Raw genomic sequence first — 72,089 nt, 5'->3', positions numbered from 1 at the left:
CATCAGCTACAGAGCGTGTCTTAAGTGCATGAGCTGTGAACGTGAGAGAGTTATGGTATTACAGAGCACCATAACTGTCAAAAATCAATGTAAAGGATTTCGATCATAATGCGAACATTTCAACCTTTATTGGCCTGTAATGATGCCAAAAAATGAAAATCTTCATAACTCATGTCTCTTGCTAATAAAATTGAACCAGTTGGAAAGCTAGAGACTTGTATGGTAGGCTACAGCATACAACAGTTTTCCGGACTTAGCCGTGGTGTGCTCCCAATAAAGTCATATTGAGTGAGCTTCAGAAAAATATGGGGTGGGCTGTGGGAGGTGGTGATATTCCGAGTGTTTGAAGGCTGAAGTTGGAGGTCTCTCACATATGTAAAGGTTCCTGTAGAACACATCCTTGTGCTTTTGTGGAAACATCACCCATTCGAGCTTCTGTAACAATCAATTATTGATCCAGCCCAGTTTGCTTTCAGTTCCACACCGGCTTGCTTTAATAAGGAAAGTTATTCAAGGTTTCCTGTATTATTCAGTTTGACATGATACTACTTTGTCTTTTCAGGAACCAAACAGCAATATTACAGCTGCTTTGTTCTCATCTCAGATGTGTAAATGTAGTTCAGTTGCACCCTCATGATTTTGTAGAAATCCAGCTGAAGCTGCATCTTTACCACCTCAAGTGCTCAAGAAGCACACCTGCACCCTGCTCACAAGGGGCACCATTACGTTGGTGGGTGGGCGGACTCTGTCCTCCCGCCACCGTAACGGAAAATGGGCCGACTGCCAGAGGTGCGGCGGTCCCATGAGGCAAATTAGGATGTGCCCGCCACATTGGTGGGCGCATTCTTGTCTTTAACATTGCGGCGGGCGGTGCTGTAAACAGCACCCGCCACAATGTAAAAGGTGCATGTCATGAAATGGAATGCACAACGTGACAGGCACCGCGCGGTGCCTGCCACCTTCTGTTTGGCAATGAAGGGGGTACCACAGGTACCCCCATGCAGCCACCCGCCCCCCACCCCTCCCAGGGGCCCCCAACAGGCCCCCAAAGTCAATCTCTGCATGCCTTTCCATGGCGGAGTCTTCGCCATGGAAAGGCATGCCCACCGCACACATCATAATATGGATGGCAGTGCCACCATATTATTGGCCTTTTATGCCTTGCAGGCAATCGTGACGATTGCCTGCCGACGGAAAAGTGGCAGACGGTCTTTCCAGCCGCTGCAGTAAACCCCGCCATGGTAATATGGTGGGGGTAATTGGTGGCCGGGCGGGGAGTTGTGGCATGCAGATCACCACCACCGGTCAGGCGGTGGCAATCAGCACTCCATCATAATAGGTCCCTACATGTGTATGAATGTGCCAGAGCCTGGCCATTCTCACTTTTGTTTCTCTAGCATGATATCCATTGCTTTGCATCTGTGCATACATTTTGGTAAACTAAAATCCGTCATGTTCAGAATGCACTTTGAAAAAAACACTTAAAAATCTTACCATGACACCCTTTTGCTATGGCATTCTGGACAAAAGATCATTCTCAGCCATTGTTACTTTGCCAGGTCTTTTGGCCATGGATAGAGACAAGTTGTCAAGGCCTATCCACATGCTAGCATAACATGCTCAAGTAAGTCTTCACTCAGGGTAAACATTGGGATCCTTTGCACCCACTTCAGCACAAATATGAGTGCATTAGTGTGGATTTTATATTGGAACTGCCACATTTGCAGCCCTGCATCTTTGAAGCCACTAGTCACGGTTGGATTTTCTTACTGGTGGAGGATGCCTTCAGTACTGGGGGCACGGACTCTGATGCGGGCAGTCCTCATTGAAAGCTGGAGACAGGTGGTGGAGTCAGCATTGTGTAAAGGAGACACAGCCTATTCAGGTGCTAGCAATATTCCTCCCACCACTCTAAATGCATACCAGGTTTATTCAGCCCATCGATGAGTCACCCAGGCAAGGCAGGACACACCTCAACCCCCCCTTGTGACTGTCTGGAGTGAATGCACATCCACAGCTCCTGTCAATCCAAAACCAAACGCTCAATTCGCAAACATTCAGAGGCACACAGAATGGTAAAGCAAGAAAATGCCCACTTTCTAAATGTGGCATTTTCAAACGCACAATTTAAAAACCACCTTTACTATAAGGTGTGTGATTAAATTCTGAGCTCAGAGAGCCTAAACTCCATTACTCTACCTTGTCCCTATTGAAAGTTACACATGTAAAATGTTACAGTGCAGCTTCAATGAGAAGCCTATGGGACAGACAGCTTTTCAACAGTGAAAAACAAAATGCACAGTATTTCACTATCAGGACATGTCACACACACCACTGCATCCTACCTTTCACATACACTGCACTCCGCCCATGGGGGTACCTTGGGCCTACTTAAGTGGTGTCTTATATGTAAGAAAAGGGAAGGTTTGTGCCTGGCAAGGAGTTGCGCTTGCCAGGTCAACATAACAGGTAACAGCTGTGCATGCAGACACTACAGTGGCAGGTCTGAGATACATTTACAGTTGCACAACCAGTGCTGCAAGCCCAGTAGTAGCATTTGATTTACAGGCCCTGGCACACTCAGTGCACTTTACTAGGGACTTACTAGTATATCGAATATGCCAATCATGGATAGCCAATCGTGTTCACAATTTACACAGAGAGCATATGCACTTTAGCACTGATCAGCAGTGGTAAAGTGCCCAGAATCCTATAGCTAACTAAAACAGGGTCAGAAAAATATGAGGCAAAAGGCAAAAAGTTTGGGGATAAACCGGCAAAAAGGGCCAGGTCTAACACTATAAGACCCTAACAATCTCTACCAACCATTGTTCAAGTCACAAAAAATGGGTACAAGTTTGTTAATTGAGCAAGGCTAAAGACTTTGGGAACTATCCCTGGGAGCACTGCCAACGTGCCCTTTTCTTCAAAAAATTAACTAGGATCGAACGTTCAAACAAATGGATTGTTAAAAACAGTGCTTAATTTGTAAAAGAATAAGTGCCAGGGCCCTCATCAGAGGCCACTGCACCCTACACCACACATTGCCCCTGCCAGCATTGCCATTGACAGTACCAAACCAACTACTAACCACCACACTCTTACAAGTGTGTAAATTCAGACTATTGAAGGCCCCCAGAGCAATAAGATTAGCTAGGGCGGTCGGTAAAAGTCATTTTTAACGTATAATGAATTAGTAAACAGCTATTGTTGTACTCACTCTAAATCAGAAAAACAGCCCACCATGTGGCAGGCTGTCATAAGTACCGTGCTGCTAATTAAGTGCAGGTGCTAAGCACCGGAAACCACCGGCTCAAATTAAGCACTGGTTAAAAAGAGACTACAGTCGAGAATGGTCCCTAGAGTAACGACAGGGGGGCTGCCCCTCAAAGAAGAGATGAAAATGATGTTGATGTTGGGCCACAAGCACGTATTTGCGAAAGGTCCAAAGCTGGTATTTCAGGGCAGAAATTGTATGTATTTTATGAAAAAGAGAAGCTATTGTTTAGAATGAGAAATGTAAGTTTATTTTGCCAAAATAAAAATATTGTATACAATAGCAAAATATGTGAATTTTCTTAAACTGAAAAGCTGATATTTGGAGGCAAAATTGTTTTCATTAATGCTGTTTGAAGCCGTAAATGTAAGATTAATGTAACTGGCCTGCTGTATAAGCCTGCAAGCCCTCTGGGCCACCTACACTGCCTGAGATTGGCATATTGTAAATCTTTTTTATGCAACCTGCACCTTCCAAGAACATTTTCAGTTACTTCATATAATTGAGTATCTAATTGGATGTGGCAGGAAAGAAAGCAAACTGTATGCATGAATCTAGATGCCAAGGTACATAATAGACTACTTGACATTGCATTTTATGCACTCCCTCTGCACTTACGGCTTATTATATATTGTGCTGAAAATTGCACCATTTTAACTGCAAACTAGTAATCCAGTGATGGTCAGGCTTGCCTGGTACTCCTTCATACTACTGGGACATTTCACAAGTAATCTTTAAGAGCCTGGGGCTTTTTAACAAATTGGAATAGTGTGAAACTTTCCCATATTATCCCTGGAGTTTTGGGTGCCTTATCTTACAGCAGTCTGCTAAGTATTTAGAAACTTTACCTGCCGTTTCACGGTTTTCAACAAGCAGAATGTATAATGCTTATTCCTCAGTTAGCCTCGATAAGCTTGTCCGGACCCCCCAGTATAGTCTGTTCCTGTTGCTTGGCCTGGTCTCCCGGAGCCCCCCTCCCCAGGCTTAGTCTGTTCCTGTTGCTTGGCATGGCCTCCCGGAGCCCCCCTCTCCAGGCTTAGTCTGTTCCTGTTGCTTGGCCTGGTCTCCCGGAGCCCCCCTCCCCAGGCTTAGTCTGCTCCTGTTGCTTGGCTTGGTCTCCCGGAGCCCCCCTCCCCAGGCTTAGTCTGCTCCTGTTGCTTGGCCTGGCTTCCCGGAGCCCCCCTCCCCAGGCTTAGTCTGCTCCTGTTGCTTGGCCTGGCCTCCCGGAGCCCCCCTCCCCAGGCTTAGTCTGCTACTGTTGCTTGGCCTGGCCTCCCGGAGCCCCCCTCCCCAGGCTTAGTCTTTTCCTGTTGCTTGGCCTGGTCTCCCGGAGCCCCCCTCCCCAGGCTTAGTCTGTTCCTGTTGCTTGGCCTGGTCTCCCAGAGCCCCCCTCCCCAGGCTTAGTCTGCTCCTGTTGCTTGGCCTGGCCTCCCGGAGCCCCCCTCCCCAGGCTTAGTCTTTTCCTGTTGCTTGGCCTGGTCTCCCGGAGCCCCCCTCCCCAGGCTTAGTCTGTTCCTGTTGCTTGGCCTGGTCTCCCAGAGCCCCCCTCCCCAGGCTTAGTCTGCTCCTGTTGCTTGGCCTGGCCTCCCGGAGCCCCCCTCCCCAGGCTTAGTCTGTTCCTGTTGCTTGGCCTGGCCTCCCGGAGCCCCCCTCCCCAGGCTTAGTCTGCTGCTGGGCTAGGGGTGGTGATAAGCCTGCTGTCGCAGCCCCATCTTTCCCGACCCTTTATTCCCGCTCACTGTTGCTAGACCAGGGCTAACGCTAAGGCTTCTATTTGTGTATTCCAAGTTCTGCATTTCTCTGTGGAGGAATGAGACTGGAGTGGACAATAACATCCGCCATCTCCCACTATCAACCACTACTTCACTGTCTCCCTTGGCTGGCTGGCTGGCCATCATCAAACTGTGATCTTGAATGTTGCTTGCCCATAAACAGGGCAGGCAAGAGAGCAGCCCTCTGCCCTGTCTGCAAATGCAACTATGGTCAATCCCCGTTAGCACTGAACGCTGGATCTATTCCTCGCTTCTTTAAAGGAGGCGCTGGTGGTAGAGTGCAGGAGTCAGAGATAAGTGTTATCTGCACTTGTTGCACTTCTTTAAGCTTGATTCAGTAGTCTACTGGAGCCCATAATTTCCAGGTAATTTTTTTAACAAGGTCTACTTTCAAGAACGCAGTTGAAAAAATTGCACAGCTCAATGACTCAAGCCAAGCACGCCACATAGAGCATAGGTGGCAGAATGCCATGCCTTGTGTGCATACGTACTGTTATATGCCATTGCTGGGTCTGGTGGTTTAGTGGACTAATGCGTCCACTACATGGGCCTGAGTTTGACCTCATGGTCACAGGTTCAAATTCCGGGGCGTCCACTCAGCTTTTCATCCTTCTGAGGTCAATCAAATAAGTACCATTGAGTTGGCTAACAATAAACATCTGTTATTCAGTGCCAAGATGCCTACGGGTGAACGAGTGCTTCACAATTACACGTTATGTTATGTGAATGAGACATTCAATCGTGCCACATTGTAGTCCCAGCACAGTGGCAGATGCCGGGCCCCTTGGATTGTCAAGCATTTGTTTATTTTTCAACTGGCCTTTGTCGGTTGTGTCCCTAGTGGCCTAGTTTAGCATCATACAAATTATAAGTTTATACCTCATGATAGGGAGGGACTGGCCTCTGTTGGAGCCTCTCACAGCGCTATAAAGGTATTGCTGAAGTTCCATTGGTGCTTTGACTGAGGCATAAACTGACTCCATTTCTCTAACCACGCACATTTTGTGATACTGTTGGGACCAGGTCAACAGTTTCAAATTTATTTTGAATGTGAAAGCAGCCACCTCTTTACAACATGCACAATGTAAAAGTAAACAATTAGTAAACACGTGTTAAATGAGGTATAAAAGACACCGGTATTCGCCTCGCACCCAGAGCAGAATCCCCTGGCATTGCGTCCTGAGTTACTATGCATTGTAACCGCCTGGTACCACACTGGGAGATGCCCGCCTCCTTAATAAAGAGATGCAACAGTCTAGAGTTCTGAAGGAAGGCAGCCTCTGACCTTGGTTATTATAGATCAGACACTTGTACACCAAACAAATGCTGCTTTCTGATTGACTTGTAGCCACTCAGTATGTCCCCAGGAATTCATAGCTGGAAGCTGAGACAGCCCTCATTGTGGCCGTAACCAACATATCACCATGCCTTGTTCCTATAAGAAGTGCCAGTGCATATCACAGAGGTCTAATAAAGAACTCGAGTTTTAACCTAGCTCTGAGAGTATGCCAGCACTGGGAGACTTACTGACAGACAAGGCAGCTTCACAATTCTTCCATTTCCTGTACAGGAGGCTGAATAAGTTTAGGTTTCACCTACAGGCAGCTTTAGCTGGTGGTTGAGAAAAGTCCTATTTCTGCAATGCAATATATAGAGACGGCTTTGGAACTGTGCCATGCTCATAAGTGGACGGCTTTCTTGTCTATCTCAGTTCCCTGCTCCTTATTTATGGGTTTCTTCCCTATTCTTATGTTAGACCCGCCTCTGGACCATTCCTTTTTTGCATCATTTTTGATTACATGAGTTGTATTCCTTCACTGCTGACATTAAGGGACTATATATGTTTTCCGGCACTTCAAGGGGAGTGCAATACTTTCTTCACTTGCTTCTTCGTCTCCACTATTCTTTATTAATATAGTTACTATTGTTTTATTCTTTTGTACGAGAGCCCCTCAGCTGCAGACTGCTGCCTAGCCACTCATTGTTGCCCATTTACTCCTTCTACACTATCATTCTCTATCCCTTACTCTCTACTGTAAAAAAAAAAACATTTTCCTTTTGAATTATTTTTGCAAGAGCCCAGCAGTTGTCGCTCACTTCTCCTCCTTTCCACACCCTGTTGTCGCTCACTTGTCCTCCTATCCACACCCTGCATATACCTTGTTTTGTAATTCATCATCCCAAAATGGCCGACCATCTTTTTACAACAGTAAATTAGAAAAAAACATTTAAAAACATTGCAAGATTGCTGCTGAACATTCATCCACATGCACGATGGCCATCACAGAATTATACTTTATTTGTAAATGAAAATGATCTTATGATTGTATATACGGCAGCCATTTTACAAAGATTTTTTTATAAAGGATCAGAAGAATTATTCAAAGATGGCTGTCACTTGTGTGTGCACACACACTGGCCACTTTGGAATGTTTTTTCTTATGGTTAGGAAAAATCATTCTCACATCGTCGCCACACCTGCATGCACATGCATCGCACCCATCAGCAGCGTCGGATTGGTAACGCAGGCACTCGGGCAATGGCCGAGGGGCCGGTATCCGAATTCCAGCTGTGGGCTTCTTTTTTTAGCAATCTGGGGGGCCGATTGGGGTGGTTTCTGCGTTGTTCGATGCCGTCAGCGGCCCAGTGGGTGCCTGAGTGACCTTTCTGGAGGTAGATGGGCGTCCATTACCTCCCTTTTATCAACAGCAGAGGTGTCACTCCCTTTCTCTCGCTGGGCCGGCTCATTAATGTATGCATATTGAGCGGGGGCAGGGGGCCTGAGCAAAAGTGACATCATTTGTTCTTAGGTGTGTCTAACCAGTGTAAACTAATCCATTAAAAAATTTCAAACTCCCCTCCCCTTTTTTAATAACATGTCACAGAAGCAGTGTTTTGCGGAAGGGCAATATGCAAATGTGGGCCACTTTTTTTTTAGAGTGCCCGGGCCGATTTTTAATCCCAATCCAACCCATCAGTGGAAAAACACAAGTATGTTCCACGGTAGAAACCTACGGGCTTTACCAATGCTTGGTGAGAAGGGTTCTCATCTCTGCTGCTACAAGTCCAAGAAATAAAACCTCAAAGACATTCTTCATCCTGCCACGTCCCAGCCAGTAAAAACTTTTAACTGTGCCTCTTAAAATAGTTGGCTCATTCTTCACATAGCACGTATGCCGATTGTGTTCTTAAGAAATTGAGTATTTATTGATGGTTCAATAAAATATCTGTCTTTTTACTGGACTAAACAATCACAACTAGTAGTGTGTAAATGTTTAAACATGCACTTGAAATAATTTCAAACCATAAATCTCTTTAACATTTGACGTCCAGAGAAAGTACAACATTTATTATTTATGCGCAGGGAGACAGATATATAATCAACTCCATCCTCTAAATGACAGAGCAGTACCAAAGCTCGTGCTACATAAAACACAATTTATTGTGCTACATACAGCCCTTCCATTCCACAAGTAGTAAATATTTGAGAAATAGCAATTGAAAGAAATCGAGCTTGTTCCTTTTGCCTTCATTCTAGCAAAAATATTTTTGAAACACACTGGAGCAGGATTTCAACTCATTTCCTGCTTATTCACAACATATTTACCTATGTGATCTAGGCATGAAGCAAAGGGTTCTGCTGTATGATTGACTAACCCTACTTTACCAAGAAAGTTCCTTAAATAAGTTAATAAAATCATTTTAACCCCTTCGGTGCTCATGACGGAACGGTTCCGTCATGAGCCACGGTTGAGCTGTGCTCATGACGGAACCGTTCCGTCATGACCACGCCCGCGCAAGATTCCGTCAGCACAGCGGCGGAATCTGCGCAGCATAGTTAAATGTACTCATTTATAAAGGACACATAGAGAATTCATTTTAAAGTAAATAAACATATATTTCATATCATGGTTTATTATTTACTTACATTTTACTTAGCATAAATATATTTTAAACCCAGTGCACCTTTGTACAGGGAGATGTAAAAGAAAAAGATTCAAATGGAAAGCATCACCGGTTTCCGATATGTTAGCATGAGACTATTATTTTAAATGAGATCTGTCTGTAAAAAGCTTTCCACCTCTGTAAAAGATCCACTCCCATGCTTCTAAAAGTAAAATTCCTTTTTTAATCTATCAAAATTATACTGTTTTGAATTTAAGGACGTATTATGCCTAAACCTAAACCTAGAAATAAAGGTCAAGAAAGGCTATGTTAAACATAGGGTGGGGATCTCTCTCATTAAAATGTATTTTGTTCCTCCATTTTGTTAACCCTGACCTCTCTCCTCAACCCTAGTGCAAACAACTTGGCTGCCCTACTTAGTGTTCTTTTCTCTTACCTGAACCCGATCCCTACCTTGTTACCTTGGCTACTTTCTTGCTTTTCTTTTTTATCTCACCCTTCCCCTCTATTGTATTTTTTTTTAATACATTTTTATATTTGCTTTGGATCCACTTGATCCTGGACCACATGTGACCATTCCATTTGTATTCGTATGTCTTCCTCACCATTATGTCACCCTTTCCTAAACCAGCCTTGAGAAAGCCTTGGCCTGCCAGATACACGCGCGAAACATGTGTCGGCTGTTCTTTTTGGTTTATTTCTGGCAATAAATAAATACAGAATACTATATATAAAAAAGTACATCAGACTTCGGGATTTCTTACCCCTGGAACTTACAGACATATAATACGCACACACCTATCATATGTTCATATCAATTTCCTTCAATTTGATGGAAGCCACCTGATAGGCATGTGCCATATTAAGAATTGAGTCCTGTCCCATTGTGTGTGAACCCTGGCAGCACCCATCCCCCATGAACTAATTAAAAATGTTTAGTCTTTAAAAAAATATCTTATTTTATAAATGGCCAAAAAAACATACTTTCATTCACATTTTGTAAAAACAGCTTTTTTCAAGCCACTCACCTTGCTCATGCACTTCATAGGCAAAAGCCTAAGAAATACCTTAAATTAAACTACTCCGATACCAGCAACCGCTACCTAGTTGTTCATTAAAACTCTGCACCAAGCAGTGGCAGCCAGTCATTTTAGCAAGGATGGGTGCGGAGGGGGCGTGGAGGTGTCACACGCATACATAAACCTCACTCACACCCATTCATTTACACCCACACACCCATTCACAACCCTCACTAACAAATACACATACATTTATACAGGCACACACCAAACATTAAAAAAACGCACATAAAACTTACCTCAACAGCAGCTCTCTGACAGGGAAGCCTCAGAGGTCCCAGGAGGGTTGGGACTGCCGTCTTGCCTCATTGACTGGCCTAAGGTCCGTTAATGAAGGAAGTCAACTTGGCATAGTAATTACAGCTAACATTGACGTTATTGTTGAGGTAAATATGACCCCTGTCCTGGCTAAAGTAAAAGTGGACTTAGATAGAGTAAATAACCTGCATCTCTCTTTAGTTGGGGTCACTAATATGGTGAAAATGTCGATTTTGCCTAAATTTCTCTATTTATTTAGAGCAATACCACTATTTTTTGAGGGTAAATGGTTTAATATGCTGGAGGGTATTCTTAATAGGTTTATATGGACGCATGGGAAAACGCGCAGAGCATATAGATATATGTCTCTACCTAGAGAAAGAGGAGGATGGGGAGCACCGGATTTTAGATTGTATTATATGGCGACTGCCCTTCAATACATGCAGGGTTTAATTGGAGGAGGGGGGATTTTACAGAAAATCACTTCCTTATCGACGGATGTCTATGCAGTTTTACTTGGCCAAGAGACAGAAAATTGTCTATTACAACATACTGAGTTTGGGAGTCTAAAAAGAAAACAGTTCAAAACCTTAGTGGCGGCTATTAAAGTATGGAATGTTTTCCTGAAAAAAATGGGGCTGGGTAGATTTCATAGATATGTTAGACTATACAATAATAGATCCTTTCCCACTGAAATCAAAGTACCTTAATTCCTGTTGCGCTGTCTGCACAACATTGCTTTCCAAGGCTTCATGTCATCTGGTGTTGGTTCAGAGGAGCTGCAAGGTACTGTGTCAGGTTGTGCCATGATGTGTTGGTACCGGTGAAGTTGTGGCAAGGCTGTGCATTGTATCGGTTCTGATGGGCTTGCATTCCTCTGCGTCGATTTCCTTGAGGCCAGCAGCTGAGCGGCGAGGTTCTGCGGGACTTCACGTCACTAGGCGTTGGTTCCAATGAAGCTTGTAGCTGTGCTGTGAGACTTTGTATGGCTTTGCGTTGCTTCACGCTGGATTTGGCGAAGACCACAGCTGGGCTGTCAAGGCACTTCTATCCTCACTACCGAGGGTCCAGGATTGCGGGGCACTACTTGGGTGTGGGTTAAAACTCACAGCAGCCAGAGTTGAAGAGAATTTGAGCCTTTTCTGGCCCTGAGGCTCTGATCAGAAGGCCAGCCAAATTGCTCTTTGAGTCACTCTGGTGGTCCCAGGTTCAAGATGGAGGTCCAGTCCTTCTCACTCGGGCAGAAGGGCAGCAGAGAAGCAGGGAAGCATGGTAGCAGGACTTCTTGCAGCAGAGCAGCACAGCAGTCATTCTGAGTCTCCACAGGTCAAGATGTGTACTGCAGTGTTGGGCCTGAGGGGTCAATATTTAGATGTTTCTAGATGCTTCACCCCCCAGAGGTTCTTGGAATTTCCTGCCTTCCTACCCTGGCCCCAACTTGTCTGGGGCGCAAAAACTAGTCACAACCCTTGTGTTGTGAGTGTGCTGAGGCAGAGGCTTTGTGATATGCATGTGTACTGACAGCTTCGCCCCCCTATTGAGTCAGAAATGGTCCTTCCTGCTAACAACTATTCCCCTCTGTCTCATTGTTTGGAAGCAATACACAATAAAGACCAACTGCTAGCTACACCCAGTCAAGTGAACCAGGATACAGGGCGCAGACCCCAAATGGTTAAGACAAGAAATTCCAATTTTCTAAAAGTGGTATTTTCAGAATTGTGACTTAAGATCTGAGTTTACCATTAAATAGGGTAATAAATTACAATACTTTAGACACCATACTCGATATTCCTATCTGTTCCCGATAGAAAGTTACCACATATTAAATTTAATAAAATAACTCAATGTTATCCTATTGGAGAAGTCACCCTCACAATAGAGTAAATTCAATTCAGACGTTTTTCACTACCAGGACATGAAACTCTTAAAAGTACATGTGCAACGTTTTAAATACATGTACCCTGCCCTCTGGGCTGTGTAGGGCCCACCTTATGGTTGATATATATGCATTAAAAAGGAGTTTTGGGCCTTCCAAGAGCTTTATCTTGGCAAGTCAAAATGGCAGTTTAAACTGCACACACAGGTTGCAATGGCAGGGCTGGGGCATGTTTAAAGGGCTACTTAAGTGGGTGGTCCAATACGTGTTGTAGGCCCACTGGTAACAGTTAATCTACAGGCCCTAGGTACTTCTAGTACCACTTTATTAGAGAATTGCAAGTAAATTAAAAATGCTAATTGGATGCAAGCCAATTTTGCCATTTTTAAAGGTGAAAGAACAAGTACTTTAGGACTTGTTAGCAGTGGTAAAATGTGCAGAGTCCTAAGGCCCGCAAAAACGAAGTCAGCAAAAACAGGGAGATTGAAGGCAAAAAGTTGAGGGGAAAACCATGGCAAGGTTGGCAGATCCACCAGAAATCAATTGCAAAAGTACAACTGCTACTAGCCACTCATTTTTCATTCAAGCATGACAGGCTTTACTCACACATGGATGAGAAAGATATTTGTGAATTAACAAAAAATTATGTCTTCATTTTCCATTTTGGGGCACTGTCTATAATCTACCTTAGCTAATGATAAAAGAGAACAATTTTCCCTCAAATATAGCTCATTATATTCAAAAGGGGATGTATCAGGCACAAACTTGAGTCTCCATGTAAGGAATTATGTGCTCAACCCAGCCGATGGAAGTATGTACCCAAACCCTGACAGCAAATCAGAGACTGACATCTGAGGCTGGTCTACTCTGCCCTCCAGAATAGTTTTAGGCGAAAAGCAAAAATGACATGCCATTGATCAACCTACCCATTACCCAATGTGCGGACAGAAGCGGTAAGAAGAAGGGTTAAAAGAGTTATAAAAGACCATCAGAATCCCTTCCTTGAAATACCCAGGAGGTTCTTCCCAGTAATGTCAATCATCCTCAGACCCCATGAAGACACCTGTGATGATCCCTCTTGGTGCCCACGACAAAGTAAACTGAAGTTTGACTAAGTTTGACTGTTCCTTTAGTAAAGGGTGAGGTAATCCTCACCAATAAGATGCATAGCAGTTGTAATCACAAACAAGAGAAGAGTGCAAAATATGTAGATTAAATAAAAATAATGTCCTCTTAGAAAGGAAAAGACAAATAAACAATACAAGTTCGCCAAGAGTCCAATAGACAGGTGGAGTTGGACAAAACAGAATGGGAGAAAATCCAGGAAAGTCAACTTGTCTCCCAACAGGACAATGGTAAAGTAGGAAAACAAACTATCCAAAAACAAGCTTCCAAGAAGACCCCAATAGTAGTAAATGCTTATAAAGTGATTAAACAACAAGGAGTAAATGAGAATAAGAAGACATCAAGCTGGCGTCTGGCTTACCCTAATATTAAGGCACTCAACACCAGGCAGAGCAGAGCTGCCCCCTTGAATTGTCCCAGAGTCACGCATGTGCATGACCAACCAAAAGTTAGGCACAGGAATGGAAATCAGACAAGTGGCGCTTTGTCGTTCTGACCCTTGCCTGTTACTTTTGCGCTTCCATCCGGAACAGTGGTGTCCTTCCAGAAACCTCAACTATGGCATGCCTTCCAACAGCCCATGTGTGAGCACACCGTCTTCAAACCCCCAGTATGCCATCAGCACCTGGTTAATGGAGAGTGATGAAGTAGGGCCCTAACAGGACCAGCATTTTTCAGAAAATACCTTAGAACTCTTCACTATTTGTAAAATTAGTGTGCAAGACCGATAAATTATTTAAAGTGTGAATAGAATCGTTATCACCCTTTTCGTGTACTTCTTTTATGACTCACAAAAACAGGCTTGCACTTCAAGGCGGGTTAATACGCAAAATTGCAAATCCTTATAACTAAAAAGAATTCAACAGTTATGCCTTGTGTACTTCTACGCCAATATCGTACCACAAACATCGGTTGTATGACAGAGGAATGCATGGCTAAACCATGTGTGCCTCTACAATTCTGCCCGAACAATGAACGCATCTTAACAATGCATTCCTTTACCACGCATGCCTTTACCACGCAAGTTCATGGGAAAGGCATGACTGGTAAAGGGATATGTGTGGTAAAGATCACATCGCAATGAGCCCTCCCCTAAACCATAAAAACAACCCCGGCCCCACACTGAGCCCTCAAAACAACCCGACCCTCCCCCCCACTGAGCCCCAAAAACAACCCCAAACCTCCCCTGAGCACTAAAAACAACCCGAGCCCTGAAAGCAACTTCGGTACCCAAAGCCTAAAAACAACCCCGACCCCCCTATGCCCTAAAAACAACCCCAAACCTCCCCTGAGCCCTAAAAGCAACCCAAGCCCTAAAAGCAACTTTTGCCCCCAAAACCCTAAAAACAACCCCGACCCCCTGTACCCTAAAAACAACCCCATCGAGCCCTAAAAAAAAATCGACCCCCCCCCCCAGCCCTAAAATCAACCCAGAGCCCTGAAAACAATCCTGACCCCTCTGACCCCAAAAAATTACTACCACCCCTAAAAAACTACCCCATCCTTCAAAAATATTACATATAGAATAAACATATTTTTTTGTTCTCCGGTACTCTGTGTGGTGTATTAATATTCAGGTAAACGCAGGGCTGTGCTGCATTGTTACGCTGTTCTCTGTGTGTCGGGATTTTCCTCTCTTTCACCCCACACATCACTGATGACTATCAGCGAAGTATGAGACGTAAAATGGATCCTGCCTCCTCCACTCCTATGAAAAAGTCCAGAGGTATGCTACCCTCCTTCCCCCAGAACAGAAGGGAATCCTGCACACCTCCTTCAGCAAACAGTGTTGCCACTCGGAAGAGGTCCCCATGGCAGCTTTGCAATTTCACATACTGTGCAGTACTCAGAGGAGCGAAGCATGTGAACTCTGCATGTCCAGAGCCATTTTCTGTTCTGTGGGATCACAAGTCTGTAATTAAAAAGAAGGGCGTAGGTGTGCATGTCTGGGGATTCTGGGGTTAAAGAATTTTATGCAAAATAGGTTTGCACTGTTGCTGTTAAGGACAGAGACAACAAGGCGAGGTAGGTAATAAGATTTTTGCAGCATATACATATAGCAGCCTGGCAGTTATGGGGGCACACACTGAGACTGCCAAATCTCCCACACTTCTATACAAGGATCCTGGTGTACACTAAAATGTCAGAGAATGTCTGTGTGTGAGGACAATCCATACAACATTTCTCACTCTTTACAAAAGACACAACACACCGCCACACAGCTCTTCTTACCCTGCCCGTTGCCAGAAGACTCATTTTTCCAATCTTCATCTCAATGAAGCAGATCATCAGCCAGAAATTCATAACCTTTATTCTGGACTTTTCTTCCTTCTCCACTGCATGGGACTACAGGCTCCTTCTACACCCTATTGATTGCAGAGCTTCATGTCATCAGTGTAAATACAATTCTTGCATACTTTTACACCATCACAAGAAGTAAAGCGCATGGTTCCCCCTTCACTTGTTTGGCAGACATATGTATCATGACACTATCTTCCAGTTTTACTTTAATCAGTGAAACAGCATCATTTTTTTTTGGTACATTTTTTATTTGTATTGGGTTCCACATATTCTGTCAGCCACATTCCTCTGCCCACTACTCACACCTTCAGCTTCGTTCATGTGTTCATACCATGCTCATATCCACGCGGGTCACAGATCACCATTTTAACTAGTAAATAGTGTTTTCGTTGGATTCCAAGTCTGCATAGTCCTATGAGCCCAAGATATCGACTCAAGTACTTCTTACGCTTCACAGTTTGAAGCTACTGCTCATTGAATGCACTCTTTTAAAATTCTTTGAACTCTTTCAATTAATCCATTAGCCCTCAGGTTGTACAACCTAGTGTGATTATGTTGAATTCTCGCTGTTGTAAAAAACAACTTCATTTCCTAAAAAGCATACTGAACCCCTTTGTCACAGGATGAGAACTCATTGAAAGGAAACCTTCTCTAACTAAGATTACTTTCAAAAGCATGATGCCTTTTGGTGTATTAGCTTCTGCTACAAACTTCCAGTTGAAGCACTTTGAATAATAATCAGCTAACACTACTAAAATATCTCTATATCTACCTTTAGGTTAGACCATGGTTGGTTGAGGTTCCTTATACATTCTAAAGGGATTTAACACAAACTTGTGGATTTGACGCATTGCTTCAAACTACACACACTTGAGCCAGGTTTCATTGGGGGGACTAACCTTTGATTTCCACACAATAAACCATCTTATTCTGAAAGATCCTCTCTAAATTCCCAAAATACTCAAGACTTTTTGTCAATTAATTTTCCCAAAGCGGCCCTTTCCTCAAATAACACATGATGCTGATTAAATCTTAATCAGCCTGCAATCCCTTTAATCCATTCCTCATCATCCATGCTTTCATCAGTGCTCTAATCAACACTAGCAATTATGCGGTCATCCTCAACATCAACTCAATTCCTTCACTACCCGATAGGCAATTGCCACACAGATTCCTTTTGCCATGTATATGACTTATATCTAGGTAGTATTCATGTGGTATTCATTCTTTCAAGAAACTAGGTGCAGGAAATACTCAGAAAAAGGCATCATTTTATCACCAATCAAGATTTGTGCAAGTGGCTTATGATCAGTTTGAATTAAAAATCTATTACTACATAAACACTTTTGGAATTTTTGAACTGCCCAAGTACATGCCAAAGCATCTTTTTCAATCGCAGAATATTTGCATTCTGAGGACTGTAGAACTCTTGAGGCAAACACGGTGGTATTATCACCATTCCTATTGTGTTGGCTTAAAACAGCACCAATACCATACTCACATCTACAGCTATAGTGCAAGTGAAGCTGGGATTGAAACACGTCAACGCTTCTGCTGGTACAATATCCCTTTTAACGTCCTCAAACATTCCTGTGTACCTTCATCCCATGTCAAAGGTGTGTTGTTTTCTAAAAGTTGTTTTATTATTTGTTGTATCTGAAAACTTTTTGATAAAGTTATAATAATATCCAAGCAGGCCAACAAGCAAGATAACTTATTCTAAGGTAGACTTGGCTATAGGTTCAATTAAATTGGTCTATGGCTGAACACCACATTAGAAATCATGTGACCTAAATACGCTATCTCTTTTCATCCAAAACTTCCATTCTTCCATCTGAAATGTCAGACCTTGTTCCTTTAATATAGGCAATGCTTTATCTAAAGTGAGATCATGCTCTCCCTCATTACTCCTTAAAGCTAACATACCATCCTGAAACACTAGTATGCATTTAGTACCATAAATAAATTGTTCATGTGACTTTTAAATACAGTTGTTGCAGATGCTAGGCTGAAAGGCATTCTCTTAAACGTGAAAGAAAGCCACATCAGGAGTAATTAATGGAATGGTATCACATGATTCCTTATTAAGCTCTATTTGATGATAGGCACTTCTTCTTAGATCTTAAGTGCTGAATGTTTGTGCACCATGTGGTGTGGTCAGCAACTAATTATGTTTTGGCAATAGGCGTCATGCACCAGTATGCCTTTATTAAGGTGACCTAAGATCTATGCACAAAATTAATTTGCCACTTTTTCATGTGCAATAACTACAAGCGATAATCACAATGAGGTTTCTGTGGGTAGGTCTCTGCCACTCAGGCTGCACATCTTTTAGGTAAATCTGATCCCTTTAGCAATGCAGATAATGTTGTGTTCCACACGTTATGTTTTCAATTTATTCCATGGTGAGTACCTTCTATTTTCCACGGTTTACTAGATTTTTTACAATTGCAAAAAGAACAATTGATGGACAGAATGCTGCACAATGTCAAACATTCACACCAATACAGAGATCTGGGCCTAAATCTCGGTTTTTGCTCCCCATGCCTTTCTAATTCAGACCGCCATATGCAAATCTGTCTTGACCCTGTCCCCTATGGGAACAGTCCAGCCCAAACTGCCAGGCCAGGTCCTCCCTGGACTGGAAACAGGCATCCTGGGACCAGTTTCGGGGCGTCAACTCCTCATCAGCCAGGCTAGCTCGACTCCAGTGTTAAGCAGTTTGAGACCTATTAGACAGAAAGGAACTAAGCCACTCTAAGGCTGTTTCCTTGATGCCCGTTGTATGCAGTCTCTGTATCAAGATGGTATGAGAGAATGTGTAAAAGTCATGCTGAGATCAAACAGCACCAGTGCAGCACTACAGCCTTTATGTAAAATGACCCGTATGTCACCTAATATTATCAGAAGAGCTGTCTCGATACTATGGGCAGAAAGTTGCCTGTTGACTTTCTTTGCTAACATTTTTGTGGGGAATAGAAGCAGAGAAATTGGCCTTTGGTTGCCCAGCTGCTGGGAATGTGCGAACGGTTTTTTCAGCAGTACAGTGACTAAGGCATCTTTCCATATTTGAGGACCGGTTGCCATCTCAAGAGAAATATAAAGTATACAAAAAGTGATGGATGGAATGCTTGAATTAATCTCAGCCACTGGTAATTACTCATGGCTGCATCCCAATCCATCATTATTTTGCACACCATGTCATCCACCTCAGTTTGGACCCAACTAAATACAAATCAGCCTTCCCTCTGTTCTAATGGAACAGTCTAGCCCAAACTGCCAACCCAGGTCCTCCCTGAACTGGAACACAAGCAACTCAGGACCTGTTTTGCCTTTGCTATGGGCTCATCAGCTGGGTATAGCTTGATTTCAGTGACACAGTGTGTACCGAACGCATTTCTGGGCCTACCCGTCCGATTTAGGGCAACACACTAAAGTATGCAAAAGGTGATGGAGGGAATGCTTGAACTAATCTCAGCCACTGGTAATTACTCAAGGCCGTATCCTAATCCATCGTTATTTTACACACCATGCCACTTCAATTTGGACCCAGCTATATGCAAATCAGTCTTGACCCTGCTCCAATGGGAACAGTCAAGCCTGAACTGCCAAGCCAGGTCCTCCCTGAACTGGAACACAAGCAACCCAGGACCGGTTTCACCCTTGTTATGAGCTCATTGACTGGTATAGCTTGATGCTAGTGACACAATGTGCACGGGACCCATATCTAGGCTTACCCATACCCTTTGGACGATATAAAAAAAGTGATGGATTGAATGCTTGAACTAATCTCAGCCACTGGTAATTACTCGGGCACCATCTCAATCCACTGCTATTTTGCATACCATGCCACCTAAGCCGTGACCCTGCTCCAATGGGAAAGTCCAGCCCAAACTGCCAAGCAAGGTCCTCACTGAACCGAAACACAACCCAGAACCAGTTTCTCCCATGTTAAGGGCTAATCAGCTGGGCATAGCTTTGTTCCAGTGACACAGTGCGCAATTAAGGCTGGACTGTTCCCACTGGAACAGGGTCAAGGCTGATTTGCATATAGCTGGGTCTAAACTGAGATGTCATAGTGGGCGAAAAATGATGAATAGGGATGTGACCCCAAGTGATCACCAGTGGTTAAATTAAGAAGTCCTCCATCACTTTGTTTTTTTGATGCCATCTCAAGAGAGGCATTGCACAAATTGTTGAACACAGAGGAACAATTTCAGCTACCATGGGAAAACAAGAGGAGGGACAAGGGCTTAATAGCAGAACCTGAGTTAGTATCAAGAATGTATGTATTAACTACTTCTATATTCAGTCGCTCAAAACAGTAGAATATAGACATTGTAGCAGGAAAGCACAAGAACTTAATTGTTCACATTTTCTATTATTTCATTAGCCACATCCACCATTTATACGTTTTTACCTAGCCCGGATTCTGCAAACCATTGCAAAGTGCCATTTGTGCCCACATTCTGTTCAGTAAGCAGGACAAGAATGTGGGTTTATTGAACAATGGGTGTATTTATATTTACTGCATTCTTTTGACTGGTTGGACATACCCCTCTGCATGTGTACTCTTGCTCTTTCTCCCTTTAAACTCCTTGCTTTTGTCTTATCATTGACAACATTTACTGATGAATGTTCACCCACATTTTCAACTTGGTTTAACATCCTGGATGACTGCATAGACTGCTTAGTTTCTTTAGCAATGGACACAATGTGCTCCACTGATGGATTTCTACATGGCAGTAACAGTCTCCTTTTCTCTTAGCCGTGACACACAATCTGCTCTCTCATCATTTAGTACACATAGTTCTTATAATTGCAGCAAGATGCTAACATTGTAAATCAGTACCATACTGCTCTATAGATGTGTGTGCTTGCTGACAGCACATTAAAAACTTTCATTCCTCCACCACTGATGTAGGTTCAGCTATAAAGTGATTTAATAAACATAATTCTGCTTCCTCACAAATATCAAGCAAAGACAGGTTCATCTTCATGCTCATATTTGAGCAGGTGATCTATGTTATGTTAAGTTATGTGGTGTTGTGTTATGTTATGTGGATTTGTGGAGAGCGCTCATCACCAAAGGGGTATCCAGATGCTGGAGTAGATGAGTAAGCCGATCACGCTCTTAGTTAAAAAGCCAGGTCTTCAGTTTCAGAATTTGTGAACGGATAGGGAGGTCCTGATGTGGTATGGCAGGTCGTTCCAGTATTTGGAAGCGGTGTAGGAAAAGGAGAATCCTCCTGACTTGCTATTGTGAATGCAGACTATTTGAGCTGGGTGGCGTGAGGCTGAGCGCAGTTATCTAGTGTGCTGGTGGAAGTTGTGGTGATGGTTGATGTAGGCAGGTCCAATGTTGTAGAGGGCTTTGTATGCATGAGTGAGTAGTCTGAATTGGCATCGCTACTGGATTGGTAGCCAGTGTAGCTGTCTAGGGTGGGGCGTGATGTGGGCATTGCAGGGTATGTTCAGGATGAGTCAAGCGGTGGTGTTCTGGGTGGTCTGGTGTCTTTGTATGAGTTGACTTGGTATGCCAGAGAAGAATGCATTGCAATAGTCTAGTCTGCTGGTGATGAGCAAGTCACTTCCTAGAGAAAGGAAAAGTATGACCAACATTCTTTGTGCGGAATATGTTTTACCATCACTGGCTGTTAAATAATTACAGAAAACCCTATACCAACTTCTCCATTTATTTTTAGGTTCACCAGGTGTTTCTTAGACAACAGAAGAAGCACTGAAACCTTGTATGTTATTCATGACAGCACCTATTCCTGATACATTTTAAAATTGACACACAACTGCTTGCTTTTCCATCGTCCTGAACTATATATGCGTTTGTGGTACCACTGTATTATCTTGAGGTGCAATGCATATAATTTCAGCACCAAAATATATGTAAATAATGACAATGTTGTTTGTTAAACTTGACATCCTGCTTGTTTGTCCTTTTGGAAAGAATATAAGTAATTGGAAAAAAAGGAAAACGATGACCTATTGTGTAAGGTACCTTTTGACTACAATTACTTGAAGGTTCCTGACCCTCTAGCCCTACTCCACACACATGCCAATGTTCTCTTACATCATTCACTCTTAGCTTTCCAGACACTAGCTCAGACATACAGGGAATGAGGAGAACCAGAATACTACATAGTTAATGCGTGAATAATTTGTGGTTGTGGAGTGTGTCGCACGGGGCCTCCAGAAGTCAAGGTGTCTTCCTGTCTTCATAAGCAATCGATAAACTTTCTTCATGGCTTGCAACAACAGATTGCTCACCAAGTCTACTAGTGAATCAACAGGATCTGTTGTATGCACAATGCATCCATTGTTCCAGTTTGAATATGCTTCATATCATACCAGGCCTTGCATGATCATTGGGTCCTCTGACCTTTGCAGCAGACTTCTACCAGCTCTACATGCCAATCTCAGGTTTCCTCCAGTAGGTAGTCACTTCAATAGATACATGAATGAATGTAAGAGCAACAATTTACCTAATTCGCTGATCCATATGGATATGTTTTCTGGAACTACTGCTGAAACCCAGAGAGGGGTAGGAGACGTTATGATGAAAATGAGGCAAAGCTGGGCTGGTTGTGTCCTCCAACACTCACCATGTCTAGGCAGCTGCAGGCGAATAAGCAGTGCTTAATTTGTAAAAGATTAAGCACTGGGACCCATCATTGCTCTCAGAAACCCCGAGTCGGAGCTATTGAATGTCGGCAGGCTGAATACCAGGGTTACTTAGTCTTGATTCCACCTCACACCTCTTTAATTCAACAGCAAACAATCCCTTTATCTCGTTGTTGTTTGTTCTGTCTTTCTCTCTTTGTCACAATTTTAACACCTTTCTCCCCCCTTGTGTCTTTTTACCTCTCTTGCTCAAGAAAAAATAAATCTTGTTCTCCAAAAATGAGTGCCGTGGGCCCCACCTGTAACCACTAGTTCAAAATAAGCACAGTGGGTGAGGTGTGGACACCCACAGACAGATCATTCGGTAGTTTGTTGGGGCGACAAGTCACTTCCCAAGAAAGAACATTGGGACCTGCCATTTTTTAAAATTTGGTACTGACTAACTACTTAAATAAATTGAGAGTGCCTCATTAAAAATTAATTAGCATTAATCTGAGGAATTCGATTTTCGATCATGATCGTATCGACCCGCCATTTTGTGCTCCGCCGCCATTTTGTGTTGCCCTCACTCAGGCAGCACAACGATCGAAGTCTTTTTCTGCTTTTCCTGCAATAGTGTAACAAAATAACCTTGTGCCTCTATTTACAAAAGCTGGTGTCGGAGACTGGCCGAGTACACTAATCCCTGTCTGGTTTTCCTAATCCCTGTCTCAACTATCTGTTGGTTCACACTATTCTCTTCTGATTTTATCTTATCGTCTGGCCTTCGCTGTCCTCTGCTCGTAGTCTCTTGTTTCACAACTGTCCTCCAACACACACAAACGTATCTCGCCACCTGCAAGTTAGTTGCAGATCAGTTAATGAATTAGCTCGTGGGGAGGATGACAAACACAGTTGGAGGAAAGGCTTCTTCGAGTCATCTGATACTTTGAATTCAAACCTTTCCTATTGGTTCTATCCTGTTTTCCAACTTTCCTTATTGGCTCTTTCTTGTATGTTCTGGGTGTGTATTTGGTTAATGTATATTTTACATGTGTGATATAAAAGATTGTGCGCCACGGAGTGAAGTGGCAGTCTCCTGAGAACCTACCTCGTGTACTTCTGGGACAACTGTACTAGCTGCAGCTAATAAATCTGATCTTTTACGCCGACAGAGTGTCCCCGTGTCTCTGTGTAGCTAAGCAGGAGAACCCAGGAGATTAAGGCGTTCCCTGCGCCGCCAGATCCAAAAGGTTCTGGTTCTTCAACTGGCGCCCAACGTGGGGCGGCTTCAGTGGTACCGGTTCTGCCCGAAGGTCGTGAGGAACCCCACAAGAAAATTCTGGAGGAATCGCGAGCCACGTCAAGCGACCCCTGTATGTCGAAAGTGGTCCGAAGGTCTTTTGCAGCGCGGTTACTCCTTCCTGACGGCTACTAACCACTGCTGCCCTGACTGCTGCCCTGCCTTGGCCCTTCCTTTGATGATGTATGGTAAGGCAAAATGATAGACGGGCCTCAGTTGGTGTAAGAAGACGTCCTTAGTTAAGTATTTCGTGGGTCGCGCCCACAATTTTTGTCCTTTGTTCCTTAGTGCCTTGGGTTCTTAGATTCGACTATTGCAATAGCCGAAGCCGAGGGTAAGTGCATTTGTGCTGCGTAAACTGAGTTTTACCCCCTTGAAGTTTGTGAACAGTCAGGTGAAATTACGAGATGCCTGGTCTGACTAAGTTTGGAAAACTTTGTTGCTTTGGTTGTAATAGGGATTCCCGGCTTGAGGACTCTTGTCCGATTCCTTCGGTTGGAACTCCCACATATGAGCTCTATTCTAAACATGGTGTTGGCCCCATTGCCTTCAACGAGGCATGGACCCGATACACGAAGAAAGATGGTGTTTTAAAATGGCCAGAAAATGGTAGCTTCGATTCTGATGTGGTAGATAATTTGGAAGCAGTTCTATTCAAAAGAAAAGCCCGGCCGGCAATGTTTGACTCTTTCCGCCTTTGGCGTAAGGAAGCCAAACAGAGAGAAATTAAACAAGCAAAACGAGATAAGAAAGCACAGGGTATGACAATTATACAGGCTGCCCAACAATTCATAGATGATGAAATTAATAATGCGATGGAAATTTCTGAAAGACAGCATCGTATGGCGATAGATAAATGTTATCCGGTGCTGCCTGTTTCCCCTTCCGATAACAAGAACGATTTAGAAGAAGATCCCCTAATGTCCCATTTATTGAGGTTGCCTCCGCCCTATGCATAAGGTACTAATGCACCCCAGTTGTTACAGCCTGTTCAGCTGCCAGCAGTACCTCCGCCTGTTCCAGCTCTTCCGCCTTTGCCCCTTTTGGTATCTCCACCTCTACCAGTTTTTCCTTCAACTTCAACTTCTTTGCCCTCATCTCCTGATCTTCGATCTCCTGTGCCTTCTGCTCCTCCTGCAATTACCGGTTCTCCTTCCACTAGTTCGCCTAATACCTTGTCCCCTATTCTTATGTCCAATTCTCCGTCTGTGCGTAAGCGTCTCACGGACACCGTTACTGGTATTCTATCTACTTTCTTTGAAGCTTTAAATGTGTCTCCGGCTTTTGCTCGAAGACAATCTCGTAGTCAGTTCCCAGATTCTGAAGAACGAGAAAGGTTGGACTCTCTCGCACGTAAATGGATCAAGAGGGGTCCCCAGTATAGTGTGCCTGATATTATGTCTACTTTCTCACAATGGAATGCGCCTACGCAAAGATATGTTTTTGATGTAATGTGCGATACTCTCATTAAAGAATGGGAGGATGTGAATTCGAGTCCGATCCCACAGGATCTGTTAGATGTTCAGACTGATTTCGACAAAGGACTTGTGGTGGGTTCTAAGGTTGAGAAAGCTGTAAGGACACTTATTTCCTTTAGATCCTTATTGTCCTCTCAGACTCTCCTTGATTCCGATCCGTCGGTTAGACTGACACTGAAAAATTATCCCATGAGAGAGGTTCCTCCAGTTTGGAAGGAAGAAGTTGCGGCTCAAGGTAATAATCCAGCTATTCCTGCTCATTTCCAACGTATATGGGTACATGTCCCTCGGAAACGATCTGAAGTTTTAGCTCTTAAGCAGACTCTACCGGATCCTCGTAAGAATCCTGCAGGTTATTATAAAGAATTATCACAGACGGTTGATGCTTGCATCATGAATCTAGCTGATATCGATATGTTGATGGGAAATGTCGTTCCGCAAGCATTATGGGCTAAGATTCGTAGAGAAGATCATGCTCAAGCATTAGGTGGTAATTGGGCTGCTATAATTGCCGCGGATGCAGCTCAAGTGGGTGGTGCTAAACCTGATGCTTTAGTTTCAGAACTCCCTGGTAGGATTATTACATTAATGAAAATGATGATGCCTGCCTTGAGAGTTAACTGGGATAAATTAGCAGCATGCAAACAGAAGAAAGATGAGAGTGTCTCTGATTTCTCTACTCGTTTCGAGGAGACATTTATTGATCACAGTGGTCAAGATATGGCTACAGAGGGTGGTCAGCGATTATTTGTGGACAAATTTGTATTTAATTTGCTTCCTGAGTTGTCACACAAATTGAAAGATTCTGAAAGTTCATGGGCTGTTTCTTCTTCTGCCCAGATATTAGCTACTGCACAATATTATGAAAATAGAGATAAAGAAGAAAGAGAAAAGCAAGAGAAAAAGACGAAAGAATTGAAAACAAAGGTTCTCTTGCAACAAGCTTATCCTCCTCGCTATGTTCAGCCTCAATTTCAACAGCCTCCGCAGTTTCAGAGGTTGTATCAAAAACCTGAACCATATATTCCGCGACCTTTGTTAGGACCTAATCAATGTGCCTATTGTAGAGAAGAAGGTCATTTTAAAAGTAGTTGTCCGGTTTTATTGCAACGCAATGGAGCACTATCTGCTCCACGAGGTCGTGGTGGCCTCCAGTCAGCAAACAGAGGTCGAGGTATGTCGACTCAAGAACAACATTCCCTTCCTCCTCCCAATTCCGTGAATTATTTTGATCAGCAGAATTTTAGGTCTACACAGTATTATAATGAGGATTGTTATGTTGAAGGCGAGAATGAAAGTCTTCATACTAACTAGGACAGCCATGGACAAAGTAAGGGAGTTGTGTCGATTCCAGTAGACCAGAATGAATCCTATGTTAATGTCACTACAATGGGTGTTTCAGAGCCATTTCTCCTAGATACTGGTGCGATGAGAAGTTCTATCATTCATTCCAAACTCCCTGGGGCACCTTTGTCTGGCTTAACGAATGTTTCTGTGGGATTTTCTGGTGCCCCTGTTCGTAATCCGGTTTCCTGCCCTTTGCCTATTTCAATTGGCCCTTATGATTTGGAAGCTTCACTTCTTTTGACGAATGGTTGCGGTGAAAATCTGTTGGGTTTGGATTTATTGAAAAGAATGCATGCTACGATATATTGTTCTCCTTCTGGTGTACATCTTACTTTAGGACAGAAACTGATTTCTCCAATGTATTTGTCCAAAGATCAGTTTCCACCTGAATTGCTTTCTCTTCCGTCGACACTTTGGGCCACGGGTCCGAACGATGTGGGTTGTCTGGAGATTCCACCTTATGTTGTCACTCTTAAGCCTAATGTTGAATTGCCACGTATTCCGCAGTATAGAATTTCTACTGAAGGAGAAAAAGCGCTTTTGGAAATCATTCATGATATGATTCAGAAGGGTGTGGTTGAGGAAACGAGAGGTAACATATGCAATAGTCCTAGTCTTCCTGTTCTTAAACGCACTGATCCTTCTCAGCCTCCTGTATATCGTTTCGTAATTGATCTCCGGGAGGTAAACAAAATTGTTGTACCACAATTTCCTGTAGTTCCAGATATCACTGCTTTGTTAACGATGATACCTTCCACAGCGACTTGGTTTTCTGTTATCGATCTAAAGAATGCCTTCTTTAGTATTCCCATTGCTGAAGAGAGTAGGGATATTTTTGGCTTCTCTCTTGGAGGCCAAAGCTTCCGGTTTAAGCGCGCACCTCAGGGCTATTGTGAAAGTCCCTCTATTTACAGTAAAGCTTTAAAATGTCATCTTGATGCTTTTCATTTGATGTCTGGTGCTGCTCTTATCCAATCCATGGATGACTTGTTGATTGCTGCTGATTCAAAAGATATTTGCAAAGATGTGACTGTTGCATTGTTACGCCATCTGTTTAATCTGAATCATAAGGTTTCACCTTCAAAACTACAATATGTTCGTCGAGAGGTTACCTACTTGGGTCATCTCCTATCAAAGGAGGGACGACGATTAACCCCAGAACGAATTCAGGCGATTGCGCAAATGTCTGTGCCATCCACACAAAGAGAGGTACGTGCTTTTCTGGGTATTACCTCTTATTGTAGGCAGTGGATCCCTAACTTTTCTCTATTGGCTAAACCTCTGTTGGCACTCTAATTGAAAGATACGCCACAGCCCCTTCCATGGACTGACGAATGTCAGAGGAGTTTCACTGACTTGCGTACTGCTCTGTGTTCTGCTCCTGTATTGGGTACTCCCGATTACAGTAAGCCTTTCACGCTCTACGTCTATGAAAGAGAAGGGTGTGCGATGTCAGTTTTAACGCAGCGATTTGGAGACAAACAGCGGCCATGTGCATATTTTTCGGCTACTTTAGACCCAGTAGCTAAAGCATTGCCTAGTTGTCTCAAAGCAACAGCAGCAGCAGCGATTTCTATTCGACAGTCTGCTGGAATAGTGTTAGATAACACACTTATTGTTATGGTGCCGCATGCAGTGGATACCTTATTAAACCGAACAAAAACGCAGCATCTTACGAGTGCTCGTTTGTCTGGATATGAGCTGACACTTTTGGCTAGTCACGTGCACATCAAACGATGTAATACTTTAAATCCAGCTACTTTGTTGCCTCTTCCAGTAGACAAAGATGACCAAGAACAACATGATTGTTTCCTCCGTACTGAGGAAGAGACAGAAGGGAGAATTGATCTGAAAGATACGCCGCTAGAAAATACGGATGGAATTCTATGGGTGGATGGTTCTTGTTTTAAGCTTCCTAATGGAGATACAGTTTCAGCCTATGCTGTTACTACCTTACATACAGTTGTGGAAACCGCACGTATCAGACACAATTCAGCTCAAGCAGCAGAACTGATAGCTTTAACGAGAGCATGTGTGTTGTCAAAAGGAAAGAGAGTAAATGTGTACACCGACGGCCAATACGCCTTTGGTGTAGCGTTTAATTTTGGGCGTCTTTGGAAAGAAAGGGGATTCCTCACTTCACATGGCACTAAAATACAACATGGTCAATTAGTGACTGATCTTCTTGAGTCACTTTCTTTGCCTGCCCAGATAGCAATTGTGAAGTGTAGTGCGCACAAAAAGATTACTGACGATGTTGGTCGAGGAAATGCATTTGCGGATGAAGTAGCGAAAAAGACAGCGAGAGATACTACAAGTCGAATGTATGTTGCGGGTCCTGCGAATTGGGTTAGAGAGAGAGGAATGTATGAGGATACAGTGGAAAGTGTAAGAGCGATTCAGAAAGAGGCTACAGAGAAAGAATTGAGCAAGTGGAAAGAAAGTACAGGAAGGTTGGATGAGATGGGATGTTGGGTGGAATTGTCTGAGCACCAACGTTGGCTGTTACCAGACGCCTATGTGCTGCCAGTAGTCACTATGGCGCATGGTCCAGCCCACCTAAGTGCAAAAGGTATATGCAAGCTTCTGGCTCCAGTGTGGCAAAATGAAGGAATCCCAAAGTGTGCAGACAATGTAGTGAAACATTGTATTGTTTGTTTGATGTACAATCCGGGAAAGGGAACCCCAACTCCAGCAGGTCGCTTTGCTGCTCCGACATATCCTTTTGAGGTGTTGCAGATCGATTATATTCATATGGAGCGATGCAACAACCTCAAATACGTTCTGGTGGTGGTATGCGCCTTTTCAAGATGGATAGAAGCATACCCTCTGAAAGACAACACAGCCTTATCCACAGCTAAAATGCCACTAAAAGAATTTTTCACCAGGTTTGGTTTCCGCGCATTGTCTGGAGTGACAATGGGAGCGAATTTGTGGGCCAAGTCATGCAAAAAGTTTGTGCGGGTCTTGGTATCAAGCAAAAGTTCCATGCGGCAAATCATCCACAGTCAGCGGGTTTAGTAGAATGTTACAACGGAACTATAAAGCTAAAACTAGCGAAAATTCAGGCTAGTACAGGACTTAATTAGCCCGATGCTTTACCATTGGCTCTTCTGTCCACCAGAACTGCAGTACACTCTCGTTTGGGACTTAGCCCTTACGAAATGGTTTTTGGACGCCTGGCTAATGTATGGGGAGTCCCTCGTCCTAAGAAATACTCAGACTTGCCATATCCAATGTTGATTGACTACTTGCATGACCTTACGACTAAATTGCGTGTTCTCCATCAACAGGTTCAGAGTGCTTTGCCGGAGGTTTCCACAGACCCAGGTCATTCCATTCGGCCAGGTGACTGGGTCTGCACAAAGAATTTCCAAAGGACGAAAAATTTGGAACCCAGGTGGAGAGAGCCCCGAATGGTTTTGCTCACCACGAGAACAGCAGTAAAAGTCGAAGGAAAGAAAAATTGGATTCACGGTGTGCATTGCAAGAAAGTGCCTTTGCCAGTTCCGTTCGATCAGTGGGTTCGTAGGGGTATTGGTGACTCTGAAAGTGAAAAGGTTCCACGATTCGTACCTTTTAGTGATGCACGCCTGAATGGAACATTGTCTGAGAAAGAGGACAACGACATTCTCCAGGAAGCAATACCATCACATCGTCGCTTGAATACGACCAATCCGCGAACATTGTTCCAAGACCAAACTACACCTGATAAAGAACACTATAACCTAAGGCCTAGACTAAAGAACACTTAAGATTTTCTTCTCTCCTATGTAGTATTCTGTCCCGGTTGCAAGGTCACGGTAGGAGTCTTAGTTACAACCTGAGTAGTGGCAATAGGCCTGCAGGACTTGCAGTGTCATAGGACGGCAGACAATCGTGACTAAGTGATTGAGGAAGATTGCCGTGAGCATCCACTTAGAAAGATGGAGACTACATTAGGCAAAAGAGAAAGTAAAGATAAAACGAATCATTGTAAAGAAATGTATAATCGTTGTGGTATTGCTTTATGTATTATTATATTATTGTGTATTCTTTTGGCGTGTATAAATTGGATTGTTATTGCTCTGCAGCAAAAAGTTGTCTCTCCTTATACCTCTTCGTCTTCTTCTACTGTCTCTCCACATCTATTTCATACACTTCCTCAACATGAACTCACTAGGAGAACTGAATATTATAATAACTCATTTGTCCAGTTGTTACATCAGCATCAATTAGTGATCAATACAACTGACTGTTGGGTGTGTGGAATTATGCCACATACCGTAGAAAAAGGAATGCCGTATTTAGTCCTTCCGTTCTCCTATGAAGGTTCTGCTTGGGCTTATTTTGTTATCTTCTCCAATGCCTATCAAAGCAAATTCTGACGATCCTTTAGTTCACGTATTGGTGGTCCGGATTTTAGTCATAGTTCATTGATAAAGGGAATGGTAGCTATGGCTAGAATCATGGAAAATAGTAAGATCTCTGTTGACGAAAGAAAAGCGTACACTAACTGGAACGTCACCCATTACGTCACTAGCTTTGGTGATAAAGTTAAACAAGGAAAATCTCCACCGATTTGGACTATACCACATCAGGGCAATTTCTGTTTACAGATAAATGGTCAGTCTGCTGACACCGTACAAAGAAATAGCTGTTCCCACACATACGTTTACTCCTCTCAGAATTCACCGCCTCTAGTACCATCTCAGGGTACATATTTCATCTGTTATAATAGGGCTTACACGTGGTTGCCAACTGGTTTTTCCGGTACCTGCTATATAGCTTTCCTTCTTCCCCCTACATACACCGCTTCTGCAAATCATTATCGAAACAGATATGGCAGAGGGATTATTAATTCCAAGGACACAGCAGGACAAGAGGGAGGAGATTTCCTCAAAGGATTTCTTCCTTTTTGGGGTCCAATGGCCAACAGCAGAAATATAAGGCAATTGGTTCGTGTTGTAGAAACCACCATAGACATCACTGTAGGAGCCTTAAGTAATATCACGGCAGAACTACAAGCAGATCGTCTTATGACTTTACAAAACCGAGTTGCCTTAGACTTTGTTCTTGCAGACCGTGGTGGAGTATGCAAATTGATCGGGTCAAGTTGCTGTATTTTCATACCTAATGACGCTCCAACAGTATACCAAGCTATCTCTAAGTTACATATAATCTCTGAGTCAATTCATCAAGACGAAGGAGATTGGTCATTATTGGAGTGGTTTTTGGGACTACTGTCCAAATGGGGTTGGAAGGTATTGACATTCCTTGGAGTAGTTTTAGCCATCGTATTCTCTTGTTGCCTTTGTATGCACTGTGGCCCCGCCATCTGCGACCTTTGTGCTACTATGTGCATCCCTAAACCCAAGTCACAAAGAGCAGAGAATATCAGAATGATGCTACAGCAACAGCTCGATGACCTTATGGCCATCAACATTGACTAAGATTAATGTGAGTCTGTGTATCTTGCCTGAGTTCTGGCAAAAGGAGGGTCTGAGGAACTTCGATTTTCGATCATGATCGTATCGACCCGCCATTTTGTGCTCCGCCGCCATTTTGTGTTGCCCTCACTCAGGCAGCACAACGATCGAAGTCCTTTTCTGCTTTTCCTGCAATAGTGTAACAAAATAACCTTGTGCCTCTATTTACAAAAGCTGGTGTCGGAGACTGGCCGAGTACACTAATCCCTGTCTGGTTTTCCTAATCCCTGTCTCAACTATCTGTTGGTTCACACTATTCTCTTCTGATTTTATCTTATTGTCTGGCCTTCGCTGTCCTCTGCTCGTATTCTCTTGTTTCACAACTGTCCTCCAACACACACAAACGTATCTCGCCACCTGCAAGTTAGTTGCAGATCAGTTAATGAATTAGCTCGTGGGGAGGATGACAAACACAGTTGGAGGAAAGGCTTCTTCGAGTCATCTGATACTTTGTTTCCAAACCTTTCCTATTGGTTCTAGCCTGTTTTCCAACTTTCCTTATTGGCTCTTTCTTGTATGTTCTGGGTGTGTATTTGGTTAATGTATATTTTACATATGTGCTATAAAAGTTTGTGCGCCACGGAGTGAAGTGGCAGTCTCCTGAGAACCTACCTCGTGTACTTCTGGGACAACTGTACTAGCTGCAGCTAATAAATCTGATCTTTTACGCCGACAGAGTGTCCCAGTGTCTCTGTGTAGCTAAGCAGGAGAACCCAGGAGATTAAGGCGTACCCTGCGCCGCCAGATCCAAAAGGTTCTGGTTCTTCAAATCCCTCAAATGAAGGTTGAAAGGTGAACTAAAAAATGCACATACTACATCTACCATAATGCTATGCGGTCTTGTTGAAGGTACACACGTGTGACAGGTTATGTGCTGCTGTGACTGAGTGTTACCACAATGTGTTTTTATTCATGTAAATAGTTGGTACTTCTTCCTAGTAATTCTGTGCTATTCATAACTACATTGATAGGTATGTACAAATTCTATAGATGTAACGCTTCAGATTTTTTGGATTCCAGAAAAGCAATCAAACGACTCCTCTGGCTGGCTTGCAAACTCATTTGTCATAAACAGGGCACGAGTTGGGGGTACACGCTGGTGGACGGAGTCCACCCACTTTTTCACAGGGTGAACGCCGTCCACCCTGCCAAGAATTTGGGCCCCAATGAATAATGTGCTGAACTCGTCCCGGTGTAATTTCCAAACACCGGGACACTTTCAGCAGCGCCTGCACGTTATCTGCTTTCCATCTGCAACAAGCAACAACGTGCATTCTTATTTAAGACTCCTGCTGGGCCCATAACAAGGGCTGAATTTGAGGGGTCATCAGGTCTCCTTTTGTCAGTCTCTTGGCTGGGCAAAAAGAACAATTGATGGACAGAATGTAGAACAATGTCATACATTCACCCCACTACAGAGATCTGGGCCTAAATCCATCGTTTTTTTGCTCGCCATTCCAGTTTGTACCCAGCCATATGCACATCAGTCTGGACCCTGTGCCCAATGGGAACAGTCCAACCCGAACTGCCAGGCCAGGTCCTCCCTGGACTGGAAACAAGCATCCTAGGACCGGTTTCGGGCTTTCAGCCCTCATCAGCCATGATAGCTTGACTCAAGTGGCATGGAGATCACCGGACCCACGTCTGGGCATCCCTGTCCCACTCTGGGTGACAAATGCAAAAAGAACAATTGATGGACAGAAGGCAGAACAATGTCATACATTCACCCCAGTCCAGAGATCTGGGCCTAAATCCATTGTTTTTTGCTCACCATGCCATTCCAGTTTGGATCCAGCCATATGCAAATCAGTCTTGACCCTCATCAGCCAGGATAGCTTGACCATGTCACTGGGGTCAAGCTATCATGGCTGATGAGGGCTGAAAGCCCGAAACCGGTCCTTGGATGCTTGTTTCCAGTCCAGGGAGGACCTGGCATGGCAGTTTGGGCTGCACTGTTCCCATTGGGCGCAGGCGTTGAAATAATTTAAGTACCACTATTTTTTCTTGTATAGCTCTACCCATTCTAACGCAGGGTGTCAGAGCGCTTTACAGCAACACGTGCATATTACATGTACAATAAATTATATACGTTTCTAAATGAATGTACAGAATGTGTTACATAAAACTGGGAGATTGCAAGGTATAGAAGTCAATATCACCTTCGATAGCTCACTGTGCTATTGTCCTCGCAATGCGCTCAAACGTACACATGATAGACCTGCTAAACATATATGTGAGGGCTTTAGATCTGATGTCACTTCTTGTGATGCCACTTCCTGTAAAGTCGTGGCTTGTGTTGCCACTTTCTATTATATCAATTCCTGTCAGGCCATGTGTGATGTCACTCGCATACCGCCAAACTAGGTCAGTCCCCCCACTTCTTTTTTTAGGACTTTTGCCCTGGTCAGAAACATAACTACATTGATAGGCATGTACAAATTCTGTCATATAATTCCATCGTCGCTTGTGATGATCACACACGACTTGAACTCATCTGACTTGATTTCTTCTTCAAGACAATCTCGTCACGCGCTCCTGTGCGGTATTCCTTTGTATCCCTGCGCGCTCGCGCCTTGCCGAAGGTGTCCCGCCAACAGATGTGCCTGCCACATCTCATCTCGGGCTTCAAGAGCAGCTCAGTGAGATTAATGAACCCCTTGATGAGGAGACGAGTGGCGCTTCATTAAAAGTGATGGTGAGGAGACAGAAAGCGTTTTTTGTTCCTCTCGCTCGGGGCGCGCGCCATCTGTCCCGGCGAAGGGGAAAGCAGGTAAAATACAATTTCGGTGCATGCACCGCAATTAACAAAGCCAGCTGAGCCGCCGGCACTTCAGGGGAAAAGCTGTGGTAACATCTGAGAGCAAGGAAAAATATTTCAGAACCAAGCAGATAAGAAAACTGCGAATGGAACCCAGCACCCAGCAGCCCCACACCGAGCTGATTGCAAACACCCTGCTCGTTTCAATGGGACGCGTGTTTCTGGATGTCATGCCTGTAGCTGCAGAGGCATACATAATGCAGACAAGTAAGCCCATATTTTATTAGAAGTGGCACAGCGGCTAGCCTGCGGGGGCATGTTGCAGCAAAATGCATGTCTAGTTCCCGAAAACTCCATCACTCATTCTATATTCCACAAAAACACAGCTGGAAAAAATCGTCATATTTCGTGGCTCTCTAGAACTGAAATCTTTGTGTGGGACGAGTCCTCAAGAATCTTGTGTGATATTTCACACCACCTGTACCACGGTTAAGTAATCGTCAATGTGCTTGTATGAGGCAGTAGCTGGTGTGCTACTTTTTGCAGGGTCTGAGATTTCTGGGCCGGATTTGAAAAAGTTGTGATAATAAGGTCTGAAATCAATACCTATGGATTGACGTCTACCTTTGAGGTTAATTGTAACTTTTTTTTTATTAATTCTCAAAAGAATTCGGGTGTGCTTTTGGAATTCTGAGACTCGTACATTTCGAAAAGTACTCACGCATAAACATTGACGTATACAAATACAGCAGAGGCTACATTTATAAACTGGTTTTTCTCTCCATTCGAAAAATATGAACAATTCCTTTTCTAGAGCGCCACTATTTTGATGGCGTCCCCTCCCGATTCCGACCCCAAAACACATTTATCCCTGCCCTTAACATGACCAAATATACCAGGGGCCGTATTACACAAGTACCCCTGGGGGGCAAAGGACGTTTGCGCCTGCTTTGCACGCCACAGGGGCCCTTTTGGTATTACAGAAGGGGCCGTAGACGCTTGTGCGTCCCCTTCTGTAATACCGATAGCGCTGGCGACAGGGCCGGACTGGGAACCACAACTGGCCCTGGCAAAGTGCTCAGCCGGCCCCCGGGGGTTGGGGGTGCCGCCGAGCTCTTTGCCAGGGCCAGTTTTCGGCCGATTTTGTTACAGGGCCGTTTTTGCAGCTATGCTGCACAAACGGCCCTGTAACAAAAATGGCCCCCAGGGGCCCAAAACCGGCCCCCACCCGTGCGGCCCACCGGGGGATTGCCCGATGCCCGCTATGGCCAGTCCGGCCCTGGCTGGCGAACATAAAGTGCCAGCGTTATCATCAGAGGGTGTTCCCTCATTTACCGTGCAAATGAGGGAATCCCTTTGCCTCGGTGCCCCTGCCATATTACAGACACAGAGGCAAAGAAGCTGTCAGGAGGCGCACTGACAGTGTGCCACCTGTCAGTGTGCCTCCTGATGGCAGCCCTCTGGAGGAGGGCGAAAGGGGGTCCCATGGCCACCCCAGACATCCCATTGCTGGCAGGTGCAGTCACTCGCTGCACCCGACTGCTAGGGGATCTCTAAATCCCCTTAAAGGTGGAAGCGGTGTGCCGCCTGCACTATGAAACATGGAGTGGCTACAAAGCAGCCGCTCCTCTGTTTTTCACATGAATGCGCTACCCCCAAGGCAGAGAGAATTATGCGGCTGCCCTAGGGTCAGCACATTTGTCCTAATACTGTGCATATTCCTTGTTTGCGCAAGGTGCACCTTTTAAAAGGTGCGCCCGGCACAAACAAGGACAATTTGCCGTATGTAGGATACGGACCCCTAATTCAAGTTTTTGCCAGCTTTTAATGGAGGGCTGACTCAGTAATGCCCACAAGCTGGCCCCTGGGAGCAAATTTGCTATCATGAAATTGCAATATTTTGGCAGAAGTTCCATATGAGCAAATCCCATCATTCCTTATTCTTTGGTTTAGGGTTGTGATTTTCCCTAATAAATGTATTTATTTGCATACTTAAATTCTGCAAATAGCTTTGTAAATCACGCCCTATATCTTGTTCCAGGGTTCTACCTGGTCCACCTTGTATTTCCTATGGTGGGTCTGTGCGAGGGCTTTAGATATGATATTTGCTGAGCACAATAACCTAGCTGAATATGTTGGTTCTGATGGGTGCTTAAATGTGGGTAGGTTGTGTACTGTATTTGATTTTTATTGCTGATATCACATATAAATGGAGTCTCAAAGAAGCTTCTAGGTTAGTGGTCTTCAAACATTTTAATGACGAACCCACCCCGACCCACCCTGTGACAAATTGTTTTTACTGGGCCTTACTCAGAATTTTTCACAATTATTCTATTCAATTAGCAATATTTAAATATGTCTAGACTTATTTAAACATTGCAGTTCCTTTTACTGTTTTAAAAATGCAATAAAATGCATGATTGCCAAACACACTATTCCGGTCAGGCAGACCTTATTAACGCGTACAAGTATCCACAGTGTGATGATTAGAAGTGGGGTGGGGGTTTTGAGGAATATTTGGAGTTCCTTCCCTTTTAGCACATACCCCTGATGGAGCAAGGACTCGTATATAAGAGACTTGCTCGGATGCAATCCTCTCAAAATAACTTGTAATACCGTAAAAATTATGTTTGTACATACTAACATTCCTTACAGTTCATACATTTAAGCTTAGGGGAAGCTTGCATATGTGTCGTACTAACAAGTAACCCGAGTGTGACTTAAACTGTCTGCTAACGCAGAATTCTGTACTGCGCATGCATCAACTACATCTATGCAGTAATGACGAGTTTTTGCTTGAGGGGAAATCTTTGCAGCCGCGCAATCGCTTCTAAGATGGCTGCTTGGAACTCACACGTTAGAGCGCATGCTTTTGCTGAAACTAAACCATGCAACTTTATTAAAATGCTAATGCGAAAGATTTTTATAAGTAAATGGGATTAAAGTAGAGATAGGTGGTATACAGTGAAATCATTTTATTTGATTTCTAACATGTTTCTTTGACTCTTTCTATTTAGTTCGTATTTGGGCCTCAGAGCGATACTAAAGTCCATATACCATTTGATACACTACGCACGCGCACTCGTAACCCGCCAGGAATCATGATGATGTTCTTGAACCACAGCCAAGGCCACGATCACAACATGCAGTAGGCATCCTGAATGATGAATGAGAAAATTATTAAATGTATACTTTTTATTGATAAAAATGTGAAATGCGAGTAGGAAATAAAGCTTGGGAAAATAAATTAAGGGGCGGGAACGCTGAACAATAGACTAAAGAAAATTATTAAAACTTAGCATGGTGTGATGATCATCCCCCCTTTCCTGTTTAATCAGAAATAGGAGTTTCATACATTTGAAACATTTAGGGGTGGTACATGCCATTAGAAGGGTATAATTGAGGTAGTTTAGTTAGTTAGTTATGCTCGTACTGCCAAGATGCTAAGAGACCGGGGTGCTGTCCGAGAACTGAATAAATGCTGAAGAAGAATCGATTTTGCAGACTTAGAATTTGAGCCAATTAATTAGAAGAAGATCGTGGAAGAATTGTGGCGGCACATAATAGAAGAAGATTGCGGAAGAATCGAGGAGGAAGATAGTGCCAGAGAGGAGTGCGACGCAGGCTTCGTATCTAAAAGAGGTCATCTATCCTGTCCCTGAATCCTGTCCTGAACCTTTGTCACCTGATCTGTCCCAGGGGACCCTTACCAGCTCCTTGGCCAAGGGGTTGTTTTCCACACCATCCTAGGTAACTATAAATCTGTGTAGTATGTCATTGTATTGCTCTCTCTGTTTCTCCCTATTCACGTACTATCATCATAACATTGTTTAATGATTTTTCTGACTTAAAATTTGATTCCCTTCTTCGGAGAAAACGGTGTACAAATTGTATTTGGGTTCTTGGATCACATGAATTTAACTAGATAAACATTTAAAACTCTCCCGAGTCTGTGGTTATTTAAAAGATTCTATTCTATGTCCATTTTTACTTACAATAGTTAACTAAAAGGTCCATTGACCAGAGGAAAGAACATTCAGTCAGAAAGGTTTGGTTAGAAATAATAAGGTAAATTCATCATACAGGTATTGGAACAACAAATTGACCCCAGCGGTACTTTACCAGCTCATGTGTCTGCGTGTTTAATGGGCCCAGGTGAGTATGTGGTTTGTGAGTATCTCTAGCTGATAACCCACTGGATCACCCCCAGCTAGGATATAAAGGACGAAATATGTTAGTGATGGCCCATTACAGAGCAGCTTACTGCCGCTCAATTTTTTCAACTTAAAACAAAGCACTGTTATCAGCATAATGCTTCTTTTGGCCAGAGCCTGGTGCTCCCCTGGAATCACTTGAGCCCTCTAGGGCGGCCCGCCCGAGGTTTGAAGATAGCATACAACTAAATTAAACACTAAACCAGTGAAGGACAGGTGGTAAATTAGTAGTCCTTGATAATATAATTTAGTCGTGCATATTCTTTTAGATTTCAAGAATGTTCAGTGTTTCACAAAAAGACTTGGAAGTCCAGTCCATGATTTTGAAAAAATGTCTAATTTATTAGTAACATGGACTAAGTTTATGACATACTCTTGAGAAAGTGGTTATTGTTTAAGTTTCTACACTTCAAAACTGCGCCCCAGATCTTGTGCCTAAAACGTAGCATTTATTTCCCACCAACGCCGCCCGACTGCCTGCGGTGCTATGACGACCACTGAGATATTCTTCACATGCTTAGAGCTGCCCTCGCTTTGCCCTCTATTGGTCTGAGATAGTGTGCATGTTGACAGAGGCTATGGAGCGATCCTTGACCCCATTGCCTAGGCTCTGCGTGTTGGGCCAAGCATAAAGTCACTAATAGGTTTATTGACCTGGCTCTAGCACTTGCCAAACGCCAGATTACGATGCACTGGAAATGACCTGAGGAGCCCAGGTCCAGGGATGGAGTGCGGATGTGCTACTCTGGGCTGCCTGGGAGGGAGCGGTGCTATTGTGAAAGGTGCATCAGGGCGGGAGGCCCATAGAGTTTCACGCAAGCATGGGACACAATTCTGTCTAACTTCCAGTGGGGCGGGGATGAGAGCGATGGAGATTTTTTTTTGTTGCAGATTTATATAGTGTAAACTTGACCCGATGGTATTGGAGTGCTTTACTCGAGCACCAGTTACGTTACACAAGGACACATTCATTTTTTTGGTAGACACGGGTAGATTAAGGAATTTGCCCAGAATCACAGGATGTGGAGTCGACCCCAAGGCTCGAACCTTGGTTTCCCAGCTCCAAAGTTGGCAGTCTAGCCGTAAGACCACTGGTTAAGGCGCCCACTGAGGTAGAAACCCTTGGTGAGGGGCTTAATAGCCGAGGTTTGGCCCTACTTATCGCCCCTGCTGTTTTCACTACTTTTGCGGGCACCAGGTAGTGTTTGACTGGCATGGACTGCTTGGGGGAATAGTTTACCCAAGTTCTAATCCACTGGCTTGCTTTGGGAGAGGGGGAAGGGGAGAGCAGAGGCGGAGCAAGAGTGGGAGGGGGACTAGGGGTGTGGTCTGCCTCAGGCGGCACAAGTTTTGGGGGCGGCGGACCTCCTCCCCACTCTTACCTGCTGCCGTCAAGGGGCAGAAAACGCGGGGATGTCCCACCACCTCCCTCACTTACCTGTGGCCATCGCAGGGCAGCAAACGGCCCAACCACCCCCTGCAGCAAAAGGTATAGCTACCGCACTGGGGGTAAGACACCGTGGGGGGCTGGGGGGAGTGTGGGGAGTTTGTGATTTGTCTGGTCGAACAGTGTTTTGATTGTTCCATGAGAGACAATGCCTGGCGACCCTGGATACGTCTCTTTAGAGCAGTGTACTGCCTGGGTATGTTTACTAGTCATAGTGGGATATGCACAACCACACTACATCTGTTTTGCTCTGTATTTGAACAAGATATGCCTCTGCTTTCAGACTACAATGTCAATTGTACTGTTACTGTGTCACGATATGACGAGATATTGATAATGATAATAAAATTCTGTTTTAAAAAAAGTATCTACATTTCAAAAACGATATACTTCAACAAAAAATGTAAATTCAAACTACAGTTGAAGAAAAATATTAAAAATTAACTAATTACCAAAAACGTTAGAAAATGGAGAAAACGGAATATTACCTAATTACCAAAAACGTTAGAAAATGGAGAAAACTGAATATTACCTAATTACCAAAAACGTTGAGAAACTGGAAAAAACGGGTAAATATAAGTTTAACTGTTTTAAATTAAATTCATTTGAGGTGAACCGTTAGCACAAAAATCAAGGAGAACCAATGCCTGTCTATCTGGAGCAGGGAAATGTCAATGTCACGACACCTCTTTTTCCTGAAACTTGGCCAAAATGTTAGGCAAGGTCAGAAGTGGATAAGATCGGTCTGGATTTGGTTATTAGGCCAAGAGGGAAAATACCTTCACAAATATTCTTGGAGCTAAGTCCACATCAGGGGTACTTGCCTCAAGGAAAGCGATAAAAGGGACTTCGTGGAGATAAGGTGAAATACCTTCCCATCAGGAAATGCTCAGAATGGCATAAGGGCAAATCTAGTGGCTAAAGCAGGGTTTTGAGTTACTGAATGATATGAATAAGTGCCATACGTGCAATGTTCAGTGGTGGATATCAGAGAGCGCAAACATCTTCAGAAAGCGGTAGTTGCATTAGAGGACAAGAGGACACAGATGGCCTCAGATCAAGATTGCAGGAGACTTCTGGAAGCTCTCCCTGAAAAGTATTTGGGTCTGTGGAAAAGCACAGAGCAGGACTTGGTGCAGTGGATGCAGAGAACACACACTGTTGTTCAGGTCAGCTCAGGGGATTGTGCTGGCCAGGTTTAGTGCTACTTAATATTGAACTTGGGGCTTGTGGTTTTTGTCCTGCAAACGTGGGTCTGTGGATTTGGAATCCCACAAACTTAGCATCTCATTTATAGGAGGGTGGTAATATTGGGGAAAAAAGGTGGAAGTTTAGCTTGTCCACCTGTGCGTTTCCCCGCCTCATCTAGAATATAAGGAAAAGGAGGAGGTAGGTCTCATAACAGAGGGTTCATGGTAGTGAATCCTACACTTCTACTACTTATCCCAGGAGGTTGCATTCCTTCTTTTCCAAAAAGAACTGCAAGATTTAAGAGCAAATTGGCATTTTCAGAGGAAAAATCCCTATGTTCATGAGAGCATTTTTCAAGTCTTTTGGAACCACTCCTAATGTTTGATTGTTGGGGCTTAATTCAGCAGCCCATGTGAGACATTTGGTTTGTGACACATGATATGCTTAGCTTCTATACAAAAAATAGGTCATCGCCTAGTGACCTACAAATGTTGCATCTCTTCTACTCAAAATACAGATTAATCTGTGAGTCAGTAGAAGGGGTCTGGACATCAAGGGTACCACAAATCTGTTTCAGGACTCAAAAAACAGTAGTCCTCCGAATTATTTAGGTCACATGCCTTGTACACTTTTGGGCATCGCAGGACATTGAGCAACACAGCATGGACATCTCAGACTTTCTGTCCATGACAATACTCGTCAAAGGTGACTTTCACATCATATCAACATGCCTGAGCTTCTAACTGGAAATCTTCAGACTGAGGCCCAGCATGTAGTTCACAAAGTCTTGTGAGGGCTTATCTGTGATTGCCCAGGGGCATATTTACAAGTCCCTATCGCCACAGGAATGTCACTTTTAACAACGTTCCTGTGGCCATAGGGGCTTCGTCTTATTTACAAGGCGGAGTTAAGCCACTGAACGTGGCTCATCGCCGCCTTGTAAAGAAGGCCCCCTTTCACGCTACACTTCGTGTGAAAGGGGTGGGCAATGGGTGTTGTGGTGGGCTTTTACAAATAGGAGGCAGCACCAAAATGAAGACCAGAAAAACCTGGTCTTAACATGGCGAAACAAGGAGAAATGCTTTATTTCTCCTCGTCTTTCTGTGAAAAAGCAAAACGCCATGATTGATTGTTTATGTACAGGAAGGTGTCCCTTCCTGCACATAAACAATCATTTAAAAAATGACGATTTGTAACTTTTATGTGTGCTGCACAAAGCAGCACACATAGGAATTACAAATTGTCATTCTGGAATCGTAGCTCGTAAGATCTTGGAATGCACACTACGTAAAAGGTAGGAGCACATTAGCTAAGCAAAAGACCAGTTGTGGTGCCCAAATGGCTTAAACAAGCAGATTAAGGAGTTTTTCTATGGAATGCTATCCTAAACCCAAAAACTTAGTGGCCGGGAGAAGAGTAACATTTTACTTTCTATTCAAGAAACTGAAGAGCTGCTGTCATTTATGATAGTGCCCTACACTGGACTTCAGATTTGTCAATCAAAGCTGGAAGACTAAGCTGCCTGATGTTCTCCAGGTACTGATCATTAGGTAAATTCGATTTTTACTTTGGTTCTTCTAATCAGCACAGCAAGGCTGCTATGAAACACCAGGGGTCCAAAAGACACCTCTAAGCTCATATGAGGCCAATGGTTACTTCGGTTGCAAATAAAATATGATCATTATACCACAAAACAGTTTGCAAAAAAAGATCTTAATGGAAATATTTGGATTACCTGATGTCAGCTACATTCATTTATTATAGAAGTGAAGGACAGGAAATATCTTACACCTAGGCAAGACATTCATGAAAATTACTGAATGGGAAGAAATTAAATGGATAACCATGGGGGACTCTTTAGGAAGATTCAACCTATATTTAGAATCATAATGTAAACCTGTGAATTAAAATAAAACATGTTTAAGAGCTTTGAGCTTTGAGCAAGGTATAGAAAATTAACACAGATCCAATGCTCTGGGAATGTATTTGTTTAGCTAAAACTTTTTGGGCCATTTATTACTCTTCTAAAATGATAATATTGTGTCTACTCACTTAAAAACGCTTTTCAAAAAGCAAAGTGAATCAAGGTTATCTGGTTCAGATCCTGTGATAGAAGCATCCACGTGTAGAATATATTCTATCTCGCCAAGAATGCAGGCAAGGGACACTCTTCCACGGTATTTTACCTTCTCTAAATTTAATGCTATTACACTAAATAATGTTGCTTACAAAAGAAAAGAAAAGATAAACCAAAATATTTAATCAATGACATTTGTCACATTGAACCATAATCAGAAAGACCTTCCTTTATGCTAGGAATTTTGTCTATTACTTGAAATACGTAAAGAGTTGTTACAAAGAGACAATAAAGTAATTGCACTTCCCAGAGAGTCCTTTAGTATTATCATTTATCGTGATACTTTCTAAAATGGACTATAAGGGCAATGTAAGAGATAACAAGGACAAAGAATAATACTGTCAAATGCTCCATTCCAGAGGAAATGCAAACACACACGTTAGGACCGGTAAAATGACCTGTAAAGAATTTGAAAGGTGCCCTAAAAACAATTCTTTAATAATTTCTTCATTAATGACCCCATATCTCACTCCATCTGCAAAGTAGGCGCCAGAAACACAAGGGTTTCTAGTTGCTTAATCAGTTTTCAAAATGCCATACCATGAGTGACCTTGTATTAGAAGAGGAAAAATGGCATCTAATAAATCCAGTTTTGTCAGGTCTGGGTTATTCCAAGCGGATGCTTACATCTTTGCAGAAAGCGCACATTTAATCAAATATGACATCAGTTCTTGAGGAACATGGGATCATTTTCAAAACTGAGAAGCAGTATGACCATAGCATGAAGAAATTAGCCCTGTGCAAGACCCTTATTAATACATGAATTATAAGCGTTCAAAATATATACGCAGATAAATGTTAGTAATCCATCATGAAGGCAACAGGAAAGTTATCGGTAATCAGAGCATAAATTGCATTCACAATAATGAAAATGTAAAAATAAGGCTAATCATTGAGCCTAGTTATGTGCATACTTTTTGTAATGTATCAATTGCGCTATCGGATAACTACAATTCTGGCATGTATAGATTTTTTATAGAAATTACAGAGGATAGAAGCAGTGTTATATTATGATGTTTCAACAAGATTATTCATCATCTGACAGTTTTAAGTATTTACTGAAAAGCCTTAAAGATGAATCGCCTCCCAGTTTTATTATTGCCAACATAATCCTTTATCCTGATCCTTAGCTATTCACTACATGCATGTTAAGTAGTTCCACTGTTAAGTTATTTTTTTCATATAGGGCAAAGCTCAAGCGCAGTCTTGATTGGAGAAGGCAATATATATTTTCACCAGATGTTTACATTTATATAAACCTAAGCTAGTGCCCTGATTGGAAAGGAAAGCTATAACAAAATTCCAGTTGTTAGTAAAGAAAGGCAGAGGAGGATAATTTGAGAATGAATATTCCTTCATGCAGTTACAAGAAAATTATTAAACTCATTATCAAAAAAGTAAGGATTAAACAGTGTATGGAGACTATAAATTACAATTATTAAAATAACATGCACATGATCGGAAAATACACAAGTTATAAACTCCAAGGTCCTGATTAAAAGTTGTAGTATCCCACCAGGATTGGTAACTCCACGTAGGAGACAGCCGTGGGCTGTTATGAGTACCCCAGTGCCTCGAGTTGAATAATGTCTGGAACCGAGGTGGGTGCTGCAGGCAGAAGCACGGTTTGCTCCCTGCAGCAACACAGATGAAGCAGGCAAATGCTCCCCAGTCTACCTCAACCCTACCCTGATCCGTTGGCCCTCATACCGCGCTGACCCATGTGCACTTTACTCAACGTGACCACTGGCTTCGTTAGAAAGGAACAGCTGCTTACTGATCGCTGCGTGTCATTCTTGCATGTTATTTTCTGATGATTGCAAACTAATTTTTGTGTAAGCATGATAGAAGAGACCGTGCTGTAGGTAAAGGGGGTGGGGGCTATTTGAAAGCCTAGAGTTTCTATATTATAGCTACCGGGTGGGGTGGGTAGGATGGGTGTTACCACTAACTGCCAATCTACAGTTATCGACTGATACTCTTTCCGTGCTTCACATAAAAATAAATATATTTGTTATTGTTGAAAGTGAAATGTGAGTGCTGCTGGACGAGGCGCTGTGCAAACATTGAAGCAGGTACATTAACCGCAGCGGCAGGAATAAATGCAATTAGTACTGTCAAGAAGATGCCCTTTCAGCTTGGCGTGGGGGTGAGAGCGGGGGTTGTGGAGGTGGGCAGAGCTGCACCTTGACAATCCCACCTGCGTGACGCCGGCGATTGTCTAGGAATGAGATGCATGGATGAGCCTACTGACAACAACCTGTTTTCCGCAGCTCTCACCGACACTACGTATCCACGCATATTATCTTTCAATCTGAAGGAGGCGGCGGGCGGGCAGGACCGCGGGCTGGACCCCGGGGCAGAGGGCGTGCCGCTTCGCCAGCGGAGCGTCTTGTTTCGGTCATGTGCACGCCCCGCGTGTCCAACATGGCTTATAGCCTGTCTCCAGGCATGCCATAAACCATGCACGCTCACAATCTGATGGCAGATAATATCCGCGCCCGCCAGCCCCCTTTGCTTTTTTTCTGTCGCTTGATTTCTCGCATTACCCATAGTACCTTATTCGTAAGACACCCCGTTCAGCCGCATATTTTTAGAGCTGGCTCACTGTATTTTATAGACCTTGCAATCACAATTTACAAACGTATTCCCATATTGCATTAAGTAGTACAAATTTCAGAATATCAAATGCAAGGAAGGAAAGCAGGTTATTTATAAGTATAAGTGTTTTGAAAAATGTAGTCTATTTTTAAATTAGCGGATGCACTCTCAAAGTTAATTCTTCTCAAAACAATAACAATTCGATTTTTTGCGTTATTATTAAATATCAAGTAAACGTTTTTAACTCTATCCACTATATTACACGAGGGGCAACATGGAGGTCAATTTGGAAGTTTCAGGGGTATTCGCATGTTGCTCATGGCGGGCAGAATATGCACGTCCCGGATGTTGGACTGTCTAACGCTCTTGATTCTGTAAAGTATTTTTGTACAGTTTCGCATCTTTGAGAGTTGTTTCGCCATTTCAACCCAATACTGGCAAAGCCAGTACTCCATTGGCAAGTTTGTATGAATGGGTGCGCTCGATTTTCAATGGTCGGACGAATAGATGGGTGAGTGAGAGCATTGATTAACAAATGGGCTAATGTGGGCACCGGCGTATGATAGGGCATTGATCAATAGGTGTGCATTGCTTAAGTGACAGAGAACGTATGTTGTGTGCGTGAACATGCTTGTGGTTGGGAGCAATGAGGGATGCATGAGGGACATAGTGTACGGCGCAAGTGTTTAACTGAGACAAGCCGGGGAGTTGTGTGCACGCTAAAAAAAAATTTAAAAGACGCGAGTGGTGAGTGCGCTCGCGCGCGACAGGAAAAGTGAAAGCAGGCTGACGAGTGGTCTGTGATGTGCGCGCACCATGACGAGAGAGGAAAGCCAGATGGTGCCTCTGCTCGTCATGCGCGTAACCGCACGCTGTATGCCACCCGGTAGGACTTTTGAAAACCCACTCACTAAATGTCTCTACAGTGCAGCGTATGCACTGGCTCAAGCGAGACTTAAAAAGTGTGAATACAAAAATGCAAGGATTTTTCAATCTCCAGCGGTAATGCGTGCCTGAAGTTACACCAGAATTATTATTTGTACTTTTAAATGCCTTGCTCATTTTATATTAATATTAAGCCTTTAGATATGGTCAAAATATGGAATAAAGCAGCTATTATAATACACTTAAATTAATTGTGATGAAATTGATTTTGGAACTTTTCCAGAAATCTGTCTCAAACTGAGTTGGATTATGGAGGGTTATTTTTGTTTATTTATTTGAACAGCACACACAACATAACATTGTTATTGGTACTTTAGTAGTCAATATGTAATGATAAAATTAATTTGAAAAAAGTTACATCAACATTAACCTATCTTACCATTTAAGGAGGTGACGTATCTTCAAACCGGATAAACCAAATATATGGGATGATAAAGACTACACAGCAAATTTTAGAGACTGTAAAGCAAGCATATGGCTTTGTATCCAAACTTTGTTTTAGTGGTAACAGTTAAAATATTGACATGAATATAGCAATGGTCCTGAGTTTCAACTTCTAGCTTGGGTTTGAGCGCCAAAAGCTGGTTTAGAAGAGGTGCATTGTCAGTTTTTGTATCTGCAATGATGTATCTACCTCTGCGATCAGAATAATGTAAATAATTTCATATCTTCATTGCTTGCCTAGTCAAGTGGGATTAGCATTTTACCCAGGCACATAATTTGCTGTAAATTGAACTAGATGTCAAACAGCTTTGTGAATCAGGCATTTAGGTTTATTAAAATGGAGATTGGCAACATTATTACATAAAAGGTAAGGACATTACTGAATTAGATAAAAATCAATATATAATATATTACACACATTCATTAAATTAAATTGACAAGTGAGTAATCTCGGAAATCTAAAAACAAATAGTGGGTGAAACACTGTCAAACTCAAATGCAAATGTTGGTATCGATTTTCTGCCATACAACTCTTAAACCTCGTAATACGGCATTTAACAATTTCTATGCTCATATACTCCACAGTAAAGTTACATCACTTCGAACTATTCATAGCTTTCATTCTTTGTGGTAATTTATACAATAAGAGGTGAAAGTAGGTCTTACCTTACAGGGTGATCATGGGTGGCCTATCAAAGGTGCTTCTGGATCTGGACAATAAACACAAAATTCATAAAGGTAAATTTACACATGAGTAAATGAGTACACTTTGTATTAAATTAACTACTTTTGGCTATTCACCATTTAAAAGTGTAAATTAACTACAAAGGGCTCGATTGCTCGATTCCGACGCAGTCTGGAAAACATTCCAACCAAACCGGTTTGGGAATGGTTTCCGACCAACTCGAATCCGGAGAGTCCGACAGACCGAGTACGATGCATCCGGATGCTTCCAGATACGATTCGGTCGGACTCCCATTGACTTCAATGGGAGCCTATGATCCGACCGAATGCATAGGCTCCCATTGAAGAACGGGGTTGGCTGGGGAAAATCGGGCACCCTGTGGCAGGCATCCACTGGTGCCTGCCACACTGTGCATGGCTGGTAAGGCAGGACCCATGAGTACCCCCACGGGTCAGATTGGGAAGGCTCCTGGTGCATGGGGGCACGCAACAGGCCCCCAAGGTCTGATTCCAACTGCAGAATTGAGCCAGACGGCACGATTCAGAAAGGCTGTCTGCATACAGCATGGTCATCTGTTGCTCGAAAACACGGCCCGTAGAGAAGTACGTGTCTGCCCCGTACGGCTCGGTCATTCCGAATGCTGTCGGGTTCGGATTGGGATATTCCCAGTGGCGGCTCCTCGAGGGAGTGCTGCGTGGCAGGGGAGGGGCAGGGTGGGGGCTAGTAAACTTCGGCATATGCCGAACGGAGCTAAGTAAAGAAATAAATAAAACAAATTACATTGCGTGCATGCTGCAACGCCAAATGGCGATGCAGCGCGCGCAATGTAATTAGTTTTATTTATTTATTTATTTACTTAACTCCGTTTGGCCATATGCCAAAGTTTACTGCCCCCCGTCCCACCTCCCCTCAGCACTCCCTCAAGAAGCCGCCACTGGATATTCCTAACGCCTAACTCGCATCATACTCGGTCGGTCGGAATCCTTTCCGATTCGGTCGGAATGACACGTTCCCAATCCGATTCGGACGAAGCAAATGCTGCTAGGAGGCCTTCCTAATAGCATCGGAATCGGGCCCAAAGTGTAGAATTGCATGTCTCAACCCCTGGAAACAAGGACTGGAGTCAAATTTACAAAGTGTAAATTTTCACAGGTATGCAGAAATGTCCACCACAATGGCCAAAACCTTCCTATCGTAAAGTATAAGGCAACTGTAAAAAGGTTATTACACATAAAAACATATTTTCAAATATTTTATGGAAAATATAAATGTTAATTTATTTATATTTATTTTAAATGTATAGCAAAATAAAGTCTACAGCACTATTAAATTAGTTTTAATGACATATTCAATTAATTTAATTATGTTAGATTAAATAGATTTTTTTTAAACACCTAAAATAAAATGGAAATATTTATTATGTAGTCACATTTACAACATAGCTATGCACATAATTAATTTACATTATTTAAATCATTGTTTTAATTATAGTTACATTTATTTTTAAATTAAAAAGGTGCTTAAAAGATAGTATTATAAAATTATAATTATATCATTATATTTATATACATATATATATATTCACTTAAAAAACCATAGGTTTCACACATGTTATAGTTAGGTGGATATTTCACTCGTAAAAAACCAATGAAATTCCCCCGTTATAGTTAGTTCAGATAACTATAACTCGCGCGCCTGAAATCCTGCTCATGACGCCACATATTACATCACTCATGACATGGTCAGTGGCATCACTCATGACATCACTGATGACATCATCCTTGTGATAGAGTGGCGGTCGCGCGAGTTATAGTTATCTGAACTAACTATAACGGGGGAATTTCATTGGTTTTTTACGAGTGAAATATCCACCTAACTATAACATGTGTGAAACCTATGGTTTTTTAAGTGAATTTGCAAGGTTTTTTAAATGCTAATTCCTAACTATAACGTGTGTGAAACCTATGGTTTTTTCAGTGAATTTGTACGTTTTTTTAAATGCTAAGTTATGTCTGTATGTATTATTTTTTTTATATAATTATTTTACAATAAACTACGTATTAAAATATATATTTTTTTCACTTTTTGGGGGTTTTTCACCGTGCACGCACGGTGCGCGCACCCCCGCGATTTAAAATATATATTTTTTGTTTTTAAAGTTTCTGCCTTCGGGGTCCTTCAGGGACCCCCTGACAAAGGCTAGGGGGTCAGGAACTCTCTACCCTGCCCCCTTTTCACGTTCGCCACCTTCCTTTTTCACTCTCGCACTGAAAACAAACAAAATGGCGGCCGACACTTCCTGATTTCGACCGATTCGAACGTTGACTAACATGTAACCACCAATCAGGATTACGCTCGCGCACGTTGGGGTGCTCGCACGGTGCGCGCACGGTGCGAGCACGGTGCGCGCTTATAGATATGTATAGATATATTTTCTCAGGAACTACTGAACAGATTGACTTCATATATGCAAAAGGCACTTCCCTGACCTGAGGACTACCTCTCTGCCAAATTTCAAGTAATTCTGTTCAGCCGTTCGGGCTGTACCTTCGACTAAAGGTCCTGTGGAAAAATGCATGGGGAAAATGCGTTTTGGGACCCCCCTTTTTTCTCGACCCCCGCTTGACGAATCCCCCCGAGACTTTCAGGGTAGGAGTTGAGCGGAGCGCCCCATTAGTTTTGAAACTTTTGCGAAGATTCGTCAACCGGCGCCAAAGTTATTCAAAATAGAATTTTCAGATTTCCTATGGAAACACGGTCCTAACTATAACTATCTACTGGCGACCGCCAGTAGATAATATATATACCTTTTTTTTTTACATTTAACTACATTTTTATATCTTTTAAAGAAATCAAAATAATTGAATTTATTTTTACACTATTTCGTATGGAGTGTTATTTTAAGTCCCTGCATTCATTATTTTCTATATGAGGGTGCAGTAGTACCAGTGGTTGGCCATGCGTGATGCTGGACTTACTCCAGGTCTGAGCTGGAGTACATTCATTACTGTTTGGGGTCCTCTTTCGATGTGGTAACTTTAGAAGTGCACTTTGTGAATAGGAATGGGCTTGCTCTTTAGTTGGTGGGTGCATGTCCTTACTAAACCCCTCTCCAAATCCCTCCTTACTTCTCCCTAAAACCCCTTCCATTTATTAGTAAATATCCCCATTTTGCAAAGATCCCCTCCCCCTACTCCCATTGCTACCACGTTTACATTCACATTTACTACTAAAACTCAGTGATCTCAGCAGTCTGGACAAAAATATGTGCACATAACAGACAGGAGAAGTGGAGGCGGAGACCTCCACATTTAGGCTTGTGTGTGGCATTTTGTAGCACGTGAGCACCACTACTGTAAAACTTCTAAACTTACTACTAAATGCTGTTTGTGAAAAGGCCCGAAGATGTTTACTGCTTCCCAAGACAGAATCAACAGGTGATGAATAAAAAGGAGCAGGAATCACAAAGATGGGATTTCACACACTATCATGTGAGCCTCATTAATGCAAAACTGATCATGGAATTATTTGGGTTCAGTTTCATCTGGTTACTGTATCCCCCTGAATGTGTTATCTTTGAAAGAACCCTACTGTGCAGTAATCTGTTCCCTGAGACTCAAAATGTGCAATACATTAGGGGTCGCATTATGCATATGGCGCACTTTCCCTGCTTGTGCCACGGCGCACCTTTCAAAAGGTGCTTCGGTACAAACAGGGACAGTGCGCTGTAGTACAAAGAATGCACTGCCCCTAGGGCAGATGTGAACTCGCACTGCCCTCGGAGGAGCGCATTCAAGTGAAATACAGAGCGACTGCTTCAGAACTGTTCAGTGTTTCACAAAAAGGGGAGAGAGATCCCCTTGCAGGCAGGTGCAGTGAGTGACTGCACCCGCCTGCAGGGACATGTCTGGGTAGTCAATGGGACCCCCTTTCTCCCCTCCTGATGGCTATCTTTCGGAGGCGCACAGAAACTGTGCCACCTTTCAGTGCGCCTCTTAAGGGCATGTTTGTCTCTGGGCATGCCTGCATAGTAAGGCGCGGTGGCAGAGGCAAAGTGATTTAATGATAGCGCTGGCCCTACATATGCCTCAGCTCTATCAGTATTGCAGAGGAGGAGCACAAGCATCTGCGGCCCTTTCTGTAATACGATTGTGCCCCGCACAAAGCGGGTGCACATGCCTGTTGCACCTCCACGGCTCAATGTATAATATGGCCCCTGATCCCCAAAGCCATAGAAAAACCCACCTGCCATGGCCTCTTGGGTGAAAGCGAGCACTGAAACCACAGCATGCACAACAATATTTCGAACAGCACCACAAAACAATGAAATTCCAGAGGAAGTGGCAAAAATGTAAACAACAACGATCAAATCTTGTAGGGGGGTGAAAATTGAAGCATTTGCTTAAGTAAAAGAACAAATCTAACTATAAAAAAATGATCGCAGGCAGCAGTGTCCGTCTTCCTTAGGGTCCAAACCACACTTCGTTTAGTAAATCCTTGCATTTCATTTATGAATGCGATTCTTAAAATCCTTGCTGTTTCACCAGTAGATTGCTTCAATATATGACTGCATAAACCATATTAGGAGAGAAGGGTCTGGAATGAGTTTCTTCATTTTATATTATTAATATTGCGGGTCATCGAAAATTGCAAGTTCACTACATTTCACTGCCCAGGACAAGAATGCCAGATAGGGTGGAGCATGGACTCTCAACTCACAATTTTTATTTAAAAACTCTATGACCTTCGTGTAAACTCAGGATGATTAGAAAAAAGAGGACCGGTTTCTGTAGCTATTTGCAGCAGCGGGAAACTGTCCTTACTAGAATGAGGTGATGAATGATCAAATACTTATAGAGCGCATGGCTACCCGAAGGCATCCCCGCACTGGAAGTGTAGCACAGATTATCTGTTGAGATATTTTTACAGTGAAATGTTCTGGTACAGCCAGGTTTTAAGCATTTTCCGGAAGGGGAGAAGCTGATTAGCTGAACGAAGAGGCGGGAGGAGGGTGTTCCAGAGCTTGGCAGCGTTGTATGAAAAGGAGCCGCCTCCATATCGTTCCCTTTTTATTCGAGGTGCTATGGCTAAGAATAAATTGGCTGAACGCAAACTTTTTCTGGGGCGATAGAACGAGATCAAGGAGCAAGTAATTGGAAGTCCTTTGCCCCATACTGTCTTGTGAGCAATTTACAAAGATTTAAACTTAATTGTTTCAGCCACAGGGAGCCAGTGTAAGGTATTCATGCCTTGACTGGCCGATTGCGTCCGGGGAATGTAAAGCAGCAAACGAGCGGCACAGCTTTGTACTATTTGCAGTTTCCTTGTTCACTGGAGTGAACTTGCCAATAACTAATATAACCAAAAAAGTATGAGTTTGATACCTACTCTATTGTCGTTCGAAGGACAGGTTTCTTATGATCCTTAAGGCTGATGTGCCTTGGAACCCACAGGATTTTTAAAGAACCCTCACTCACCAACCTAGTTGGTGACATGCTTCATCATTGGGTTCCCACCCTGGTCACTGAATGCTTCCAGGGTGTACTACGATATCTGATTACAGCAGAGCTGTTTTTTTGTGATTTGTGACAGTGCATATGATGATGAAAGGTGATTTTAAAAAACTGGCTCAGGAACTCCTACCACAAATAATGGTTTTTAATATTAGAGGTTCTGGTCAACTTTTAAAAGCAGTCTTGGATATTTATGGGATATTAGTTGATCCACTTATCCTCAATGTGGTCAAAATGTTTCTGACATCCGTCTTAATGCCTCTGAGGGTCAATGTGCCTTTGTCAGGATGAAAAACAAAACAAGCATGCACGCTATGGCATGCTGGATTATGGTTTGTACTCATAAACCCAATCAATTGTGGAGATAATCACATCTTGTGATCAATCCTGTATGAATAAAGTTATGCGAAACAAACATTATTGTAATGTAGGTAGATCTATACTGGGGCCAGGAGCAGCTCTACTGTGCCACCCCTAATTCCCCTAAGTGACACTTTGTCACTGTATTTCCAAGGTATTCTCTATGTTGGTATTACATAGTCCTTGTACCAGAATGATGGCACAAATTCTCAGAAAACAATGTGCACATACAGCCAATAACATACATGATCGAGACACATAAGATACTAAATAGACAAACATATTTGCATTTTGCTGTGAGCAGGACTGAGTTTTATAGGTTTTTCTTATGCATTGGTTGCAATTGGGTTGCGCTCTTGATTTCATGCATGTTTAGTAGATTTTGGAGAAGGAATAGAATGGTAGTAATGGGTTTGAAAAGAGGGTGTTTGGAGTCAGGATAAAATGATAGGAATGGATATGCAAAGGGGAATTAGTACTTTGTTTTTAAGCCGTGGTACTGTGTGATTGCCAGTTGGATTGGATGGCTAAAGGAGGGGTGAAAGTTTGAGATGAATGTTTGGGGGTTCATAGCAGTCAGAAATGTTTGTGATGAGACGGATGGGGATGATTTTTGGGGGTTTTGTCAATAGCAAAATGTAAATATTTACACATATACGCATGAGGTTTGGTAAAGTTAAGCTTGATTGAACCCCTCCAAATAAATACCCATATGTACATTGAAGTGCAATATTTCCACGATCTGCTGTCCACATTTATTTTTTGGTACATTTGAACAGTTTCAAATAATTGTACTAAAACCTATATCTACATACATACATATTAACCCCTTCAGTGCCCGCCCCTTTCCCCGCCCAGTGCCGGCCGTTGCATTAGCGGGCGGGGTCTATGACGAGCTGGACTCGTCATGGGCACAGCGCCACCGCGGCCCATGACGAGTCCAGCTCGTCATGGGCACTGAAGGGGTTAACAAGCCACTTATTGTTGTTAGTAGTAGCAGGCATAACCCTCTATGTATGCACCTATATGTACATAAAAGCAACAATTTCAAAGGTCTATTATACTCATGTATCTAGGGGTGCAATATATCGTTTTCCTCTTATATAATGTATCTACTGATAATAGGAGTCATAGTTCAAAGTGCAATGATGTATACTTGTATAACAACAGCTCTTTTCGTTTACTAAGAGAAGTGTAGTTTCTCATGTCTGAGTATACTGTTCTGGTATAATTGTGAATTGTCAGTATAGTCATCATGTGGAGAAGAGCCAGCTCTTGACTAATCTTCTGAAGGGGAGATGGTTGTCTGTGGATCTTATGTTTGCAGGCCGGTAATTCCATAGTTTGGCTGCTTGAACAGAGAAAGATGCTCCACCCATGTTTTTGTTCTTGTATGTAGGAATGGTGAGGCGGGGAGCCATTCTTGAGCATAGGTTTCTTTGCTGTATGTATTTGTTGATGTTTTTCCTGATTAGGAGTGGTCCTTTGCCATTTATTTATTTTCTGTGTGATACAAAGCAGCTCAAATGAGAATCTTCTTGAAGCCGGTAACCAGTGTAGCACTCTCAAAGCAGGGGAGAAGCCTACTTGTGCCTTTTGCATGTATGAGCCTAGTGGCAACATTCTGAGTTCTTTGTAGTCTTCTCATAGTTGGCAATTGAGCCATAATATGGACTATTAGCATAGTTCAGTTTTGGCAGGACAAGAGAGATGGTAGCTTGAACATTCTGTGGGAATCCAGGTGCGGGAAGATGCATAGCAGTGTGTTCATTGTGAGAACACTTGATTTGGCTACCTCATCCACTTTGACGTCCATGGTAAATCCAAGGTTTTTAAACTTAATAGATACTTTAGGAGGTGGTCCTAGATCTTCAGACCAGGTGCATAGAGGGTTATAGGTTTTCCATTTGCCACAGGCAAGTATATCAGTTTTAGAGGCATTCAATTTGAGGTGGCTTCATGTCATCCATCGGTCATCAGCCCGGAGTCACCAAAGAGTTATGATGTGTTAATGTCCTTTGGGCTTTCCAATTTGAGGAGTATCGGCATGTCATCTGCGTAGTTCTAACAGGTGATGTCAAACCCTTTGATCAAATCTGGTAAAGATTTCATGTAGATGTTGAAATACATGGGTGAGATAATTGAGCATTGAGGGGTTCTTGCTTCAATGTTGTATGGTTTAGAAGAGAATGGGAGGGTATGTATAATGTTTGTTCTGTTGTGTAGGTAGGATGTAGTCCAAATGAGAGCTGTGCACTCTATTCTGGCTTCCTTAAGTCTTTAGATGAATGTAGAATGATCTACTGGGTCAAAAGCTGCTGAAGGGTCCAAGAGAAGAAGAGCAGCAGCTCTGTTCTGGTCCACTGTGGTCAATTCAATGCCTCTTCCTGGACAGAATCCAGTTTGGAAGTCGGAAAGTAGGAAATGGTCTTCAATGAATTGTGACATCTGGGCGAAAGCTGCTCTTGCTGTAAGCTGGCCCAGGAATGGTCCATTTGCCATGGGTCAGTAGCTGCCGGGGTCTTGGTTGTCCAGGTTAGATTTTCTTTTTAAAGAGGGCATATGTATGCCTTTTTAAGGACTTCTGGGAAAATTCCTCTCATTAAGAAATTGTTGATAAGAGTTCCTACTAGGATGTCCACTGAAGTTGATAGTAGGAAGTTTTGGAAGATTTTAGGTGAACAAGGGTCAGATGGGCAGCCGGCAGGCTTGCTTGCTTTGACAAAATCCAGACATTCAGTTTGTGATAGTTCTTTGTAGCCATGGGGAGCCAGTGTAAGGTATTCAAGCCTTGACTAGCCGATTGGGTCCTGGGAATGTTAAGCAGCAAACGAGCGGCACCCTTTTGTACTTACTGCAGTTCCCTTGTTCACTGGAGTGAGGTAAGAGGAGAGAACTGCTGAAACTTAGGGGTGGTTCTCCGTCAAAGACTCCCAGCAAGTTCTTCAGCCCTTAATAAAAAAAAAAGGGTTGATGGATTGGGTCCTCGGGCCTGCAAAGCCTTGGGAGGGGGGCTGGGTTCCCGCCACCACCTTTTTTTGATAAATCTGCCCTGGGGGATGACAGTGGCATAGCAAGGTCAGGTGATACCCGGTGCGGAAAATTTCTTTATATATATATTTTTTAAAGTGTTGTGAGCCCCCCCCAAAAAACTTTTATTTTAAAAACACATTTTTTCACCCCCCTCAGTGATGACACCCGGGGCGGCCCGCACCCACCGCACCCCCCTTCCTACGCCCCTGGAGGAGGACTGAGATCTGCCTGAACGTGACCAAGGCCTCCGAAACCTGTGCATTCACTTTTCTCGAGTGAATGTACAGCATTCAAGAGGGCGATGCTCTCTGTTGTAGGAGGACTAAATCCTTCCAAACACAGCAAAATCAGCAAGTACCAACTATTCATGGACAAGCACTGCAGCCTTACAGCCTGGGTGTTTTCAAATTGGCACGCGCGTCTCCTTGTAAGGCTGATGCATGCGCTGACATTATGGATTTTATAAGCGTGACATGTATTGGGTTTTTAAGGCAGCGGTCGCTTTTACTAGAAAAGTCTGGCTTTACTTTGGAATCCGAAATACGGCATCTTCCCTGAAGTGTTCACGCTTGGCTTTGCACCCGATAGATACGAACACAGACCTCAAATAAATGTCCAATGCGAGATTTGTTTTCTCATAAAGCTTTATTCCACGGATAAAAAGTGAAATTGATTTCTCCAGATGCATTAATGCGCTGCCCTGCAAACCCCTGCCTAATGGTGATTAATGGGCCTGCTCCTAGATTAGTTTCAGGGTTCAGTAATATTCGGCTGAGTGTGAACTGTTTTGACAAGCCTGAACCATTAGAATAGATAGCGCTTGGGAACAGGGTGTTATGTGTGGATAACTCACACTCGACGCTTCGCCAATGATGATTACTTTATTTGTGGGTTAGAAACTTTCTGAGTTAGAAACTTTCTGTGCAGTCGTATGCATTTTTGTTACACATTTCTGCATATTTAGCATAGTTGTATCTAAGCTGATATATTACTAAGTTTTGGTACGGGTTTGCTTGGGGTAATTGTTTTTGCTATAACTTTCTTAGTGTCCCTGATATATTTTAATAGTGTTTATTTCATAAGATATGTGTAGCACATGCCCTGTTGACTGGCCGATTGTTCTGGGTTTTGGAATGTTTACTTTAACTAAAGGGTAGGCAGGCCCTGTGTGGTATTCGCTAGTGGTAGATATTCAGTCACTATGAGGAGAATACAGCCAGGTTTTCAGTCTATTCACAAATAATATACATAAAGACATAGTAAGCCTGGCTGCCAGAGGCGGTTAGTAGCTGATTTGTTGGTCATTCTGAGTGATTCTGCTCACTGGTGCATGGTACAGGCAGAAAATGTTCAGCACGAGCACCCCACAGGTGCAGCAGGATCCAGACTCCATCACCAACCCTTGAAGCAACATGGAAGAACCTGTGTGAAGCAGAGGGGAAGCCTTCAAAGGCCTGCACTCACGTTTCACCTATGACATCACCATCCTAGAAGTCTCACACTGAACTAGTCTTGTAGAGATTGACTAACGACAATCCAGACATGTCGTTCAGGGGTGACTCAACTGGCACCACCATCTTTCTAGTTCCTGTAAAAGAGAATCACTGCTCCCAGCTGTAGAGCGTCCTACAACCAGGAGGAAGTTAGTACATCATCTTCGCATCAAAGGGCGGGAAGCACCAATGACACTCCGAAGCCAGCAGCGAACAGTGACAATCTGCTCGTCCCCTCTCTATCTTGGTCCAGTCTTCGGCACTCCTTAAGCATGACCGTCCTACCCCTAATAGTTGCACAAGCGCATAGGGAGTGGTTCATTGGTGGGTTGGCAGTGGCCCACATGCGGCACACATACAACACAACAAAGCCTACATGCAGTCCCGTTGGCGACACGTGAAATGAAATGCGAGTGATGGACTTGGCACTGCTCCACAGAACGATACTAGGAAACAGAGGTGGACCAGAGGAAGGTTTCTGGAGCTCATTGACAGGTTTTCCAGTCACTACAAGACCGTCTTTGGCTAGTCAGGCAACACAACACAAGCAAGCTTCGCAATGGATTCCAGCCAGGCTCCTAATGCATCATCTGAACTATGCTGCACCACAAAGTGTGAGATAGAGTTTCAAATATATGACACAACCTCCAACAATTGTCTCATCCATTTGAACTATAGACACCAACTATGAACTATTCTGAGCATCAGTAACTCTGTACTCTCCTATCATGATCATACTATGATGCCATAAAAAGATTTTGGACTTTTCTGCATCAGTGATTGTGTGCTGACTCACGTCATGTTCAATTATGAACTTGAGAGATATCCTTTTGCAGCTGGCATTATTCGTCCAGTTGTCCACTGCTGTCCTGTTGAATGACTGTTGAGACTGATAGACTCACAGTGATGTCCTACATTGTTATTTGTTTATTTTCTACTGTTGGATTCTTTGACTTGTGTTTTAGTTTTTGAGAGCCATGTAATGCTATGGTGAACATGCCATCGTGCAGCCTCCTCCCAGTGCGCTGTCCCTACATCACCCACACCCATCCACCACAGGCCTCACCAGTCAGGTAGCCCTGCTAATAAAAGGGAGCGGGGTGCACGTGCCCTCACTCCAGTTGTACCCAGCACGCCAGTGTCGTTCTTCTATCATTATGAGGTCCTAGGTCCCAACACCACAGTCCCTAATTCTAGATTTCTATAAATGTCAAAGGCCTGTTCTGACACGTTCTAGTGTTCAACTCTGCTTGACAGTGAATGAAGAATCCTGCTAGAAAGAATAGAATGCAGGTCGAAAGAATTTTGGCCCGATGTACAGAGGTATATTGCGGTCACAAAGCCTGTGATTTGCAAACATACAGAGTTTGTGAATACAAAGTAGATTTTAGGAATCTACGAAATCCTTTTGCAAGTCAGAAACTCCATTCTGACTCACAAAAGGGGCTTTGCGACATTTTGTAAGTCACAAACAGGATGTGGCGTGAAAGAGGTGAGTCTAAAACGGATACATCAATGTTTTTGACCGCAACTGCTGTTACAAACCATTGAAAAGTTATCAACCTCCCCAAATTGGGGTAGTAACTGATTCACAGAGGAGAAACTGTATCCGTTGGCTAGCTTCCCCTCTCAGAATTATGTCGGGTAGCCTTTTGGGGAGCAAATATCGTTCCAGGGAACCACCTCATGCTCCCCCATGGTATTCACTGTAATCATTTTCCTTAAAAGGATCTGGGCTCCAATTAAAGAAGAATGTTCACTTGGATGAATGTGAACACAGTGATGGAGGTTTTCTTCCCTCAAAGGTTTCCATCCTGCATAAGCAGGCCTCTGCTGGGAGTCACAGAATGCCCCCTGCTTAATTATTAGTAAGGCAGGAGTGTGTAAATGCACTTTTTGTAATGCAACTGATTAGTGCATCAGTTGCATTGCTTAGCTTATCCCAGGTCATAAACCAGTCAAAGAGCAAGTTGCACTTGCTGGTTGGTGACCTGGGCTTTGTACCCCAGGCCCTTAGTTACCTTGTACGTTGTCAGTGGCCGTCTGTCCATGGTGCCTGCTGGCAGCTGCTCTTTGATTCGTGATCTGAATTAAGAATCTCTCTCTACTCATAACTTTATAATTGAGACAAGTTGAGCTACACAAGGAGTTCACAAGGCTCTGCACATGGTAGAGAAGTTTACCAGGAGTAGTTTGATTATTCTTAGGTTGCAACGGCAGGGATCTTTGACACACCATGGCTGCACTTCACTTTTAGCATCAACACTGCAGTGGTCCCATGTGCCCATCTTGTGGATGGTGCCACATTGGAGAACTGTCAATCCATGCATCTCAGATGGAGAGTTCACCAAGCAGAGTGGAACAAACCCTGAGACTACCACGACTAGCACATACACACAAGACATTAACTTCTTTTCTGTATTACTTTTGCCGCTTCTTGCCCTGCCACCATGCAGGCTGATAATCCTCCCCCACCGTTTCTTCAATGCCTTTGCGACCCACCAATAAGTTGGAAAGAGTGGTTTACAGCCTTTGATGTATATCTAGTTGTCATTGATGGATTTCAATTCAAAGCCGATAGGTAGAGCTGCCTATTTACACATCCACCGCTTGTGGAAGAGCAAGACATTCTTTACATTTGTCAATGTTTGAGCATGCGGGAGATGAGTACCCAGATGAATATTAGGAGGCAGTAGCAAAGTTAGAAAACCTTCAGCAAACCACCAAATATGATTACACATCAGCACAAGTTTGCCTCAAGAGAGCAGCTGACTCGAGAAATAATCAAAGTGTATGTGTCATTATTAAGGGTCCTGGAAACAAAATGTGGAGCTTGCTAATACTATTGAGAGCTCTATAAGATTGGGAAAACAAATGAGTACATTTTACTAGCACCAAAGTGTGTCAGTGTCTTAGTTGACCATAGGATGGGTCCAAACAGCTGGAGGTACAGTTTGTCAAATATAGTTGTGCAGTTTGTAAAATAACCTAATGCTCAGATTGAAGTAGAGCTCCTCACTGAATTTTCTTGTGAGGTTTGCCCCCAACGTGTTAAAATAGCAGACAACTGGGTGCAATTCACGTCCAAAGAAATGTAGGTGGGATTTAGAAGGTATTAGTGGATGGACAAAAAAGAGAGGGTGTCATTTAGACCTTGGCGGGCTGTACTTCATTCTGCCAGTGCAGTGGATGAATGTCCTCCATAGTCCATTGGACATACTGCCCAACATATTTAGAGATGCCCCATTGCCATGGCGGCTCCTCCAAAGGCACTGTAAGTTTACTATCAGATCATCATGTTTCAAGCGGCCGCCCAGCAAACTCTTTTATTTTATTAAAATAATCACCCAAAGCTGTAGTTTGTTTTTGTGAAACAAAAACCTAATTACCCCGAAAATATGGGAGTTTATTCCGAGGGTGTGGGGGTCATTATTCATGTTTCTGTTCAGATCCACCAGCCTTTTTCTGGTGATCCCCAACGGAAAGAAAGTACATCAGAACAGTCGCCTGAGCGGATGGTCTGAGTTACTTACACCAACAGCTCCAAGTCCAGTGTAAGGCTTCTCCCAGCATTACCCTCAGAAACATGAAGGTCAGCCTAACTTCAAGAAGAGCGGGAAAATGATCAGCTTGGTGGACTGGGTACTCAACACATTTGTGGCAGATTACCATATTTGCCAAACTCTAAAACAGGCCATAGGCTCTGTCACCCCAAAGGAAATAAGACGACAAAGGGTCAAACGGTTGGGGAGTGAACATGTCAGGTGTACAGTGATTAGGACTGGCACATTTTTATTTGCTGATTGATGTGGAGCGTATTGCAATATCATGCACATATTCAGCGTGCGGTGCACAAAATGTTTTAAGGCTTCTATTGCTGAGAAAAAAAGGTGAGTGGCCGCACAGTTAGCGGAGAGAAGGGCAAGGCAGTGACATCTTAAGGAATTGTTGGGCCCTAGCAAGATATATTTTGAGTCCCCTGTTTGCAGCATCCCTTACCCCTTTTCGGCTCATTCAAGCCATTGTGAAGCCGAATAATATTACATTATATATTAAACCTTCAGAAATGGGGGCACACCAAAAGCTCAAGTTGCCTGTTGTCAGCCAGCCCAGAAGAAAGCTTGAACATTGATAAAGACATTTCTGATTGAGTTTGAATCCAGGGTTCTTTACCTGCTACAACAACATTTCAGTGTCTAAACAGCTTGACACTAACACACACACACACGCACACACACACGCACACACACGCACACACACACACGATAGTGTTGAGAAAAAAACATGGAATTATGTAACTGTCTGTGGTGGAATCAAGAACAAGATGTGAAAGTTGGAAAGGGTGTTAGTGGAAGTGTGGGAAGTAAAGAATCTCAACGAACGAATGAATAGATTATTTATATAGCTCGTGAAAATACCCTAAGGCGTCTAGACGCTGACGCAGTTGCAGCTTACTGGTGTGGCAGAGTATGGAGGAACAAATTTCCAAGGCAATAATCATATGAAAAAGTGATTTTAACCATTGTGGACTGTGTATTGTTTTAATAATGATTTTATCGTGTATTAATATTGGACAGTACTAATGCATTTAAGCATATATTTTAGCCTACATTATAGTGTGTTTTCTATGTTTATCATTGCTGCTATTGAGCACTGTCACTTCAAAAGGGTACATCCTACCCCGAGGCGTTGTCAGGTGATCAAGGCTGGTAAACGGCTAAACGCGTCATGGCGGTATAGGTTGTGCTGAATAAACACTGAATTGGATTGAACCGGGTCTACTCTCATTTTCTTCAAGCAAGGAGTACTGAACGAGCTTTACCGGATTGACCTCCTCCGGTTGTGTGGACCCCCTCTCTCTAAGTTGGCTACGTGGTTGGCAGGTCACCACTTCTGGCAGAACCTGGTCATCAGCATCACTGTTCAGGCGGGTGTCAGCGTCATTGGCAAACCCGAAGGAACACAGCAGTTGTTTCGGTTACGGAATCCACGGAAGCCCCCTGTGACTGCATGAAATTCAACATCAGAAGGTGAAACAGCGGGAAACAGAGTTCGCGTGTAGGCGGTTGCTCGGAGGAGCGGAGTCACATAAGAGAATGCAGCTTCGCTGGAATTCACCTACGATAACCAAGGTACAACATATTGCGAATTTCGACCAAACAGGTGGGGAGGTGTGCGCTTACAGTCTCCTTTCCCCTAGAATCATCATAGTGGGAAAGGCAAAAAGCACCAATAATTAAACAAAACAGCACTCGCCATGTCCACAGCAGCACTTAGGGATCGCGAGTCGGCAGCGTGGGAACTGTTTTCAGACTTTCCCCAGCAGGAACAGCAGCAATACGATGATAATGCCATTGAGGCGACAGGAAGCACCAAAAGTTTAAAGGATAATTTCCGCATTTTAGAAAAATATATGCGTCAGGAACAAGCCAAGTGGTGGGATGCAAAATCCCTCCAAAAGTACCTAGATGTGGGAAGGATACCCAGGGGGCTGCGGATCATGCTAGCCCCCAACTACGACACACCTAACCCACGCATGATGGCAGAGTGGGTGGAATGCAACTTCGAGTCCTCTTGCAGACTTGTCCAAATATTGGTAAAGTATGCAGAGTCAGACCGGGTTGATCTTCAGGCCAAGATAGACGCACTAAATGAGGAGATTAAAACACAAGGTGAGCCGCAACAGAGGAAAAAACTTCATGATGAAATGATTGTAAGGCTTAATAAAGAAGAAGAAAAATAAAACAAAGGAAAATATACAAATTTAAAAGAGACAAGGATGACTACATTAATGGACAAACCTTCATGTTTGTCCGTAAATATGATTCATTTAGAAATGCAACTACAAACAATAAAAGGTTCCAACTGGGAAGAAATGAGGAGCAGGGAGAGATAACATCGGCATCTGATCTCAGCTCGGCTGTTGAGAGTGAATCAGGGATGGAACCAGCGAAAGGCAGACCAGATCAAAGAGCTATAAAGTTATCACTGGGAGAGGAGTTGGACTATCTAAGGAGAAGTCAAAGGGAGACCCTTAGACCCAGAGCTAATAAACCGGCAAAAAACTACGGACAGAGAGTAGCCGGCAACGAAGGCAGGCAGCCAGAAAACGGGGGCAACAGTGGCAATCAAAACCAGCAAGGGGACGGGGCCAATGGAGACGCAAATAATAATGCCTCTCAGTTCCCCAACCACAGCCTCCAAAGACAACACCATTATTAATCTGGCAAACGTGAATCTGGATGCGGCAGAACAACAGCTACTCGCTCTGGGATTGTCCTATTGTCCCGAAACCAACTTTGACTACACAAACACACGGGCAGATATTTACAAATTTATAAGAAAATTAAAACTGAAGAAGTTTCATCAGCTGCAGATTAAACCATATGAGCAAATACAGGATATTGATACCCCAAATTTAACATCGGTCAATCCAATGACACAAAACCTCACTGTATCAGACTTGGATACACTCAAGGATCTCCACAATCTGGAACGAAATCAAGGAGAAGTGGGGGAAACATACACAAGTAAGCAGCTGGACATGAATACACAAGGTCTTATGTCACCACCGTATCCAACGTGTGCAAAACCAGTGACTACATTTAAAGTAAAATCTAAATTTGTGACCATTATGCCGAGAGACTCTCTAGATCTATTTAATGAACAAGTGGTGGCGCAAGTGAAGAAGCTTCACATGGACACCAGCAAGTTTAAAAGAAAGACCACTAACAAAGAAAGAAAATACCATCAACTGATAGAAAAATTGAAAAAAGAAAAAGAAGTAGTGGTCAGGAATGCAAATAAGGGAGGAAACATAGTGTTGTGGCCCCTTAAAGACTATATGGAGGAAGCAGCCTTGCAGCTAAATAACACTGACTGTTACCGGAAGAGTTCTATGCAAAAATTTAAAAGCACACAAGACAACATTTTTTTATAAACTCCTGGCATGGAAAAGCCTGGGCCTTCTGAACTCAGAGGAATACAAGTAACTGAAAAAGGAAAATCCAATGATTCCAGTAACTTATTTTGTTCCTAAGATTCACAAATGTCTAAACAAACCGCCTGGGAGACCCATCAGTTGGCATGTGTTGGGCCACTGGAAAATGTGTCTATCTATATTTATTCATTTTTACAAGAACATGTTAAACAACTTAAATCGTATGTGCAGGATAACAGTGATTTTTTAGGAAAATCAAAACAATCAAATCGCAAGCTGGCTACCATTTGATAGCATTAGATGTATCTGCGCTTTATACATGTATTAAGAACAAAGATGGCATTAAGGCGGTAGAACATTTCTTAGCCAATAGGCCTATGAAATTTGCAAAGCACAACACATCTCTGATTGACATGTTAATATTTTGTCTTGAAAACAATTTATTTATGTAGAAAAATCAGATGTATCAGCAGATACAGGGCGTGGCAATGGGGGCCAGCTTCTCTCCCAGTTATGCCTGTTTGTTTATGGGCTGGTGGGAGGAGCTGGTCCTCAAGAAGGAATACGAGCGCACCTATACTGAAAAGGCAATATCCTGGCTAAGGTACTGTGGAAATATGGATTTTTCTGGTCAGTTATGTCCCCTATCTTGGACCCCAACAGTTCTATGTGCATATCACAAGTACATGTATGTTCCCTCCAGTTCCAGTTATGAAGACGCAAATACATGTGCGTCCAACGTCAACATGTCCTCTGTCAGATCCGCCATGAATAGGCCGGATATTCCATTCCTAAATATGAAAGGCCACCAGCTTTATATGGTTCACTTATGCCATTTTACAGTCCAGGCAAGTAGGCCCTGATTCTGTCATCAAAACTCTTCTTGCTTTCTGCCTCTGAAAGCTCCAGTCTGAGCCTGCATCTGTGACCATGAACTTTGTCTCATTCTCTGCGCGGCTCACGAAGCCTGACATCAGCCTATTCTCTGCCAAAAACTGTATTTCACCTTCGAATTATCTGCTTCCCCCTCAGCCGATGCATTCCTGCCTAGTAGTTTAAGTAAACATTCTTCCAGTTACCGAGCAAAAGGCCCGGCTTCTCTGCCCTTATGCAAGTAATTCATAGCCCTGTTACCATGGAATATTCCTACCCCCTCGCATTCAGTGTAGACACTTAGACGCTTGTACACGCACGCACAGTCAGTATAGAATAGATTCTGTCCGAGAGTCCTTCTTTCTTGGATAACATAGTTCTTTAAACATAGGATGTTAGATATGATTTGGGATTAGGTTGACTTGACCCCCCAGACTTTTTGTCTCCACATGTAGAGCTAAATGTCAAGTCCCCTTCACCCCCTAGTTACACGTCAATTACACGTCATACTGCTGCGCGCGCATCTAGGCCAAGTATTATCTTATAGATCCACCTATATATGACATCATAACCAATTATGTTCCTTTTTACGCCTTATTACACCCATTTCTGGTTACGCAGAACAAATCGTCATTTTCCTTATCAAATTGTTACGCCTACTGCATTCGCTTCATTGTAATGTATGTACTATAAAAGTTACTTCTTGTCAATAAAGTATGTACTTCACTTCCTGAACCCCCGTGGTGATGGAACTTGGAGCAACCGATTATAATCGATCACTGGAATAAAGCCCATTCCGAAACTCTAAAATCACGGATTCTGCCTCTCATTTTACTGAGCTATTTTATAATGTTTCTGTATCAAATTCAGTCCCGGTAAAGGAATTTTATTTACCACATGATGGCGCCCGAATAGGGACACTTTCTCATCTCACGCGCCGGCGGTGAGTTGCAGGCCCGGTCTCCTGCCACAGCTGGACGGACAATAACGCGTACCAGCAGGATTTCCTGTATCTCCCTCCGGTCAAGCGGGGGCGACTGAGACTGCGATCAACACCCAGACGAGGCGGTGAGAAGTGCGAAGTATCCCGACCAGAGCCTAGCTGAGAGAGCAAGATCCGAGGTATACAGAGACCCACCAGTTCGAAGTCAAGCCCAGTGTCCGACGAGTCAAGTCGAGTCCAGTCCGGTTCAAGTTCAAGTTACCGAGGCCTTCCGTTTCCGAAGCTACCCGGTGAGTACCATTACTGGGGAGGCATTTCTGACGTGCACATAGGTTGTGCCGGTCAAGACGGGTTTGGGTACACAAATCCGGTCTGCACTGTTTTAGCAGTGTATCTGTACTGTTTAGCAGTATATCAAGTATTCCGAAGTATCTAGTTAGTGTCAAGAGTTATGCTTGGTGATTAGTTATGCAGACGATCATCATTGTTGTTTATTTTAAAAGTTAAAAAAAATGTTTAATGTTTAATGTTTAATGTGTTAAACGTCCTGCATATTGTGGTATGAATGATTGTTCATTATTGTGCTTTTGTATTAAGTGTGTTCAAGATTAAGTGTCAGATCAGTTGTCAATATGCCGCTCTTTTCGAAATTAAGACAGATCACTACTAGAAAAGGGGTACTCGAAGAAGCCGTCCCTATTCCTCCTAGGGATACTCCAGGGCACTTCATGTATCACAAACATGGCTTAGACGCTATATTATTTCTTGATTTATGGGTAGACTATACCAAGGGATTACCAGAAAGTCAGAGGTGGCCCGCAGCGGGGACCTGGGATGCAGAGTGCATCATGAAAGTCGAGGAAGAGTTATGGAAAAGGAAAGTCAGACAGTCACAGAAGGACGCCGTTGAGTTATGGCGTAAAGAATCTCATAGACGTACAGAAAAAGCACGTAGACAGGAAGAAAGGAATAAAGAAAGTTCAAATAAAGTTCAAGGAAATCTATTAATTGAGGAAGGTATCCGAGTGAAATCAGAACAAGTAGACAGACAAAGAAATGCCCTTATGAATGGTATGTATCCCCTTCTGGCCGAAGGATTACCTAAGGCTACTCCAGAGATACCGAAAGACTTGCCACCCCCATTATTCCCAATCAAGGTACATCCTAAGGGGCATCCTAGAACCGCAGAAGATGTTTTTCTTTCCTCATATTTAGATGACGCAGCTCCCGAGTATGCTAATTCCGCCCCACATAGACCGCATATCAGGGAGGTCCTACGCCAAGATCCAGTACCCGTATCCCTACAGCAACAAATCGAGTCACAAGTTCCGGCAAGCACATCTGTTTCTGTATCTGTTCCTACAGCTACTTCTATAGCTGTGTCCACACCTATAGTTGCTGTGTCACGTTCAACGAATCCTTTCACACCCGACGCCCCAGATGGGGCCACGGGAGGTGCTACCAATATCTTTTCTACGCCACCCAGAATAAATAAACTTACTTTTCAAGAGTCAGCGCATTCACGTACACCCAAATTCGTAAGTGCCCGTGCACTTAAAGAGCTTCTCGTAGATTGTAGATATGATCCGGTGCCCGGTATAGAGGACGAAATGATCCTGGCATCATTGCGTATCAGACGAGCCGCAGTGTATTTAGCGAAGTTACCAGGAATGACTGCGCATCTAGACGAAATATATCATTTTGTCCAAACAGGGCGAGATCCAGAATGTATTAACAGAGTTATGGAGTACCAGAAAGTAGAGATACAGGGGGAACTGTTACGTTTCCTCATAAACTGTGTGATCAGAAATGTAGACCGACCGGGGGTAGACCCGGAAGCAATGCAAATTCTTACCAGATGGAGTCAGAACATATCAGAAGGGAGACATGACAAGCAAAATTGTATAATAGCCATGTGCCGAAAGATCCGTAAAGAAATAGAACGCCTACACGAAGAGAGATTAGAGGCAGACGAGTTCGAACAAAGCGAGGAAGAAGGGTCAGGACTGCCCGCAGGACAGTCGGACACCATAGCCTATGTAGGTAGAGGAAGATCTTGTAATAAGAATCAGACTAGATGTCTTACTGACTCGATACGTCCGATATGTCCAGATAATAACAGGAATTTCCAAATACCTATAATTAATATAAGGTCTAACGAGCATTCGTTCCAAACCGCCGACAAACTACTCCAAGAACGAAGGGGTTATCATTTTCTCGATTCTATGGACGAACAGGATTTAGCCAGGGCAGCTGTCCATTGGGTGGACAGTCCCGGAAAATATAGTGATGATACAGTAGTACGCACATTTTTGAATCTCACCCCAGATGAACAGAGGTTAGCTGGGATTTATATGATTCAACAACTCATTATACTATATCGGAGTCAGCATTCGGACCCTGGTCCCTTACCTGACATACTGACTGAATTGCTTATGAATAAATGGAGAGGTCCAGGTACTAAATTAATTAAAGAAATTCTAGAATCAAGAAAGCAGTATATTCTTTTTGTATGCTCAGAGCAGGTCTCAGTGCCCGTCAAGGAAAGAACCACGTATCACATGGATAGACAGAATCCGTTACGAGAAGTGCACCCAATAAAAGGCGAGGACAACGAGTTTAAGCGCGTATTTGTATATACGCCCATATCAAAAATAGAATTGTTACAAATGAAGAAAGTGGTACCCAGTCATGACAAAGATCCAGCGGGTTTTCACCGAGAAATTAAAGACATGTTACTCATGGGAGAGTATACATATCCCGACATTATGACAATATTAAAGGTATTGATGCCTGCTGGCATTTATGAAAAACTCAAGGAAAAAGAGTGGGAGGTAGGAGACCAAAAGATAGAGTGGTCAGTGTTAGAAGCGGAAGAAAAGGCCCGAACTGCAGGAGCAGGACTTGGGGATAAAACTAAAGCATTACCAGGTTTACTAGTACAGGTACTGCCACGTTTATTAACTACGAAAAAGGAAGATTGGGGAACGATTTCAGCCTGTAAGCAGAAGCAAGATGAAGACACTAGTGATTACTATGCCCGATTTGAAAAATGTTTTGGTATAAATAGTGGCATAAAAGCCAGTAGCGAATCATACCCGCATCTGTTTGTAACAAAATTAGTAGAAAATGCCCTGCCCCCAGTAAAGAATAGAGTATTAAAATTCGAGAGTACCTGGCAAGGTAACACTCCATCACAAATGTTACAAATGCTACAGTACCATCACAATAGAATTAGAGAGGAACAAGAACATGAACACAGACGCATGAAAGACACGAAAATGAAAATACTAGTTTCCCAGACAGTTCCAGCGGAAGGACATAAAAAGGGTATGACACATTCCGATTCAGCAGGACCTGTAAAAGGGACATGCAATTATTGTAAAAAGCCAGGTCATTACGTACACGATTGTCCAGTTTTAAAACATAATATCGCCATAGGTAAAACACAAGAAAGATCACGGCCGCTCAGACAAGATCAGAATGAACAAGGAGCTATGCAGCATGCCCAGGCCATGCCAGCCGCACAACAGCCAATACAGTTTGTGCCAGCTGCACCACCGTTGCCTGTTACTGCCACACAGACAACAACACGACAAATGTATCAGACCGCACAGTATGAATATCCCGAGTATCAGCGTTACGCATGAACAAGCCTAGAGAGGGAAGTTGATTTACCCCTTATCGAGATTCCTGTAGATCAAGAAGGACCTTATGTACATAGTGAATTATTAGGCCAAGATAGGAAGTTTTTACTCGATACAGGGGCAAGTCGAACAACTATAAAACGTAGTGAAGTTCCAGGGGCACCCCTCTCAGGCTCTCAGAATATTTCCCTTGGTTTTTCAGGAAAACCTATTGTTAATGAAGTGTCACAACCACTGCCACTTACGATAGGACCTCTGACCCGAACTACAGATTTATTGCTTACTAAATCATGTCCAGAAAATCTGTTAGGAATTAAAACCCTGAAAGCTCTAGGAGCCATAATATGTTGTTCTCCGGAAGGTGTAAGGTTGTTTTTACGTGATTTTAAAGGTCACTATGTGTCTAGAGACATGGATCCCCGACTGCAGACTTTACCTACACGTCTATGGGCACAAGGCCCTACTGATGTTGGATGTATGAATATTACACCATATAGAGTCACATTAAAGGCAGGAGTGGTGCTACCACGAATGCGACAATACAAGTTACCACCAGATGCTGTAGTGGCTTTACTACAAATCATTGACGAGCTCATTGCCCAAGGAGTAGTTGTGGAAACAGACTCCAAAGTATGTAATTCACCGATAATTCCGATTCTTAAACGAACAGATCCAAAGGCCCCGCCAGTATATCGATTGGTTATTGATCTGCGCGAATTAAACAAGTGCATTGTGCCACAATTTCCTGTGGTCCCAGATATCTCGTCATTACTGACAGCCATTGATTCCGAAGCAACATTCTTTACTGTAATTGATCTCAAGAATGCCTTTTTCAGTGTCCCAATAGATCCGGAAAGCCAATATTTGTTCGGATTTAGTTTAAATGGACGTAGCTTTAAATTCTCACGCGCACCTCAAGGATTTACAGAAAGCCCCAGCATCTATAGCCAAGCACTGAAACGAGAACTCGATAGTATCCACATGCCAGTTAACACTGTTCTGCTTCAATACGTCGATGATCTGCTGATCACCGCAAGAAGCGAACCGGAATGTGAAAAAG

At 43.2% G+C, this 72,089-nt stretch overlaps 1 long non-coding RNA gene across 1 annotated transcript; it reads right to left on the bottom strand.

Moving 5' to 3' along the window:
* Positions 1-22,097: 22,097 nt before the first annotated feature.
* Positions 22,098-63,568, bottom strand: LOC146830984 (uncharacterized). The gene is made up of 3 exons (XR_014961219.1): positions 63,449-63,568; positions 48,209-48,252; positions 22,098-22,224 (listed from the first exon to the last, which is right to left on the bottom strand). It is a non-coding gene; the product is annotated as an uncharacterized LOC146830984 (long non-coding RNA).
* Between the last annotated feature and the right edge of the window lie 8,521 nt (positions 63,569-72,089).

The sequence above is a fragment of the Triturus cristatus genome, chromosome 5_1 (genome assembly GCF_964204655.1).
Source record: "Triturus cristatus chromosome 5_1, aTriCri1.1, whole genome shotgun sequence".
Taxonomy (NCBI): domain Eukaryota; kingdom Metazoa; phylum Chordata; class Amphibia; order Caudata; family Salamandridae; genus Triturus; species Triturus cristatus.
This window is presented reverse-complemented; position numbering and strand designations above follow the sequence as displayed.